General features: G+C 34.6%; 3 protein-coding genes and 1 pseudogene across 3 annotated transcripts in view; all 4 read left to right on the top strand.

Moving 5' to 3' along the window:
• LOC113780410 (disease resistance protein RPM1-like) overlaps positions 1-8,635 on the top strand; it is a 41,389-nt gene extending 32,754 nt beyond the window's left edge. The window contains exon 2 of the mRNA XM_027326212.1: positions 6,587-8,635. Coding sequence (XP_027182013.1) covers positions 6,587-8,635 — 2,049 coding nt within the window. The remainder of the gene's footprint in view (positions 1-6,586) is intronic.
• An 18,870-nt stretch (positions 8,636-27,505) lies between these two features.
• On the top strand, positions 27,506-29,550 carry LOC113780409 (annotated as a pseudogene).
• Positions 29,551-31,006: 1,456 nt separating this feature from the next.
• LOC113780407 (LRR receptor-like serine/threonine-protein kinase EFR) lies at positions 31,007-33,186 on the top strand. Its single transcript, XM_027326211.1, has 4 exons — positions 31,007-31,499; positions 32,143-32,562; positions 32,649-32,866; positions 32,938-33,186. Exons 1-4 carry the CDS (start codon positions 31,007-31,009, stop codon positions 33,184-33,186), a joined length of 1,380 nt encoding a protein of 459 aa, XP_027182012.1.
• A 19,449-nt stretch (positions 33,187-52,635) lies between these two features.
• Positions 52,636-56,990, top strand: LOC113780406 (disease resistance protein RPM1-like). Its single transcript, XM_027326210.1, has 2 exons — positions 52,636-53,838; positions 56,859-56,990. Exons 1-2 carry the CDS (start codon positions 52,636-52,638, stop codon positions 56,988-56,990), a joined length of 1,335 nt encoding a protein of 444 aa, XP_027182011.1.
• The last annotated feature ends 2,500 nt before the right edge of the window (positions 56,991-59,490 follow it).

Raw genomic sequence — 59,490 nt, 5'->3', positions numbered from 1 at the left:
CTAAAAGGTTTTACGGACTTTAAAATTTAACATTCTGAATTTCTATGTGACCACTTGATTGTCTGACTATGTTTAGCAGAAACAGCCTTGCAAGTTTGACTCTGGCAGAACAAAAAGTTAGAGGAAATGTTAAAAGGGATTTGATTAGTGAAGGCTAACTTGGGCATTTTAAAAAAAATCGCACTGGCAGAACAAATAAAAATAATCGCCAGCCATCAGAATAAGAAATCAACAGCTACAAGAAATAATATTCATGAAAAAAAAATCTCAAGAAAAATAAAGAAAAAAATTTGGAGACAAATGGTTGCTAAACAGATTAAGAAAAGGAAAATGTGATAATCCTCAATTTACAAATACTAAATTTGCTATTATAAGTTTTTTCATGTTTACGCAAAACTGTAAAAGTTTATATTAATATGAGCAATAACGTTTTTTACAAGAGAAAAAGCTCTCAAGTACAAAAGAAAACCTATACTATATACAAGAGATACAAATAGACATAATCAGTTAAGAAAATTTAACAGACAATCCCCATTCCAAAGCTATCAGACAATTTTCATGAGTTTCAATTATACAGATTTCATCTATGGTGGAAGCTGACTTACCTAGGCATGGTGGGAAGAGCAAAGGAACAACACATCACTGTGGAGTAGGGCAGAGAAAAGGTATTAAAAGTAGTGACCAGAAAGTAGAAGAAGTTTCACACAAGGTCCATTGTACTTTTAGGAGAAATAACATGTATGCCCCTCAACAACTTATGGGCATTTGTATGCACCCAAAAATTGTCATTAATTTTATATAAAAATATTTTTTTATGTAATTACATTTATTATAAATTTATCAAAAAAATTTTGGTTTATAAGGTTATTGTAATTTAGTAGTTACAATATTTAGAGCTATTATATTGGCAAAATGTGATTAAATAGTCAGAGCAAAAATTATTTTTTTTAAGGATAAAATAAAAAGTTTAAAAAATGACATAAAAAAGTTGCACTAATTGCGATCTCTCTAACTTTATATGTTGCATAGATAGTGGCTTTTTAACTGGAATCAAAATAATAGATGAATTATTAGAAACATAATTAACATAATGCTTCAAGAAACCAAAATCATGAAATAATTGATCTGGTAGATTTTAATTTAAATTTAGAAATTAGATAAGTAATCTTATATGTAACATTGTGACTTTTAAATCGAAATCGAATTTGTAGATGAGTAATCATAAACATAATTAACATAGTACTCCAAGAAACTAGAATTGAGATTATAGATAAAATAATCATAAACATAAATCACATAATATAAAGGTTTCAAAGATTGAACATTTCAACTATTGAAATAACTAGATGGTTATCAACTTAAGTCGTAACTCCGCAGTTAGTTGTACTGCACATGACAGGCTATAAATCACAAATTTGACTAGTAAAGTAGTGTCAAAATTTTTTGGCTTTTTAAATATTAATATTATCTAATGATAAGGATAACCAAATTATAGTGAAAATCAAAATTTACATAAAACAAAATAAAATTTTAGTTGATTAAATGGATGTTTCTTTGAATTGTAAGTACACTCGAGAACATAATATATTATTAATTTATCAATTAATTAGTACCTCTTTAAATTAATAAAAATTGTATGGTCTCAAATTTATTAATTTGCAGAGGTTTCACTATACTTTTAATTACTTGTATACGCTTATAATGTGTCATGTACACTAGTATAATATTAACTTGAAAATACTAGAACAAATTGAGAGAGCGAAGAAAATTTAGAAGAAAAAAAAAGTAGGCAAAAGGGAAAAAATGTAAAAGGTATACCTATATATTTTTAGTTACCAAACATTTCATAGGTCAACAAAAATCCATTACCATTAACTACTGATAGTGGTAGTGAATAATGAACTTTTAACAAACGGTTAGTTTTAGATACTTGGTTCAGTAATAAAGTTGGCTACCATAAGAGAAATTGGAGGAATTTTTCACAATCATATGCATAAAAATTGAATATTATTAATATTGGAAAATGATGGCATCGGATTCAGGTTTTGAGAAAAGTAATTTGGCATTTGTGTCTTTCTGTCTCTCGGCTCTTTATGTTCTCCCAATTGAGCATTTGCCTAGATGATGATTAATTTACAACCGAATCTAGTCTATAAGCATATATGCAATTTAGTCCTTTAGAAAAGTCCCACATTCCTCTGCTACGATTGCCTACCGGTTGCCTAAGCCCATGTGGACCCATAAGCCTTTTATATCGTGACGAATTTTCTGTCCTATATCCTGTGCTACACTCTGTCTCATTTTTATTATATTGTTATTTTTTCTACATAAATATTATGTTTTAATTCTTTTTTATTTCCTTAAGATCCAATAACGATTGATTGAATAAAAAATAAATACAACAGTTTCAAAAGAGTAATATATAATACAAAGTTAAAAAATACAGCAAAAAATTCATTAAAAAATCTCATATTTTATGCATTTTGAATTTTTTATTTTGTTAAATTTGTTGCATTACTCAGTTAATAGTTATTAGATTTTAAGGAAACAAAAAGGAACTAAAACATAATATTTATGTAGAAAAAAAAGCAATATAATAAAAAATGAGATAGAGAGTAGTACAGAGTGTGGGACAAAAGATCCGTTACACTTTTATATGTACCAATTATACATATAAAAAAGAAGCAAACATAAAAAGCACGAAATCACGATCAAGTGCACGCGTTTTTGTTATATATACGAATTACGCGTTTCATTTCTAAAAGCAAAAAGTATTGACACACACAAAAGAACAACGACTTCTTAGTTCTTACGAACAAAAGCAATAGATAAATAAATGCTAAGGAACGACGAATTCATACCCAACAACTACTACAGATAGGACTGTCAATGGGGCTGGGCCAGCCCGAGCTCGGCTCGTTCGGCCCGACAGAAAGCCCGATGAGCCCGATCATTTAGTGAGCCGGTCTGAGTTTGAGCCTAAAAATTAGGCCCGAATTAAATGTGAGCCGAGTTTGGGCCTTATTAGGCTCAAACCCGATATAGGCCCGGCCCTTTAATTACCTATATATATAATATTTATATTTTGATATTATGTATAATTATATATCCAAATATATTATTACTAAATACTAAATATATACATAAATTACAAAACACAAAAATACATCTAAAAACTCTTTCATGAGCTTTCTTGAGAGCCAATATTGGTAATGTATAACTAAATCTCTAATTTTTCTTATTGGCTGAGTAAATTTTTGTATTGGCATAATATTGGTTGATTTTTTTTTGGTCTACAAACACAAAAATCATCAAGCATATTTGGATTTAAATCACAAGATTATAAAAAAAGTTTCAACTTTTAAAGATGTATTGGCTTATGATTGCATGTTTTATTACTATTTTTCATGCATTTTGAATGGATTAAATATAAATATTGTTGAAAAATTTTTGGTTTATATACGTTTTAAGAACTATTATTTGTTCATGTTTAGTTTTAATATTATAGTCTTGTAAATGTTAAATTAGTTTTACAACTTAATAGTTATAGTAATTATATTAAGAAAATTAAGGAGTAATAAGTGAGTTTGGGCTAAACCCGATTAAGACTCACAACCCGAATATTATGTGAGCTGAGTATGAGCTTCACATTTACGAACTCGAAACTCATAGCCCGAAACCCGAAAATGATTCAAATTAAATGAGCTGAACTTGAGCTTATCAAAGCCCGGCTCATTAGGCCCGATTGACAGGCCTAACTACAGATAGAGGGTCCGGGATATAATAAAGGAAACAACGCCTGGGTAAGTGTAGGGATCCCCCGCCCCACCCCCACCCCACCCCCACCCGTTGCATTTTGATTCCCCCGTCTCGTCCCGTCCCTGGCCCGCAGCTTCCCCCGTCCTGTCCCGGTGCCCCTGCGAGGGCACTCGTAAGATTAAAAATTTTATTATATAATTTTTATAATTAAATTTGAGCAAATAATCAAATACTAAAATATCAATACATCACCCAATTATTATTCATTATAACTTTACAATTGAAACTCATACAAATAATTAAACAAAGGTTATTTAAATACAATCTAATATGATAAAATAAATGTAACTAAAATAATCAAGTTTTCACTTTTGATACAAATATAATTACTAAATTATTATTGTATTTTTTTTTAAAAAGTGTTATTGTATTAAGTGTAGTTAGGAATTTAACATAAATGTATTAATAAATTTAGTATAAATAATTAATAATTTTAATAGATATTTATAATTAATAGTATAATTGATAATATTATTATATATAATTTTATATACATATATATATTTTTTGAAAAATCGGTGGGGGGTAAACGGGGGAAAATTCCCTCCCCCGTCCCGTCCCGTCCCCGCTCCACTCCCGCCCCAATGATCCCCGCTGGTACCCGTCCCATTGGCATCCCTAGATAAGTGCAGTGCGGATTCCATGCATTCAGCTGCCAACTAATGAAAAGGAAAGATCAGTTGGGATCCTTTATTTCACTATTGGATGTCAAATTTAGTGTCAATTTCAATTATTATGTGATGGTAGAAGAAATTTAAATAAATAATATATGATAAATTAAATAAATAAGATATTTGATATAAATATAAAAGTGGCACTGAATTAACATCGAAAAATGGCATTGAGGATCCGTGTGAGGAAAGATTGATTGTTGAATTCTACGGGTCTATCTATTATTACTGACTCGATATTCTACGGACAACTTCAATTCAGGCCCCACAAATCACAGAAAGGAAAGGACGACTTTCCTGAACATGAGCTTGATATTTCCAACGAGCTAGTTAACCCTGCCCTTTGCAGCAGAGAAAACAGCACACTTTCCCAAGTTTGCCACATTTTAGTTGCTTGTGGTTGTTTCCGCAAGAGAACCAACTCCTGTAAAATTTAACTGAGGAATATGGCCGAGAGTGTTGTAGGCTTTCTAATTAAGCAGCTCTCCACCTTACTTTCCCAAGAGAGCACGCTTTAGGAAGGACTTCGACCAGATGTTCAGTTCATCAAAGATGAACTCGGCAGCATGAAAGCTTTCCTCCGACAAGCTGAAGCAAAGGAGGACTGATAGGGTATCATTTGTTAGTAATTTTATTATTAATTTCCCCTTTTATCCCTGCCAAATATTGTGTTAATTGCTGATATTTACTTATATTTGGTACCATGACTTAATTTCAGGAATGAAATAGAAAACTACCAAAGAGGAGGGATTTCATGGAGAATATGGAGACTTCTAAGGGCTTCAGTCCTTAGGCCCTTTGATTGGTGGGGACCACAAAGCTATAAGTCATTTGGGCTCTTCAAAGAAAGCTACGTAAGGAGACTTGGAACAAGAAGTATTCTTAGAGCTTTTTCCACATGTGTGGGGACCACCTAGAGAGCTTTAGTCTATCTTTCTTTTGTTTCTTAAATAGGGATAACGTAGGGAAGGAAGGACCACCTTTTTAGTTTTAGTTTTTAGCCTAGTCTTTAGTTTTTCTTTTTTTCCTTCTCCTGACTGGCCTCTGACACACGCCAGGTGTTCGACAATATTCCCCAACGGGAAAAACACCTTTTATTCCTTGCTTCTTAATAGAAAACGCAATGTCTTTGCAATCTATTAATTCGTGTGGTACTTTTATTATGCGGCGTGGTTAAATCTTCCATCTAGTCAAGGGTCAACTCGACGGCGCAGTCCCGACAATCTGTGAGATCTAATTAGTTTTCACGTGTTCCTTTATTTATTAATATTTGCACGTTGTCTGCTTGAATTTTCATGGGATTATTTTATTAATTGGATGTCAAGGGCCCGATGTTCAATGTGATTTATTAATCTCGTGCCAATTTAGTCAATTAAATCCGTAATTGTTTGATTGATTAATATTAGTGGCAACTGGTGTGTTTACACATTAGGGGAACGTGCAATCTAATTTAAATAACCCTCGTAGCGTGTTATTGATTAGGGCTATGTTTTTCTGGTTATTAATGCAATTGGAGAATTAATTCCTATGGTCGTACCTAGGAGTACTTTTCTGGTTAGGGGTGATTAATGGTCGTACCTTGGTCACCTATAAATTAAGGAAAAATTGGTCATTAGAGTTCATCGATGGCTATAACTAGCCTGTTAATAAATTAAGTGAACCTCTCTTGCATCAATGATCGGATAAATGGACTGTGCCTGAGTAGTTGCATCCTTGGCTAGAATTTATTTATTCCTGATTAAATTCCTGCTATATTTGTGCTAGTTATTTATTCATTTTTAGTTAAATTGCTTAATTGTTTTTAGTTTCATTCTGGTGAAATCCCCCCTTATCAATTGGACTTTAAAAGAGACAGATATCTCCAGTCCCTGAGGAGACGACCCTACTTGCCACTGTCTACTATTTAGTAATTTTTGTCAACTAATTAATTCTGGTATATCGGGTTAAGCAAACTCTTCGGGAACAGGGTGAATCAAGTAACCTATTGCACACCTAGAGTCCCTGCTCCAGTACCTAGGATTAATTATTGACTGCTTTTAGTGGTAGCTAGGTTCTATATTTATTATTATTATTGCACAGGCTGACGCCCTGTCAAGTACGATGACTCTCAACTCCAAGAATGGGTAAAGCAGGTTCGAGAAGTTGCTTATGATACAGAGGATGTTCTCGATGATTTTACCTTCCGCTTTGCTCGTGGACACGCGGATGGATTCTTTGGCCGTTTTGGAAAGATCTACAACTCAATGAAAAATTTGAAAGCCCGCCATCGGATTTCTTTAGAGATGAAAGATATCAAGGCCAGAGTTGTAGAGATTTCTGCAAGGCATCAGAGGTACCAGTCTCTGTATGGTACTCAAGAAATAGGCTCCCGCTCTTCGCACGTGGCAAGCGCAGATTGTGATATTCGTGATCAAGCACTCCTAATTGAAGAAGCTAAGCTTGTTGGCATCGATCAGCCCAAAAAAGAGCTCACCTCCAAAATCCTTGATGACCATTCCCACTTGAAAGTAGTTTCAGTGGTGGGAATGGGGGGACTCGGTAAAACCACCCTGGTGAAAAAGGTCTACGATGATGCTGCAGTGAAGAAACAATTTCAGAGCCATGCTTGGATAACTGTTTCTCAAAATTTTCAATTCAAAGTCATCCTCAGGAACTTGATTCAACAATTGTATGATGAAATCAGACAGCCGGTGCCTCCACAAGTGGATTCCATGGATGGTATTAGGCTCAGCGAATTTGTCAGAGACTTCCTCAAAGAAAGAAGGTACATCCTTGTCCTTGATGATGTGTGGAGTCAAAATGCTTGGGAAACTGTCAAATATGTATTGCCTGACTGCAATACTGCTAGTCGTGTTGTATTGACAACACGAATTACCGATGTAGCTTATGCATCTTGTTTAGCATCCCATGACTTTATCCAGATGAAGCCTCTCTCTTATGATGATTCTTGGACCCTTTTTTGCAATAGAACATTTCAAAGTAATGGTTGCCCTTCAAATCTAGAAGAAGTTTGTAGAAAAATACTAAAAAAATGTGAGGGCCTACCACTTGGAATTGTAACAATGGGTGGTGTTTTGGGTTTGAAGGACAAGGATAAGATAGATGAATGGGAGATGATTTTTCGTGGCTTTGGCAGTGAGGTAGATGGTAGCGGTAAGCTTGATAGAATTAGAAAGATACTCTTACTTAGCTACAGTGATTTGCCTCACCATCTTAAAAACTGCGTATTATATCTAAGTATCTATCCTGAAGATCATCCAATTGATGTCGCTAACTTACTTGATAAATGGTTAGTACTAGGATTTATAGAAAAGGAAGAAGGAATGATAGCGACTGATATAGCTATGAGATATCTAAAAGAACTCGTCAACCGAAGCTTAATCCAAGTTAAAGACACATGGTACGATGGCAGATTGAAGGAATGTGGTCTTCATGATATTTTGCGTGAAATCATTGTTTCAAAATCTAAAGAGCAGAGTTTCACAACCATAGCCACTGGATATTGCACAAGATGGCCTGACAATGTTCGACACTTGGCAATCCATAACTTCACTGATAATCCTCCACAAGGCTTCAGCAGCTTAAAGTGTCTTCGGTCTGTGGAAACATTTGGGTATGAAGGTCCTCTCACAACTTCATTTTTGTCCAAGTTTTTATGTGGTGGTCCCAAGTTCCTAAAGGTTTTAAATTTGACGGGAGCTGAACTGGACAACATCCCGAAGGAAGTTTTCAAACTATTTCATCTCGAGTATCTGGATCTAAGTGGCACCAGAGTTAAAATCATTCCAAAATCTATTGGGCAACTTCAAAACCTAGAATTTTTAATTCTGGCCGAAACCACTATAACGGAGTTGCCCGTGGAAATTCTAAAGCTGAGAAAACTCCGTTCCCTCAGCCTATACAGAATAGGTGATTATTCAAATAACCTTTCAGTTTGGGGCTTTAAATCTCCGGATGGAATTGGAAAGCTTACTTCCTTGGAGATTCTGAGAATTATAGAAGCAGATGGTGGTAAAAGAGTAAGGGAGATTGGGAAGCTCATTCAGTTGCGGCAATTATGGATCACAAAGCTGAGGAGAGAAGACGGTGGTCTCCTCCCTGTCAAGGCTGACCAACCTTCGAGAGTTACACATCGTCTCCGTTAAAGAAGAGGAGACTCTTGATCTCCAACATTCCGTCTCTCCAAGACTTGGATTTCTTACGAGGCTGTTGTTGAGTGGGCGTTTAGAGAGAGCACCGGAATGGGTAATGTCACTTCAATCCTTGAGCACTTTAGCCTTGCTGATTAGTGCGTTGAGTGAAGATGAGAATGCAATAGACTGCCTTGGACACTTGCCCAATCTGGCAGACCTTACTCTCTATCGTGCTTATGAAGGGGAGACATTGTGCTTTAAGGCTGGAGGATTCCGAAAACTCCGGCAATTAGGCCTTGTGCAATTAAAAAGACTGAAATGGGTAAGAGTGGAAGAAGAATCGATGTCCGGTCTTCAACAGTTTTTGATTATTGGTTGCAAGCTTATGGAGGGCCTGCCTTTGGGCCTCCAAAACTTGACCAAGCTTAAAGTTCTTGGGTTGGCTGATATGTCTGATGAGTTAATCCACAAAGTACAGAATTTGGATAAACAAAGTGACGATTATCAGACAATTTCTCGTATCCCTGAAGTTGACATCGGACACTGGATAAATAGTGAATGGAAAGAAGAGTTCCTCTAAGAAAAGATAGGTAAAGGACAATCTGTCGCAGTCATCAACATTTAAACTATGGTGTTTGTTGTCAATTAGATTTTCAAAAACTCTAGTTGTGGCTTTTTTACTTTTTTCCTACTTATTATCCTCGTAATAAAATCACGACTTTGGATTGCTATTCAACCACACTTGGTTCGATATACATGTGTTTCTACATGTATGAAGATTTGATTTGTACAATTATCCTGATTTTTGGTTAAGAATGTTTTGGTTTATCAAAAAGATACAGAGACAAGTAGCATCTAAAAATTATGGGGTTGATTGCCTCTTACAACCATTGCATGTGCAATTTTCCGTCTTCTATAATTGAAAATGGAGATTAAATGAATGTGGATAAATTTTCATTAGGAGTAGGGAAACCTTGCTGATTCATAAAGGGAATACATTATTTCATAGACTTCTACAAAATTTTTGGTGAGGTTTTCCTTTTTGATTTATTACCAAATCATTTTTTTTGTGGCTTTCTTTTATTTCGAAATAGTGTCCTAGCGTCATTGTTTGGATTAGGAACCCGAATTTATACTTAATGGACTAAACGGAAATATAAAATATTTTTCGGAAACGTGAAGAACTATATTTATCATTTTGCCTGGTAATAGATTATTAAGGATGTTGAAGTCCAAAAAGAGAGTGGAGAATGCTGAAATTTTCAAATTGCTTCAATGATCAAGACTGGGTCTCTAGTCGCTTGTTGAGTCCAAATTCTATGATGATAATTGATGTTACTGTATCATCCTATATATCTCAAAGTCACTTTTCATCAGATATCCTGGAAGAGAAGATCCCTTCGGCTTTACAATCCCCTGCCTAATTTAGAAGCAATTGCTTTAACATGCGCAGATATCTTTCCATAATATCATTCCTTTTTTTCCCCCTTGATATTATAATTCCTCTAAGTATCTAACCAAGAAAGATACTCCAATATAAAACAAATACATATCTTGACAAAAAGTTTATAGTATCATATTATATTTTGATATAATGCATGTACATTATATTATATATTTTCAGTAGTTGACTTGACCAATGCTAGCCGGAGGTCAGGCATTGAGTTCACATTCAGCCTTGAATTTAATCACATCTTTTACTTGACATCAGTTGCAGGCTTTCGTAGGGCAGAATAAAGAAAGTTAAAGTAGCATTCCATCAAATGCAGCGTAGATGCCAATCCAAATTCCAAATTATGTAGTTCAAAAAGTTAAAGCAATTTTTGTGATATGTATAAAAGAAGTCAACAAGAAACTCCTATTTTGAATCCAAAGTTGATTTGCTGCTTCTTGGAACTTTACTTCTAGTAACCTAAAAAGAGTTATCTAGCTTGATTTTTCTAATACTTTCGTACTCATAAAATTGATAGATCAATAAGGACACCAGTTTGTACGAAGCAGTTGAGGGAGCAAGAAGATGGACAAATTTATTAGGGAAAATCGTTTAAAACGTCTCTCATATTTTGTAAGATAGCTTTTTTATTCCCTTATTTTTAAAAGTTTACTTTTATGTCTCTTACAAATTCATATTGGTCAAATTTGATTTCTATCTACGTTTTCGATTAGTTTTTTGTCGGAATCTACCACGTGCTTTGCACGTGATCATTTTTGAAGGGTAAAATTATCAAATCAAAATTTACATAATCCAATCCATAGTCTCTCACATTATACAAAATGAATTTTTTGTCCCTCACATTTCACAAAATGAATTGTTTCGTCCCTCACATTTCACAAAATGAATTCTTTCATCCTTCATATTCTATAAAATAAAATTTTTCATACCTCGTTGATCATGTTTATGAATAACTTTTTTTAAAACCATATATATATTTATTTGATTTCACCTGAATAATACGAATGACATATAATATATCTCTATTTGATTTCTCCTAAACGTATTGTTCAGATGAAATTAAAATAGATATATACAAGGATTTTAAAAAATTATTAATTTTCACTCATGTTCATTTCCTTTTACTTGAAAATTGAAAATAAAAAGACATTTAATCGTAAATATTATCAAGTATTTATATTGAATCAAATTTGGACTGAAACAACAAGCATAGGAAAAGTATGACAAAAAGAAGTAAGTGATTGACATTTGCAAGAAATTCAACTGTTAATCTTAAAGGTGGGGAGTAAAAATTTCAAATTTAAACTGCAATTATTAGCATGACTGTAGAATTCTAGTTAAGACTTATTAATTAGATGGCTTTATTACACAACTCAATAAATGAATTATTATCAAAATAGAAAAGGTTGCAAATATTGAATAGATTCACATGTTGAAATCAAATAGATATTTTATATATACATGGATTTAAAACAAAATTGTTAAATTTAAACTCATACATATATATATTGAATAGCATATGCACAATGATAATTAGTCTGTTTAGGTGAAATCAAATAGAGATATATTATATGCTATTCATACTGTTTAAGTGAAATCAAATAGATATATACATGGAAAAAAAATTATTTGTATACATGGTCAATGAGGGATGAAAAAATTCATTTTGTGAAATGTGAGGGATAAAAATATTTATTTTTTGAAATGTGAGGGACGAAACAATTTATTTTGTAAAATATAAGGGATTATAGATAGATTATGTAAATTTTGATTTGATAATTTTGTCCCTAAAAAATGATCACATGCAAGGTACGTGATGAATTCCTGTCAAAAACTAGTCAGAAACTTATGTAGGGATCAAATTTGACCAATATGAATTTATAACGGACGTAAAAGTACACTTGTAAAAGTAAAGAATGAAAATAGTTATTTTATAAAATATGAGCAACATTTTGAACAATTTTTCCAATTTATTATTCAGAAGAATTGCAATTGCTAAATAAGAATCTGTTGGCTGCGGGAAGAGCACTAGAGGTTGAATATGCGCACATTTGGGTGCCAGTTCCAAGCAAGGGAAGGGAATGCAGGAGTTCAAAACTCTTCAAAACAAAAGTTTGACTACTCAATTAGTGGCTGAGTACTCCTTTTGTTGTACAAAACAAAACTTCTTGTTCTCTACAAAATGAGTTTTATTGACTATCAAATACTACTAATTACGGTAAGATGAATTTTACTGTAGCATTTTAATTGTATTCGGAATTTTAGTGTCAGGTTTTGATATATTGATAACTATTCTGAATCGGCATTCTAAAATCCTCACTTTATATTTTAAAAATTGCTATTACCTAAGTGGATTGGAATTGGAAAATGTTCATGTAATCCATCCAGATGTGATTTATGTGATTCTCAAGAACCCAATTTGGAAAGGCTACAAAAAGTTGAATCCAAAAAGATGGGATAACTCATGTACAAATTAAGAAGCAAATAAATATCAGAAGAAATTAAGCAGAAAAATTTACAACCTCAACAAATCGAAACCGAAATTGGCAAAATAGAAGGCTTATTTCATAAATTTTAGTTGAAATTAAGGGGCCGTTTGTTAACCTCCATGTATTTAGGGGAGGGAATGTAAGTGAGGGTCCTTGAAGCCCTCTCGTGTTTACATTTGTACTTTTGGTAATCTATATCTATATAAATTTGAGAAGGGATTTTTAGCGACAAGCCTCCACGCATCTTCCCACTACCAATTCCATTTTTCTAGCATTTCACATTTAATTTAATTTAAAATATATTCCTCTCAACTTCCGCATCTACTCTTCACATTTGAAATTGTTGGTTACTTTTTAAAATCATTTCATTTTAAATTATTGGTTAATGTGTATGTTATCCTATTTGAACTTCAACCCATTACGTTTCCGATTGCCTTGCGTTATTTATGATTTTACAACAATTAAAACTTCTGTAAGACCATAAGAAGAGATAACAAATGTAACATCCTTTCATGCTTTCTTATTAATTTAAATAAGTAAGATTATTTACACTCCAATTTTGTTATTCACACTTCAATAATCATTTTGATCATATAATTTTCATGAATTAGACTATATGATAAAACAAATGGTGCAATTCCAAATAATAAAAAATTCAGTGCAAATAACATTTTCTTAAGTAAGAAGTGGCTCTCATGCCTTTCTAATTTAAAAAAGTAGTGGCTCCGCTTATATAGGAATTTGGTTTGAAGTTTATTAGTGGGAGGGTAAATAAAAAGAAAACATTACCAAACTTAGTAAAGTAAAAAAGTAAATGATAATATTTTATCTTTAAACTTAGTAATCCTAAGTAAAAGGCAAAATCAAATAGAAAACAAAAAGGAAATAATGTCGTGAATTTAAAAAATCAAGAATGGTACCATTCATGAAATCCAAATTATGAAATCACTAAATAAAAAATAAAGTACTACTAGCCTTTTAATGTGCAATTTTTTTTTTTGAAATATTCAATTTTAATAAAAAAATAATGATAATAACAACACCAATTCTACCAAAAATTGTAAAAAAAAAATAATATTATAGTTTAAGAGAAAGATATAGAACATTCAACCCTAAAATACTACTTAATTTGTATATATCTGGCCCAAATTTGACATTAGATTTGAATAAGAGTGCAAAACCCAAACACTAAGGATAACTTTTGGTATCATTAATTATTTTATGTATTCTTATTGCTGTCTTCATATATAAATATGTATGGAAAAATGACATGTTTCATTCCTCACATTTCGTAAAAATATTCTTTTCGTCCCTCACATTTAAAACGAAGCAAATTGGTCCTTCACATTTAAAAATCCAAGCTTTTACATCCTAGAAATAAACTGTCAGTTGTGAATCAAACCATCTAACAACCCGGTTACAAATTTTGAGGCTAGAATTGGTAGATCACGCGCAAAAACATATTTCCAACAAATAAATTAAAGCAATTAAAAAATCTTAATTAAAACCCATTTGTTTCTTCAAAAGAACAAAATAGTGCTAAATCTCTCAAACACTAAACCCTTAGTGCAACAAAACTGAGGAATATGTTTAAGGGTTTAGTGCTTGAGAGCTTTAGCACTATAACCATGAATTACAAACAGAATAACCATGAATTATAAAATGTTTGATAACATCCATTTCATTGGAAAAAAAAATAGAAGAGAGTTCCACATGGGTTTAACATATCAGGCATAGATAATTCCCACCTCGAAATTTTCAATTGCATACAAATAATTACTGATATCTTGCGAGAAAAAGCAAAGCCTTTACACAATTCAATATAGGCAAGCGGTAAATGTCAGTTCTTTCGTTATCCATCGATTAGTATACTAGAAAAGGTCACAACTTTAATTCTTAACCTGACCAAATGAAAAATACAAATAAAGAAATTCAAGGGGTGATTTCAAGACAGCTAATTATAACTGCCCTGCCCTTGTTTCCTTGAAAGTTTAGCTAAGGATAGGATACCTGTCTTGCTCTGGGAAGCCAATAGCGGTGGCAGATTAAAAAACGGGAAGGGATATGATAAAGGGGTGGATTTGTGGTGGCGTTGGAGGCGGACGGTGGAGGGGGAGGAGCTGGTGAGTGAAAGAAGAAGGGCGGGAAGATGAAGGTGGTGGCACTGGAAATTGTGGAGAAAGTTCTGACTAGGAAGTGCTATGATCGGTTGCTGGCTATTTCCAACTTTTTAATTTGGGATAATTTCAGAAACCTCCACAATTTCACTCGGCTCCCCTGAGGTTTCAATAATTATATAGACCTCCCTGGACCAATCAAATGACTAAAATGTTTTCCATTTAATAATTAATTCATAAAGGAACATTTAAAGCCAAAAATACTTCTAATTATTCTACTTGTCATTTACTAATCTCAAAAAATAATCTCTATCAATTTTCTAATTTTCATCTCTCCTTCCCTCCCTTCCTTCCTTCCTCTTTCATATTCTTCTCTTTTTTTCTCCTACAATCTGATAGGGTGTTAATTGTTAGTAATTTTATTGTTAATTCTCCTATTTATCCTTGCCAAATATTGCTTTAATTGTCAATATATATTTATATTTGGTATTTGGATATAATTTCAGAAAGTGGAGCAGAAAAGTGCTAAAAGGGGACCTTCTTGAGAAGATTTCTCCACACGTGAGAAGCTTTCCACAATCAGCCCAAATTGTGCAAACCAACGGAATTGCTGATGAAGAGTTGCCTTCCTATTATTAAGTCCTGGCAAGTCCACTAACAATAAGAAATCAAAAGGAGACAATTCTGCGGGGACCACGTAACATTGATTTAGAAAATGTGTTCTTCTTTTGGGAGATGTACTCATTAGCCATAGGTGGACTTTGATGATGAAAGTAGCTTTTCTATTTGCTTCCTACGTAACTAGTTCTCTTATGAAACTAGTGCAGAGGAGAATGAGAAGCTTCATAAGACATTAGACTAGTTTTAGTTTTCTCTCCAGGAAGCTCCGTAGGAGGATAGAGGTAGTTCTTGGTTTTCAGAGGAGGAGTTCTTCCTTCCTTGTTGTGTGGTGTGCAACTTTTCTTAAAAGAGTCTAGCGAGACTCAAGTTTCTTCCTAAATTCTTAGTTAGTTATTTATGTATTTGATTCCATTTAAATTGCGTGAGAATTTTATCATGAGGCGTGACTAATCTTCTCCTCTAGTCAAGGATCAACGCGAAGACGCAGTTCCAAATATCTGTGAGATCTAATTAATTTTACGTGTTCCTTAATTTGTTAATATTTGCATGTTTTCTATTTTAATTTCCATGGGATTATTTTGTTAATTGGATATCAAGGGCCCGATGTGCAATTTGACTTATTAATCTCCTGTCAGATTAATCAATTAAATCCGTAATTGTTTAGTTGGTTAATATTAGTGACAACTAGTATTTTCACATACTAGAGGAACATGCAATCTGATTTAAATAACCCTCGTAGCGTGTTATTAATTTGGGTTAGGCTTTTCTAGTTTTTAATGCAATTAGAAAATTAATTCCTACGGTCGTACCTAGGAGTATTTCCTGGTTAGGGGTAATCAACGGTCGTACCTTGGTTATCAATAAATTAAGGAAAAGCTGGTCGTTAGATTTTATCGGCGACTATAACTAACCTATTAATAAAATTAAGTGAACCTTCTTTGCATCAATGATCGGATGAATGGACTGTGTCTGCGTAGTTGTATCCTCGGCTAGAATTTATTTATCATTTATTTAATTGCTATTTACAATTGTATTAATTAATTAATTATTTTTAGTTAAATTGTTTAATTATTTTTAGTTTATTTCTGATAAAAATCCCCCGTGTCCCGAACTTGAAAGGAATCAAATTTTTCCCAGTCCCTGTGGATTCGACCCTACTCACTACTATACACAGAAAATTTATTTTTCTCGAGTAGGTATTTATTATTGCACAGGCTCGACACCTGCCACAATCACTTCTCCCTCTCATCAAATACCGCACTCCATTATTATCAATCGCACCACTATCAATTTTTTACTATCTCTGAAATTTATCTGTATTTTTTGTCTTCCTGTCTCTTTCATTCTATAAAAATTTTAGACCCTATCTTCTTCTTTTTTTTCCAATAGTTTTACTCTTTACAAATGTTAGCCAATTGAAGTTATCAAATTAACAAGGTGTAGACTGACAGGTTGTCGAAGCCTGTGCAATAATAAAACCTGCTCAAACTAAAAGTAATTTCTGTAGATAGTGGTAAGCAGGGTCGAATCCACAGGGACTGGGAGTAATTTCTTTTCAAATTCACAGTGACAAGGGGGTGTTTTTATGCAGGATGTGACAATCAAAGAAATTCAACTAAAATCTAAAAAGCTACTAAAAATTAAATAACAAATTACTGAAATCAAATGAGTGATAATTAAGGATCTAGCCAAGAAATAACTTCAGCAACGGTTCACCCAATTGATCATCGATAAGCAAAGGCAATTCCAATTATTTACTAATAAATAGGTTATAACTACCAAACAGGCGATGGCAGTCAACCCCTCCTTACTGTGTCGGTGATCAAGGTACGCCCGTTAATCACTGCTCTAATTGAGAAATAATCCTAGGTACGCCCATAGAATTTAATTCCCCAATTGCCTTACGTATTAGAGGAGCCCTATTCTAACCAAATAACACACTACCAGGGTTATTTTAGATTAGCCCGCGTATTCCCCTGACACGAATCTAATCGTGCCAGTTGTCACTATTTTGAGGCAATTAAACAATTACGGATTTAATACCTCAAATGACAATAGATTATCAAATCAATTAATTATCCGGATCCAAGACAATCAATTAATTAAACAACCATAAGCACTGCAACCAGAGAATATGCAAATACCAATAAATAAGAGAAAAAGATAAAATTAAATCGATCTCACAATTTTAGATGATTCAAAGCATCCGTTACTCCTTGACTAGAGAAAATGGATTTAGCTCATCGTTGATGGAAAAACCCCATACAAAGCTGAAGTGATAGTTGCGGCCATTATGTGGTAGGAGGAATTCACTACAGACCGCAAGGAAAAATCAAATGAAAAAGCTACAGGGAAATGATTCAATGCTTCAATGGCTCCTGACATCCGAGAGGCAACTACTACTAAGAAGCAAAGGAAGGAAAAGTCAAAGGTGTAAGCTAAGCTACAGGACGAAAGGCTAAGGAAGCCAGCCGTCTTCAGTCCTCTGCTGCTCTTGCCTTGTGCGGCGGCTCCCCTTAGGGGGAAGAAGAAGACCCCTTACTTCAGCCTGCGTTCCTCCTTTTAATGCTGCCATCTGCGAATTACCAAAAAAGACTTGTATCTCCTTATTCCAGAAATGCCCTCGATTGCCTGCTATGTGAACTCTTTCTCGATAACTGTCAAATTGGCCTTTATTGTGACATTTTTGTTCTACTCCCTGAAATAAATGTAAATTACGAAAAGTGAGTAGAATCTAATAATTAATTCACATTGGGTTAAGTAATAGGAAAAATTAATAATAAAATTAACTATCAAATTGCAACCTATCAATTTCCCCCACACCTAAACCATGCTTGTCCTCAAGCATAAGAAAAGTAAACAAGCACCAATATTTGATAATGGTCATTGCTCTATCCAACAAATTGCCAAGGTATCAAGAAAAATAATAATCAAGAATCAATGGTCAAGTCCAAGAAACATCACTCCGGTTAGCTTCTAAACCACAAACTCCTCTAATTTTAGGTTAACTAATCTAAGAAAAAGGAATGACGCATAACATTTATCAGTAAATGGTCCAACTATTAACCAAAATCTTCAACATTAAATCCATAATTCGGCAAGCTGACTTTTATTACACACTAACACAACCTTCACTTGTTTTTTCTACTTTTTTTTTTTTTTTTTTTTTTCAATAGTAACAAAAGACTTAGTCGCTAGCCATTTGAGCCTTTTGACGCGAACTCCAACATTGGCCAGATGAAGGAGCCCGGTTACTCAGCTTCTATCGCCGCGTGACCACGTACTCATAGCAATTACTACTTTTTGACGCGAGAATCAACACTTTTAGGTGCAGATCCCCGGTTACTCAGTAGTAACTAATAGCGGAGTACAGTCAAGTTTATGCATAGCTAAAAATCACAAAAAGTCAATATAACACAAGAACCAAAAGAAAACTTGCATCAGCTAGCCTCATTTTCAAACATGGAGAACTAAAGTTAATAACCGGACCAATTCACTAAAAATGCCAACAATCATTCCCTATGCCTAAGAAAGTTAACCAAAAATTATAAGAGTAAAACAATTATTGATATTCACCAAAGAGATGTTCTTGAATTCAACCACATTAACTTGATACCCTTTTATTATTAAAATTGGCAATAGTAGAAACAGAGACAATAATCCAACATCAAACCTTGGCATGCACTTACGAGCCAATCACTAAAAAGAAAAAAAAAATGAACGAGAGGTGGACAAATAACAAACTAAAAATAAAGAACTAGTATAGCTGTCCCCCCCACACCTAGATCCTACATTGTCCTCAATGGAGGGATTAAAGCAATTAAAGCGAAGAGGGCAACGAAACTTCCCTCACGAGTGGCCAAAGGATAGGAGGGAACAGTGGAAGGAAGCCGAGCTCTGAGACATCCTTGCCACTTGGCGGGTGATGTTCGTCATTCGTTCATCTACGTTGTGAACCTGTGCTTGTAAGTGGCGCCACTCACCATTGACGCCAATTATCACCCCAAACAACAAAAGACAGAATATCCAACAAAGATAGCAATCACCAACGCACATTCATAGTCACCGGTGTTCCCCAACTCAACAATTAAAAGCAAACACGGGCCACCCAAGCCCAAATATGGTCAACAAAGCAACAGTTGCACTCCAAAACTAACAACCAGCAATTATTATCAACAACTAGAAACTAGCAAGGTCACGTCAATAAGCACAGGGGCTACCCAAATCAGTCAGTCAACAAGCAAACTCGGGCCATCCATACTCTCAACAAATGCATTCTAAAATTTCAACAAATATCTCCAGAAATTTCAACAAATGCTATAGCAGATCAAAGCAGTAGTAAAGCAATAGCCCCAAGTATGTACTAATCCACCAGTTGGGAACCCCGGCCGCTGAGGTCACAAACAATGGTCCCAAAATAGCAATATTAACCAATCACCAGGATGTCTTCCATAATTAATAAATGCTACCAATCTCACAAGTAAAACAAGCGGCCAGATATTCCAATTCAACATGCAAAAGCAGAATCAAATCGCCCAAATGTCACTAGACAGTTGCAGTATTTCAGCTCACCCAAAATCCCAACAAATGGCTCCAGTTGGCCAATAAAAGTCGCAACTCAAAATTATTAATTTCAATGATAACAGCTCAGGGATTGGACAATGATCACTTGGTCAACTAAATAGAAGTATGCAATTGAGGTCCAATTACCTCACCAGTACCACTGGTGTAGTAAACTGTGGAAAAGAAATCACACACTACCACTAGCCGGCCACCGATAAACCAAAATAACAACTATCAATGCCAACAATTGAGAATTTCAACAATCAAAACACAGGCAGAGCTGCCGTCCTAATTAGCAAAAGAAAATTTCACAACACCAGCCCACCCAATGTAGTCAAATCGTAACAAGGGCCCCAATAATATGGCATACCAGTGACAGCATTTCAGAAATTGAACAATTACAACCCAATCACAAAACCTCAGCAGTTAACCAGGTGGCCAACCGAACGAAATGAAGAAATTAGGGGGGGCAACTTCCAATTACCTCCACCGTAGGTAGTAGCCAGACGAAATGGGACAGTAGTGGGTGTCAGTTGTGCCGGAATCGCGTGAGGGGTTGCGGCGGTGTCGATGAAAACAGCGGCGGTCAACGGTGGAGCAGGAGCGAGCGGCGCGCTATGGAGGTGAAGATGGCGGTGGAGCGCGCAAGGTGGGCCGCGACTGGCGACGGAGAGCCGCGCTCTGGTGGAGCGCTGGGGTCGCGGGCGGCGGCTGGTTGCGGACAGTGGAGGCGATGTGGTGGACGGCACTGTCTGGCGGGCGGCGATGCGGGCTGGTGGAGGTCCGCTGAGTGGCGGCGGTGGACCAGAGAGAAGAGAGATGGGAGAGCTGCGGCGGTAGGCTGCTGCGTGATGGGAGTTGCGGCGCAAGTGGGCGGCGGGCAACAGAGAGGGAGCAGGGGAGGAAGAAAGAAGAAAGAAGAAAGAAGAAGAAGAAAGAAAGAAAAAAAGAAAGAAAGAAAAGAAGGAAAAGAAAATTTTTTTTTCTACGGAAATCAATTTTTTTAAAATTTTTTTTTTTTTGAATTTTGGAAACTAAAGCTACGTTGATAAGAAAAATTTTCTTTGTTCTTTGTTCTTTTTTTTTTTTTTTTGAATCCTTACCTTTCCCGCGAACGTGACGCGGGCACGTCATGAGGGCAAGAAAGCTCTCAGAAGTTTCAGAATTTCTGATCGTGAGCTTCCTGCACGTCCCCACGCGGGCACGTCAAGAGGGCAGGAGAGCTCCCAGAAGTTTCAGAAATTTCTGATCGTGAGCTCCCTGCACATCACCACGCGGGCGCGTCATGACTGAAGGGCACCTATAAATCAGCAAAAACGAAAATTAACACCCAAAATCAGTCAAATTCAAGGAAAGCAGATTTAAACTATGACACGAAACCAATCAAGCAATTAAAAGAAACAATTGGGTTGCCTCCCAATGAGCGCCTTTCTTTAATGTCTTTGGCTAGACATGCTATGCTTGTTCACGGGGGATAAAATCTTGTGACTCGTTTCAATGCTTCATCTTCAATATGATCCTGGTAACCCTCATAGATGGAGTAATCTTTGAGCACACGAGTTACGGGCTTCCATGGACTAGTAAATGGCGCTAAACAAGTCAACAATGATCTGCATTCTCCACTCACTCCTCCACCACACGCATTCATCGGTTCAAGATATTTTTCCATTGCCACTCTTAACTTATTCCTGTCATGAAATTTCAAATTTTCTGGTATAATAAAATCAATTTCAGTAACAGGAATTGAAGAAAATGAATTAGGAAAATATTGATTAAGGAGTGGAGAAGATGTCACCGCATTTGGAAATTGTTCACTGGATTCATTCACTTGAATAATTTGATGTTGGAGTCTCATGTCTTCCGCTTCAACTTCCTTTTCAACTGTATCTTTAAATCCGTTTTCTTGAAACTCTTGCAGTTCCATGTCATTTGGCCGGACAATTGCACTCTCATCTTCTTCTAGATCAACAATGGTTTCCGAGGGCAATTCTTCCCTTTGAGAAGCCAATCGATTCACTCTGGATGTCAATAGACATAGTTGATCTGCCAGATAATTCATTGCATCCTTCATCATCTCATCCTCCATTTGTGTCTCCTGTTGGAATTGGTATGTGTTAGTAGCTATTGGTTCAACTATTTCTTCAGGATACATACCTGACATAGATGACGATTCTTGAGACTCATACTGCTGAAAATTCATTGGCCCCGTTGAATAATTATAATTGGAGTTTTCCCACCATCCTTGATCATACCCGTATGGATTAGGGTCATACCACGTTTGAGACCAGGGTGAAAAATCTCCGTAATTATTGAATGGGACACTCTGATTATCTTGATATTCGGGGCACATACCTGTTGAATGATCCCTGGCATAACAAATTTTACAGGTTGCAGCAGCCATTCTTTTTCTAATAGAGTTTACTGCCTCTGCATATGCAGACTCAGCAATAAAGCTAGTCACATCGCATTTTCCGGAAATGAAAATCCAGTATTTCACCATGGATTTTATTGTTAAACAAGATGAAAAAGGTGGCAGTGAGGCAAAAAAATGAAATTGAGAGTTGGAATATAAAGAAATGACTATTATGTTTGTTAAGCAAAAAAGTCTAGCAATTACTCATTGGTTCTCTCTTTTATTTACCTATTGATTGTTATTTTACTATAAAGGTAAATTTTTGTCTCTATTTTTGTCTCTATAAATATATATATATATATATAGAAAAAAATATTAAAGAAGTGTATGCTTAATATCTTGAAAAAAAATTTAATCTATAATGATTTACATGATAAAAGAATTGTTAACGCATTTAAGGAGAGGGTTAGTTTAGGTGGTACGGTGAGAAGAGTTTTCTAGAAAAAAGTCAATTTATCAATATCCGACAAAACATATTATGTTATACCCATATATCAAAACTTATAATATAAAAAAATAAAGTATAACCAATTTATTTTCTTCCATTTTTAGAAAAAAATCTTTCTCCTATCTTGTGCCCCTAAAATTGTTGACTGTATTTAGATTAGCATTTTTCATAAAGTTTAACGTATATTTTACAAAAATTCTCCGTAATATGTGTTTTTAGAGTTCTCAAAATTATTAAAAATCACCATCATTTCTCTCTTCTCTTATACATCAGTTAGTCATCAGATGCCTCCTACAATTTTCATATCTTCTATTATGGTACCACCCTCTCTATTATTTTTTTTGTCATTTCTGTCATATCCCTGCAATCCTCTTTCTTCTTCTCTCCCTTCTCCGCCCATCCTTGTAATTCATATTTCTTCTTCAACCTTTCCTGTTACTTTTCAACACCTCACCATTTTCTTCCCTCGCTCCTCCCCCTATACCTAACCTCTAAATTCATATCCCTTCGACTCAATATATTTAACTTTACCTATCATAATGAAAATATAAAATTGAAAATTAATTACAATGGTTGCAATTATTAGTATCTAAAAATGGAAATGAAAAACTGATAATATCTATAATATCCTCAAGTACTACAATCAATTCATATATATATATATATTTTAACATAGCAAATACATATTGAGAAAATGACCTGTTTCATTCCTCACATTTCGTAAAATTATTCTTTTCGTCCCTCACATTTAAAACGAAGCAAATTGGTCCTTCACATTTAAAAACCCAAGTTTTTACATCCTAGAAATAAACTCTCAATTGTGAATCAAACCATGTAACAACTCGGTTACAAATTTTGGGGGTAGAATTGGTAGTTCACGCGTAAAAACATATTTCCAACAAATAAATTAAAGCAATTAAAAAATCTTAATTAAAACCCATTTGCTTCTTCAAAAGAACGAAATAGTGCAAAAACTCTCAAGCACTAAACCCTTAGTGCAACAAAACTGAGGAGTATGTCATCCTCAGTTTCATCATTAGTAGAATTTTGAGTGATACTAGCGATAATTTCTTCTAAACTTGATACCTTTGAACTTGTATCATTTTTCACTCAGATAATTCATTAGATAATTGATTAAATGAGTGTTTTTTTTTTTATTGAAATGTGAGTACACTAGACAGATTAATAAATTATTAATATATCAATTAATTAATACCTCTTTAAATCAATAGAATTTGTATCATTCCAAGGTTGTTATTTATAGAGATTTTATTGTAAATAATAATCAGTAATAATAATACTTCTCACAGTAGAAGAAAAAGACTTTCTGAAACAATTTTTTGGATTGTACATTCGCATATGAATAAAAAGAATAAAAGGAATAAAAAGAATAAAAACATCTTGAGGAGAGGTTTATGTGCCTTCAGTCATTGAACAGGTTTAGTAAGTACATATTCATAAGATTGTAGTCAGTGACGGAGCCAGGAATTTTTTTTGGGGGGGCCAAAATTTTTTCCTAATAAAATTATCTTTATATATTATGTTCAAAATAATTTCTTCTATTTAAATATATGACATCTAAAAATATCAAATATTAAATTTAATTATAAAGGTATGTCTATTCATAAATATACGGTACAGTCATAACAAAAATTAATAAAAAAGATAACATTTGATTAAATATCTTATAATATTACAAACCATCCAATTTGCACATTATGAGAAGATGCTCTCCAATATGTCACCTATGCAATATATATATATATATATATATATATATATATATAACCTGGTAATATAAATGTAACTATTTTCAATTAAAAAAGATAAAAGTTATGTTAGCATACTTTGAAATTTCAACATCTTTTCTTAGAAGTAAATTGAGCTCTACGCTCTTTCATAGAATTAAATTCATCTATGATTGAATTACTGTTAAATTTTTCAGCAACTTCTTTTTCTATATACACAGTTAGACAATCATTCAAGAAATTATCTTCCATCTTGTTTTGGAGATTTGTCTTGATTATTTTCATAATTGAAAATGCCCGCTCTGAAGTTGCAGTTGATACAGGAAGAGTAAAAACAAGTCTAATCAATCTATCAATAACAGGATATGTCACTGATTTTCTTGTCTTCACTAAGCCTTGACATAACTCATTAATACCAGATAATTCTTGCAATTCAGGATAATTTGGAATGTCGAGGTCAAAATGTTGAAGTTCTATTCTTAAACGTACTAGTTCTTGCTCTATATAAAGAAGATGAGTAATTTCCATAATGTCTTTCATAAGATGCAAAGTGAAAACAAACTTAAAGGATAACAACTGATTCAAAGCAAAATTTGCATCTCCACGTTAAGAGTATGAGCCTCCATCTACTGCAATGTTACTTAAAACCACACAAGTAGCATTGAACATTTTCAGTAAACTAGAAATAGAATCCAAATGAGAACTCCAACGAGTATCTCCAGCTTGTTTTAAAGTGCCAATTTAATTAAGCTCCCTTCCAGTTTCAAGTTCACCATTAGCAATCTTAGTAGCAACTTCAATTGCTTGAGTCTCCTTTAATTCATCATTACATTTGTTAGATGCAGTAACAATGTTGATAATGAAAACTAAATTCGAGAAGAATTGGTGAGCAAAAGCTACTTCTCTAGAAACTACAACTAAAGCAAGTTGAAGCCTATGAGCCAAACAATGAATGTAATAGGCATATGGACATTCATGGCAAATTAAAGCTTGCAAGCCATTCCATTCAAAGATGACTAATTCATATATATATATATATATCAACTCTCATAATATAAACTAAAATTGAAAAATTTTAGGGGGGGCCAATTTTATTTTACACACATATTTACATATTATGAATTAAAATTCTCAAAACTTAGGGGGGGCCATGGCCCCCCTCTGCCCCCCCTGGCTCCATCATTGATTGTAGTACATTGGAAATAATACGCCTAGTTCAAGAATATTCAGCATCGACTAAAGCTGTCAGGAAGCAAAAAAAATTTTTAGACAAAACTTTAAGGTTCCTTGAAAATATGAAAAATATTGTACTTCAGTTAAAACATCAATGGAAGAATCGCAAAGCATCAGATACAAAATTCTAGTCAAGCTTATTTAAAACTTATTCCTCTCTAGCATAGCCAAATTCCAGTCACTTTACTTAAAGTTCACTCAATTATCGCCAATTATGCCTTTCTTGCATCTTTGATCTTCCTCGATTTGTAGTCTAGAAGGGTCTTTCTTCATCCATACAGAAAGTTGCAATCGAGGTCCGTAACCAGCAAACGTTTTATGAACTAATTAAAAACAATCCCTACATGACCAATTAAGGCATAATTGCTCTCTTACTGAGACAATTGACTTCTTCTTTTTTTTTTTTTTTTGGGGGGGGGGGGGGGGGGTGTTTGGACAGAGATACAAGAAGAAACAGAAAAAAGAAATGGTTTTACTTTATATAATTTAGAGAAGGCTATTGCAACGTATCGTCAATTGTTTAGTTTCCAATTTCCATTGGCATTTGAAATGCAGTGTGACGCCAAAAACCTTAGAATTTAAAGATTCCTTTCCAACAAAACAAATCAAAATTTTATCTGTGCCTTCTATATAGGTCAGTATCAATTCCTCTATACTTGGCACATTTCTTAGGCTATGCTTAATATGCTTTTCCCTTCAAGCACGGTGAATTTATGTTATTTTGCAACAAAGTGCAAATTTCAAGAACAATATTCTTTGAAATTCATATCATTTTTGAATTGGCTAAGGTCATGAAAAACGCATATTCTATGCACCAAAAAAAGAAAAAGAAAAAGAAAAAGGAACAACATAAATGGGGAATTGAACATTTCTCAAGAACATTGTCATATTGTATATCTTCCAACTTAAAGAGTCAAAATTTTATCTTTGCCTTCGTAGCATAAATGAATATGTATTCTATATGCTTGAGCCATTGCTTATATTATTCTCAATATGCTTTTCCTTCCAGGTGGACTAACCTTTCATGATTTCACAATCATTATATTACTTTGCAAGTATTATGCCAATTTAAAGAACGATCTTCTTTGAAATTGATATGATTCTTGAATCGGATAGATTATGTAAAACACATCCTTTATAGCACAAAAAGAAAAGTACATTTTTTTTTTCAACTCTTGCAAAGGAAAAGGGGGAAAGGGAGAGGTGTGAAAGGACGTCATTGACTAATGCCTCTACTTCAAGGCCATGTTCTTTTTCTATCTAGTGGTTTTACTTAGAATTATAGATAGATGTTTCCTTTTAGAGCAAGTTAAGAAAATAAGAGAAGGGAATTGAATATTATCTCAAGATTGTTAGATTCTATAAGACAAATACCTTTCTTTCCTACTTAAATTATCTAAATTTAAAAAAAAAAAACTAAATTTTCTCTATGCCTTTCTTAGACCAAGACAATAGCTATCCTTTGCCTATTTCTTAGGTTATGCTCTCTATGCTTTTCTTTTCAAGTAGACTAATCTTTCACTTTTTCTCTACAATAAGTTTTGGTCATTCTGGGCATACTACCAAAGTGCCAAATAAAACTCAACCTGTATACTGGGAAAGGGAAAAAAAACATATTTTCCTAAATTCATATCATTCTTGAGTAGCTATTCTTTTGAAATCATATCATTCTTGAGTAGCTAATCTTTCACAACCTCTGTACTACAAAAGAAAAACAGCACATTTTCCGAAATTTGCAAAAGTTCTCAAAATTTTCTTGATAAGAAAAGTAGCACTTAAGAATTATTTTTCAGCAATATGGCCGAGAGTGTTGTAGGCTTTCTGATTAACCAGCTCTCAGCCTTACTTTCCCAAGAGACCACGCTTTTGGGAGGCCTTCAACCAGATGTTCAGTTCATCAAAGATGAACTCGGAAGCATGAAGGCTTTCCTCAGACAAGCAGAAGCAAAGGAGGACAATGATTCTCAACTCCAAGAATGGGTCAAGCAGGTTCGAGAAGTTGCATATGATACAGAGGATGTTCTCAATGATTTTGCCTTCCGCTTTGCTCGTGGACATGCGGATGGATTGTGTGGCCGCGTTGGAAAGATCTACAACTCAATAAAAAATCTGAAAGCCCGCCATCGGATTTCTTTGGAGATAAAAGATATCAAGGCCAGAGTTGCAGAGATTTCTGCAAGGCGTCAGAGGTACCAACCTCTGTATAGTAGTCAAGAAAGAGACTCCAGCTCTTCCAATGTGGCAAATGCAGATTATGATATTCGTGATCAGGCACTCCTAATTGAAGAAGCTAAGCTTGTTGGCATCGATCAGCCCAAAAAAGAGCTCATCTCCAAAATCCTTGATGACCATTCCCACTTGAAACTAGTTTCAGTGGTGGGAATGGGGGGACTCGGTAAAACCACCCTGGTGAAAAAGGTCTACGATGATGCTGCAGTGAAGAAACAATTTCAGAGCCATGCTTGGATAACTGTTTCTCAAAATTTTCAATTCAAAGTCATCATCAAGAACTTGATTCAACAATTGTACGAGGAAATCAGACAGCCGGTGCCTCCGCAAGTGGAATCCATGGATGGTATTAGGCTCAGCGAATTTGTCAAGGACTTCCTCAAAGAAAGAAGGTACATCCTTGTCCTTGATGATGTGTGGAGTCAAAATGCTTGGCAAACTATCAAATATGTAGTCGTGTTGTATTGACAACACGAATTACCGATGTAGCTTCTGCATCCTGTTTAGCATCCCATGACTTTATCCATAAGATGCGTCCTCTCTCTTATGAAGATTCTTGGACTCTTTTTTGCAATAGAACATTTCAAAGTAATGGTTGCCCTTCGAATCTAGAAGAAGTTTGTAGAAAAATACTAAAAAAATGTGAGGGCCTACCACTTGGAATTGTAACAATGGGTGGTGTTTTGGCTTTGAAGGACAAGGATAAGATAGATGAATGGGAGATGATTTTTCGTGGCTTTGGCAGTGAGGTAGATGGTAGCGGTAAGCTTGATAGAATTAGAAGGATACTCTTACTCAGCTACAACGATTTGTCTCACCATCTCAAAAATTGCCTATTATATCTAAGTATCTATCCTGAAGATCATCCAATTAATGTCGAAATTTTACTTGATAAATGGATAGCACTGGGATTTATAGAAGAAGAAGAAGAAGAAGGAATGATAGCTACTGATATAGCTATGAGATATCTAGAACAACTCATCAACAGAAGCTTAATCCAAGTTAAAGAAATATGGGATGATGGCAAATTGGTGAACTGTGGTCTTCATGATTTTCTGCGTGAAATTATTGTTTCAAAATCTAAAGAGCAGAGCTTCACAGCCATAATCACTGGATATTGCACAAGATGGCCCGACAACGTTCGACACCTAGCAATTCATAACTTCACTGATAATCCTCCACAAGGTTTCAGCAGGTTAAAGTGTCTTCGGTCCGTGGAAACATTCGGGTATGAAGATCCTCTCACAACTTCATTTTTGTCCAAGTTTTTATGTGGTGGTCCCAAGTTCCTAAAGGTGTTAGATTTAGTGGGAGCTGAATTGGACAACATCCCGAAGGAAGTTTTCAAACTATTTCATCTCGAGTATCTGGATCTAAGTGGCACCAGAGTTAAAATCATTCCAAAATCTATTGGGCAGCTTCAAAACCTAGAATTTTTAATTCTGGAAGACACTCATATAATGGAGTTGCCTGTGGAAATTCTAAAGCTGAGAAAACTCCGTTACCTTGCCATAGGCAGAAGGGGTGATTATTCAAATAACTTTTCAATTTGGGGCTTTAAATCTCCGGATGGAATTGGAAAGCTTACTTCCTTGGAGACAGTGGTAAAATAGTAAGGGAGGTTGGGAAGCTCATTCAGTTGCGGCAATTATCCATCACAAAGCTGAGAAGAGAAGATGGAAAGGAGTTGGTCTCCTCCCTATTGAGGCTGACCAACCTTCGAGAGTTGTATATCTACTCCATTAAAGAAGAGGAGACCCTTAATCTCCAACATTCCGTCTCTCCAAGACTTGGATTTCTTACAACGCTGTCGTTGAGTGGGAGTTTAGAAAGAGAGTACCGGAATGGGTAATGTCACTTCAATCCTTGCGCACTTTAGTCTTGCTGAATAGTGAGTTGAGTGAAGATGAGAACGCAATAGGCTGCCTTGGACATTTGCCCAACTTGATGGAACTTACTCTCCATCGTGCTTATGAAGGGGAGACGTTGTGCTTTAAGGCTGGAAGATTCCCAAAACTCCAGAAATTAGAATTTGGACAATTAAAAAGATTGAAATGGGTAAGAGTGGAAGAAGAATCGTTGTCTAGTCTCCAAAAGTTTTTTATTGTTGGTTGCAAGCTTATGGAGGGCCTGCCTTTGGGCCTCCAAAACTTGACCGGGCTTAAATTTCTTGGATTGTATGACATGTCTGATGAGCTAATCCACAAAGTACAGAATTTGGACAAACAAAGTGAAAATTATCAGACAATTTCTCTTATCCCTCAAGTTGGCATTGGACACTGGATAAATGGTGAATGGAAAGGAGAGTTCCTCTAAGAGAAGATAGGTGACGGACAATCTGTTGCAGTCATCAACATTTAAATTGTGGTGTTTGTTGTCAATTACTTTTTCCTACTTCTTATCCTTGTAATAAAATCATGACTCTGGATTGCTATTCAACCACAATTAGTTCCTTAGATAGTTAGATATATATGTGTTTCTACATGTATGAAGATTTGATTTGTATAATTATCTTGATTCTTGGTTAAGAATGTTTTGGTTTAGTAAAAAGATATAGAGACAAGTAGCATCTAAACATTCTATGATTGAAAATGGAGAATAAATTAGTAATGTGGATAAATTTTCATTAGGAGTAGGGAAACCTCGCTAATTCATAAAGGGTATATACATTATTTCCTAAAATTCTGCAGAATTTGTGGTGAGGTTTTCCTTTTTGATTTATTACTAAATCCGTTTTTTTATTCTTGTGGCTTTCTTTTATTTCGAAATAGTGTCCTAGCGTCATTCTTTGGGTTAGGACCCGAATTTATACTTGATGGATTAAGCAGGAAAACAAAATATTTTGGGAAATGTGAGAAACTATATTTATCCTTTTTCCTAATAATAGATTATTAAGGATTTTCAAGTCCAAAAAGATAGTGAGATTATTGAGATTTTCAAATTGTTTTAGTAGTTGACTTGGCATTGAGTTCACATTCAGCCTTGAATTTAATCTCAATATTTGACTTACAGCCTTTGTTGTCAATTATACCAGTCAACTTTTGTTGCATATATTCTGAGTAGTTAACTATGCATATCTGCATATATTTTGTTTTTTTATCTCTGCTTGACATCAAGGGTCTAATACAAGGAGATCCATTCCAGGCTCTAAGCTCCTGGAATGATTCCATTCACTTTTGCGATTGGCGTGGAGTCACATGTGGCCAGCTTCGTCAAAGAGTCACTGTCTTGAATATGTCATCATTTCACTTGGTTGGTTCTCTATCTCCCTCCATAGGAAACCTTACCTTTCTCAGAGAAAATATTCAGGATAACAACTTTCATAGTACGATTCCTGAAAAAGTAGGCAGACTTTTTCGGCTTCAGTATCTTCGTTTTGCCAATAATTCCTTTGAGGGAGAACTTCCATTAAATATCACGGATTGTTCAGAGCTAAGTATTCTTGATTTAAGGGGTAACAGGCTCATCGGGGGAATTCGAGATGACTTGAGCACTTTATCTAAGCTTTATGCTCTGAGCCTTTCCAGGAATAATTTCTCAGGCAGCATTCCACCATCTATGGGTAATATTTCCTCTCTTCAAATACTTAGCATATCAAGAAACAATCTAGGTGGAAATATTCCAGCTGAGATTGGTCGGCTTTCAAATCTGCATGTCCTTGAGCTGTCCTCAAATAAAGTTTTAGGTGCAGTTCCTCCTCAGCTCTACAACATTTCGAATCTTTTCTATTACTAACAATCTATTAAGTGGACGGTTTCCTGCTACTGTGGGATTGACTCTTCCAAACCTTACTTTATTTTTGGCTGATTTGAACCAATTCTTTGGATCAATTCCAACTACATTAGCAAATGCTTCATGGCTCATAAAAATTAGCATAGGAGACAATTCACTCACAGGACCAATTCCACAAAATCTAGGTAGCCTGAGAGAACTTCAGGTTTTACATTTTGGCCATAATCCCCTTGGAACTGATAAAGCAAATGATATTAGCTTTATTTCCTCCTTATCAAATTGCACAAATCTACAAATATTGAGTTTGTCAAGAATTCAAATTGGAGGCATACTACCAACTGCCATTGCCAATCTTTCAACCAAATTCACATCTTTTTGGCTGAATGATAACATTATATCTGGTAGCTGACCTTCTGGGATTGGAAACCTTGCAAGCTTGGGCTATCTCGATGTGCGTAACATTTCTCTCTCAGGCATTATTCCTGATTCCGTGGGGAAACTTGTCAAAATGCAGGAGCTTTATCTGTCTGAAAATAGCTTCACAGGAGAAATTCCTTCAACAATCGGTGACATTTCTGAACTACAGATTCTTGTATTAGAACAGAACATGCTTACAGGTAACATTCCTGTTTCTTTGAGTAACTGCAGTAACTTGCAAGGATTTACTGTTAGTCAGAATCGCCTAAGTGGAGCTTTACCTAAAGAACTTCTTGCTCTTTCATCTCTCTCTCTTGGCCTCCTCTTAGCTCAAAACCAATTCACCGGATCATTACCATCAGAAGTTGGCAATATGAAGAATCTAGTGTCATTGGATATTTCAGAAAACAAATTATCTGGTGAAATTCCAACCTCTATTGATGGTTGTGAGATGTTGGAATATCTTAGGTTGAAAGGTAACTTTTGGAAGGCTCTGTACCTTCTACTTTAGGAGAATTGAAAAGCATTCAGGTCATAGATCTATCTCAGAATAATTTGTCAGGGCAAATTCCAGCTTCTTTGGCAAAATTAAACTTCATCAGCACTCTAAATCTTTCCTATAATATGCTAGAGGGTGAAGTGCCAATGGATGGGATCTTTGCAAACTCTAGTGCCCTTTCAGCACTGGGGAATGGAAAGCTATGCGGAGGAATCAAAGCATTGAACTTATCATCTTGTCCTAAACCTACCAAAAAGAAAGCAAAGCTGGCTACTCGTATAGTAATAGCCATTGCCATTACTATTCCTCTAGCTATAGTTTTACTACTCATATCTGCCTATGCAATTCATAGACTAAGAAGCTCAAAACAACAATTACCTTTTACCTCTGCAGTAGAAAACAGAATCAGAAGCTCTCATATGCAGAATTATATGATTCCACCAATGGTTTTTCTTCAGAAAATTTGATTGGTGAAGGTAAATATGGCTCTGTTTACAAAGGGGTCCTCAAACCTGGTGAGCAAATGCTGTTGCTGTTAAGGTTCTTAAGCTCCACCAACATGGTGCCCATAAGAGCTTCTTGGCTGAATGTGCAGCATTGAGAAACATCCGCCATCGAAACCTTGTCAAGATCATAACCTCTTGTTCAAGTTTAGACTTCAAGCACAACGATTTCAAGGCTTTGATTTTCGAATATGTGCCTAATGGAAGTTTAGAGAATTGGTTACATCCAAGTTCAGCTGAGGAAGAGGGACAAAGCCTAATGAAGCTCCAGTTGATACAAAGACTGAATATTGCAATCGACATTGCGTCCGCCTTGGATTACCTTCATAACCAGTGTGGGCCACCGATTATCCACTGTGATATAAAGCCAAGCAACATACTTCTAGGTGATGACTTTCGTGCCTTGGTTAGTGATTTTGGCGTAGCAAAATTTCTTTCCTCCATCGAAGGTAAATCCCATCAACATCAAAGCAGCTCAGTAGCAATTAGAGGAACAGTTGGATATGTTGCTCCAGGTACAATTACATGCCTTCTTAAGTTTAAACAATCTTTCAATTAGAATGTCCGAGATGCACACAATTATTCGACCTTTAAATCCCTTCAGCATTTCAGCTAATAATTCTTGTCCGTTCTCCTGGAACTTGAAATTGCAGAATATGGCATGGGTGGAGAGGTATCAACACAAGGAGATGTATACAGCTATGGTATTCTATTGCTTGAATTGTTTACAGGGAAAAGGCCTACTGACAGCATGTTCACAGATGATTTTAGTCTCCATAGTTATGTTAAGACGGCTCTTTCCCATCAGGTAATGGAAATTGTTGATCCAAAGATCTCAATGGAAGCAGAATCCATAGCAGGCATGATCACCAATACAAGCAAAGGCAGCGTCATCAGTCAGGAGGAATGCTACCTATCGATGTTTCGGATTGGTGTTTCATGCTCTGAAGAAATTCAGAGGGACAGGATGAATATTAAAGATGTCCTCAGTGGATTACAAGCAATCAGGAATGAGTTTATTCAGGTTATAAATGAGAGCCAAATGAGATGAGGTGGAGCAATGTGAATTATAGTTCTTAGTTGTGGATAAATCTTGTACATTCCACTCTTTAAATGCTTTGAAGTAGTACTCAATTTGATTAAATCTTTAAAGTTAAAGAAATTTTTGTGATGTGTGTAAAGCAGTCAACAAGAAGCTCCTATTTACAATCCAAAGTTGGTTAATTGCTTCTTGGAATTGTACTTCTAGTGACCTAAAAAGAGTTATCCACCTCGATTTTTCTTATTCTCTCGTACTCATAAAATTGATAGATCAACAAGGACACCAGTTTGTAGGAAGCTGGTGAGGGAGCAAGAAGATGGACAACATAATTATTCAGAAAATCAAGAATTGCAATTGCAAATAAGAATCTGTTGGCTGTGGGAGCAGTACTAGAGGTCGAACATGCGCACATTTTGGTGCCAGTTACAAGCAAGGGAAAGGAATGCAGGAGTTCAAAACTCTTCAAAACAAAGTTTGACTAGTCAATTAGTGACTGAGTATTCCTTTTGTCAATTAGTGACTGGTTCGCACATCGGAATTGGATTCGGATTCGGAATTGGATATCTTGGGTTTGGAATGAGGTCATTCATTCCAATACATTTGTTTGGTTCAAGTACCTGGAATGTGTATCATTACTATAGTTGATGTTTGGTTCGTCGACTCTTTCAGAATGGAATATAATAAATATATTATAAATCACATTGTAAATGATAGTTATTGACTCTTTGTAAATGAGATATAGGAAATTTTTACTAATTAAATATATTAGTATAAATGTATTAGTAAATTTAGTCTAACTGATTAATAATTTCTATTAGTAAACATGTATAATTATTAGTATAATTGATAATATTAATTATATTACACAAATTAATATACATTATATAATATATATAACTAATATTATTATTATTATAAGTTTGTAACTAATTAAATTAAATATTATATATATATAATTAAATATAAATATACAAATGTTATAATATAAATATACAATTATAATTATATAATATATACAAATATTTTATATAAATGCAATATATATTACATATTAAATATAGTTGTTATTATATATTATTATATTTAAAATAATAATAATTATTATTATTATATAATTTATTAATATTACATACATGTATATATTATAATTATACGCACATATAATATACATTTATAAATATACATATACATTATAAATATATTATTATATAATATTAATAAATTTATAATATATATTATATAAGTATAATTATATTTAACTAAATAATTATAATATATAATATAATAATATAATAATATCATTATTATAAGTTTGTAACTAATTAAATTAAATATTATATATAATTAATTATAATTATATGAAAGTTATAATATAAATATATAATTATAATTATATAATATATAAATATTAATTGTACTAATATTTTATATAAATATAATGCATATTAATTAGATATAGTTATTATATATTATTATATTTAAGATAATAAATATAAATATAAATATATAATTTATTAATATTATATACATGTATTTATTTTAATTATATGCACATATAATATACATTTATAGATATACATATATATTATAAATATATTATTATATTATATTAATAAATTTATAATATATATTATATAAATATAATTATATTTAACTAAATAATTATAATATATATTTATATAATGTACTAATATTATAATTATAATATATTATATATATGTATATATTATAATATATAATATATATAAATATTAATTATATCATTGTATAATTATAATATGTAATTGGATTTGTTTCTTGGAATCAAACTTGGGAATCGGACAAAACCCACCAAAATACTTGGGAATGGAGAAACACCAAATTTTTAGAAATCATTCCAATATTTCAATTCCCATTCCAGTGAACCAAACACCATTTATGGGGTTCATTCCATTCCCCGAATCCGATACCCTCTTACCAAACGCCCCCTAAACTTCTTGCTCTCTATAAATGAGTTTTATTGACTATCAAATATATTGTAGCATTTTAATTGTATTGGGAATTTTAGTGCCAGGTTTTGATATATTGATAACTGTTCTAATTCAACATTCTAAAATCCACACTTCATATTTTAAAAATTGCTATTACCTAATTGGAAAATGTTCATGTGATTTATGTGATTCTCGAGAACCCAATTTGGAAAGGCCGCAGAAAAGATAAGTCTAAAAAAATGGGATAACTTCATGTACACACCAATAAACAATCATATATATCAAAAGAAATTAAACCACAACATATATATATATATATATTACAAGTGAGAAGTTTTGAATTTAGTAACTCCTATTTATAATCTTTTCTACTTTATCACCCAACCCAATCCTTCCTCAAAGTACAAAAATATAAAATGTCCACAAATCGAAATTGAAATTGGCAAAATAGAATGCTTATTTCACTAAATATTTGTTTTTAGTTGAAATTAAGGGGTTGTTTGTTAACCTTCGTGTATTACAGTTGTACTTTTGACAAAAATATGAAGAATGCTCCTATTTTTGTTTCTTTAAGGAAATAGAACATTTCTACTTCAAAAACCACGTGGTTTAGTACTGAAAATTTTTTTAGTGCATATGTTTCTACAATTAACGTTTTTCTACTCAAAATTAAGTCTATGTATATTGTTTCCCATTTAAAAATAAAAAATAAATAAAAAAGGAAATATAAGAAGAAGAAGAAAAATGGCATGGCTTAATAGAAGAGTATAAAAGAGGGAGGGTTTTTTTTTTTTTTTTCTTTTTTGGCTTTTTACTAAAGTCATTCTTTTAATCAAAAATCGACTTTTGAATACATTAAAACGTTGGAAGGAACCAGCAACCGTAACAAGTGTGTTTGGATTGCACATTATTTACATCTTATTTACATACATTGACTTGTTTGCATCATTAGTATATTTTTCAACTATCTTTTTATCTCATACACATTATATAAAAAAGTGCTACTGTAATTTTTTTTTACAAAATTATCTCCTATCCAAACACACTTGTTGACAGTTCTAAATCAGAACTTTCTCCGCAATATCCAGCGCCACCACCTCCGTCTTCCCACCCTTCTTCTTTCCTTCACCAGCGCCTAGGGGTGCAAACAAATCGAACCGCTCGCGAGCGGCGCTGGGGTGCAAACCAATCGAGCTGTACATTGCCACTACTATTGTCAGTTTTTCTAGAAATACGACTATGTTTGAGTTATTTAGTTCAAGATTTTTTTTTTTCAGTTCAGGATATGTGTAGGCTTTGCCGCTTTGGTTTACCTTACCTGTGGCTATGTTGTGAATTTTGTCAGAAGTTAGTGTGCTTCATGTTCTTCTACACGTGTAATTGCTCAGGTGTACTTTTGGCTATATTATTCCGTACTAATGTTTGAACAAATGGCTACCACTTTTAGCATCGGGTGGGCCAACAACCTCTTGGGCTGTTGGTAACCCAAAGACATCTTAAATCTTGGGAAGGTGGGAGGTCAAGGGTTCAATCCTTGCCTTCCACCAAAAATTTGTCCCAATTTGTGGCGGTCTTAATTGACCTTCATCGATGGAGTCTGTACTCACATCGAGTCTCCTCCCCCTCCCCCTAGATTAGATACGGGTGCAAACCCGTATGGTCCGATGGTGATTCAGTGCCATTGATTTTTCGTAATCCTGTTGGGTCAGCCCCCTAGTATAGGCTAGATTAGAACTAGGAGGAGGAGTAGATGTAGATGATGACAAATGACAAAAAAAAAAAAAAGACTCAGATGATTTTGAAATGGAAAAGTTTTAAAATAGTAATAGTAATAAAGACTCTCTAAAATTAATTTGTATGAGTATGTAATTTTAAGTTGGTTTTGATAAGTTGTACGTGTTGGTATATGACCCCTTCTATTCTACTTGATCTTTTTTTTTTTGAAGGGTAGACATTTGATTGCAATTGCATTTTGGCCACGTTTAAACTGTTTGTTTTCGAGCAAATGTATAAATATATATTTTTTCGCTTGATATAGACAATGAGAACATAATAACGAATAAGGAATAACATGAATACTTGATTTCATGTAATTTAATATTTTCTTAGCTGGTAATTATACTACTAACATGAATGCTTTTTTAATAAATGCATAACTTATTCTTAAAGTAAAGGAAAAAAAGTCAAAGTTCCCAGTATAAGGTAAACAAATAGCACAATACAAACAAATAAAACAAAATTAAAAACATATGTTGTCCTATGACATATTTCATGATAATTAAGTTAAGTCTGTACAGATTTCATTGATGCTTGTTTTAATAAATAAACACACCCAATTCTAACCTCTAAAATTTGATTATACTAAATTTAGAGATATTATTAATATTTTCTTTATAAAAAAACTATCAGGTGTATGTTTCAAAAATATGTTAAAAATAAGTTATTACCGATCAATGATGTCATAATTGGACAACACAAAGAAAGTCTCTCAACTATATGTTTCAATCATATTTATTAAACCTGACCCGGTCTGATGGTCGAACTGATCAACCCAGTGAACCTGTCATTGGGTTAGATTGGGTCTCTAATTAGACCGTTTAAGCACAAAACCCGTTGACTGGCTAATGACTCAACAGTTGAATCAGATTAAACTGGAACCCGCCCGATTTTGTGGGCAAACCGATTTTGTGGAAAAAATTTTAACAAACTCTTGTTAAGATTATAATTCGAGACTTTAGTTATATATCTATGACATGCTTACCACCAAACCACTTTGTCATATACTAGTTAATTAGCCTTCTTATACTATATGAACGTTTTGTCAATTTTGTCTTTATTCTTTTTTATTTCTCTAAAACAATTTATTTGGAATCTTTTAATAAAAATTTATGACCCCCCAAATTCTATAAGTTATAAAATTGATTTCAAAAATAACATATTACATAATTTATTTTAAAGAAAAAATCAGTTTTAATAATTTTTTGTACTTCGTAAATAACCTTGATAATTACACTAAATATAGATAAAATTTTACACTTGAAGTTTCATGGATTACTAATTAAATCTATGTTTTGTTGATTCCTATATGAATTAATTATTCTATAGTGAATTAAATTAAATGAGCATTCACTATGACATTGTTTATTACACTTTATATCATATATACTATATCAAAAATTATGAAACATAATATTTAAATATATTTAGTAACTCACCGGTTTAACCACTCACCCACTAATTGAATTAGTGACCCATTGACCCATCTCCGCTGCCAAGTTCCTTTTCGGATCAGCTTTAATAACTATAGTTTCAAAATCTAATAGTAGATTCAAAGAATTAATAATTTAATCAAATCCTATTTAATACAATTATTTGAAGAAATCCATAGTTGTTTAATTCCATTTGAAAGGGAATCTTCCTCAACACTAGTTGTCAGGCACGCCGTCAATTGCTTACAAATTCCGTGTACAAAAATGCCTTCACAAACATCAATTATTCCACTAAAGTCCCTGACCAATTAAGACCCTTAAACATGTACCAAAATGTGGAAAAACCAAATGGTCAAGGATCAAGGGATTTTCTTCACCGAAAATGAAGCATGTTTTAGTTTCTTTTTGAAACATATGATTGCAATTATTTTCTTGAGAAAATAATTTCTAATTTTCCATGCTCTAATGTTCTTGGATATTCTATTATTTTCCATGCAATTTTAGAAGTCTCAACCAACGGAGCACCACACACAAGTTGTTATTGGAGTTAAATGAAGTTTTGGGGATTCTTGCTTCAGCTAAATACGAGATAAGTTATTCTGCAATTTTTAATGGGGCAGCACGGATTCAGCAGAAATGAATAAATTTCTTTTTTCTGCTTGAGAATATTCGTTGATAACTTATCAATGCCTTGTTGGATTTTTCGTGTGGAAATTACCAACATAGATTGTAATTGCAAAGAATATTTTCTCTAAGATAAAGTGCACACAATTATTTAGAAGGTTAATAACACGTAGACAACAGAGGGAATTTAGAGGAACAAAGATTAAAAAGGAGAAACCAAAGAACACTTACCATAAGTACGAATTCGTACCACAATAGGATTAAAAAAAAAAAAGCAATAGACGGCGATTCCTTGAAACTGCGAAATGCAAAAAATGCAACAATAGCTTTTGAACACTGTATCATGATTTTAATCCAATTACATTTTGCCACATCGTCTAATGATTCAAATTATTGAATAATCTAACAATTCATAACTCTCATTTAGTAATAAATTTAGTCCTTGTTTGGATTGTATTTTTCTGAACTTTTTGTAAAAAATTTACTGTAGCGATTTGATATATATGAGGTAAAAAAATGATTGAAAAAAGATGATTGAAAAATATGTCCATAAAAAATGTAGAATCTTTTCTTTGAAAACTTGCAATCCAAACACTTTCGGTCAATATAGGATTTGAAAGGTACTACAGAATTCCCCTAAAAACAAATATTAACTCTGTATTATACCCAAATTAAGAGAATACATGTTATCTAGTATTTGAAAATATTGACGGTGAATCCACTGATTAGTAATCTGCCGCCTCCATTGTTTTACTTTGCCTCCATCATCCATGTCGCAAGTTTTTCTTATATCTCATCTTTGGTATTCATCTATTCATAGATTTCTTAGGTTCTTGAATATCTAAATAAAACTAATAAAAAATAATTCTTTTTTTTTATGAATTCTTGTGTCGCTTATCCACTTATTAAACGGCAGGAAGAATATAAAAATTACTTTGTTTGCGGTTTATTTGATAGTAGTGTTGGTGATCACAGAATCCATAGCAGCGCAGAATTTTATCTATAAAAATCATAACTTGGTTTCATTCAAAAAAAAAAAAAAGAAGAAGAAGAAATCTAAAAGGTTATACAGAAACAGCCTTGCAAGTTTGACCCTGGCAGAGCACAAAGTTAGCTGAAATGTTAAAGGGATTGATTAGTGAAGGCTAACTTGGGCATTTTCAGAAAAATCTCCCTGGCAGCACAAATAAAATAATCGACAGCCATCAGAATAAGAAATCAACAGCTAGAAGAAATAATATTCATGAAAAAAAAAATCTCAAGAAAAATAAAGAAAAAAATTTGGAGACAAATGGTTGCTAAACAGATTAAGAAACGGAAAATGTGATAATCCTCAATATACAAATACTAAATTTGCTATTGTAAGTTTTTTCATGTTTACGCAACAGTGAAAAAGTTTATATTAATATGAGCAATAACGCTTTTTGCAAGAGAAAAAGCTCTCAAGTACAAATAGACATAATCAGTTAAGAAAATTTAACAGACAATCCCCATTCCAAAGCTATCAGACAATTTTCATGAGTATCAATTATAGAGGTTTTATCTATGGTGGAAGCTGACTCACCTATGCATGTGGGAAGAGCAAAGGAACACCACATCACCGTGGAGCAGGGCAGAAAAGAGCTATTAAAAGTAGTGACCGGAAAGTAGAAGAAGTTTCACACAAGGTCCATTGTGCTTTTAGGAGAAATAACATGTATGCCCCTCAACAACTTATGGGCATTTGTATGCACTCAAAAATTGCATTAATTTTATATAAAATTTATTTTTTATGTAATTGCATTTATTATAAATCTATCAAAGAATTTTCGTGTATAAGGTTATTGTAATTTAGTAGTTACAATATTTAGAGTTGTTGTATTGACAAAATGTTATTAAATAGTCAGAGCAAAAATTAGTTTTTCTTTAAGGATAAAATAGAAAGTTTAAAAAATGACATAAAAAAGTTTACACTAATTGCAATCCCTCTAACTTTATATGTTGCATAGATAGTGGCTTTTTAATTGGAGTAAAAATTATAGATGAATTATTACAAATATAATTAACATAGTGCTTCAAGAAACTAGAATCGTGACATAATTGACCTAGTAGATTTTAATTTAAATTTAGAAATTAGATAAGTAATCTTATATGTAACATTGTGACTTTTAAATCAAAATCGAATTTGTAGATGAATACTCATAAACATATTAACACAGTACTCCAAGAAACTAGAATTGAGATTGTAGATAAAATAATCATAAATATAAATCACATAATATAAAGGTTTCGAAGATTGAACATTTCAACTATTAAAATAACTAGACGGTTATCAACTTAAGTCATAGCTCCACAGCTAGTTGTACTGAACATGATAGGTTATAAATCACAAATTTGACTAGTAAAGTAGTGTCAAAAGTTTTTGGCTTTTTAAATATTAACATTATCTAATGATAAGGATAACCAAATTATAGTAAAAAATCAAACTTTACATAAAATAAAATAAAACTTTAGTTGATTAAATGGATATTTCTTTGAATTATAAGTACACTCAAGAACTTAACATATTATTAACTTATCAATTAACTAGTACCTCTTTAAATTAATAAAAATTCTATAGTCTCAAATTTATTAATTTGTAGAGGTTTTACTATAATTTTAATTATTTGCATACGCTTATAATGTGTCTTGTACACTAGTATAATATTAACTTAAAAAAAATACTAGAACAAATTGAGAGAGTGAAGAAAATTTTGAAGAAAAAGAAGTAGGAAAAAGGGAAAAAATGTAAAAGGTATACCTATATATTTTTAGTTACCAAACGTTTCATGGGTTCAACAAAAATCCACTATCATTAACTATGATAGTGATAGTGAATAGTGAACTTTTAGTAAACACTTAGTTTTAGTTACTCGGTTCAGTAATAGAGTTGGCCACCATAAGAGAAATTGGAGAAATTTTTCACAATCATACGCACAAAAATTGAATATTCTTAAAATTGGAAAATGATGCCATCCGATTCGTGTTTTGAGAAAAGGAATTTGGCATTTATGTCTTATTGAGTTCGGCTCTTTATGTTCTCCCAATTGAGCATTTACCTCGATGATGATTAATTTATCAACCCAATCTAATCCATATGCATATATGCAATTTAGTCCTTTAGAAAGTCTCACATTCCTCTGTAATTCTACCGATTGCCTAAGCCAATGTGGACCCCTATGCCTTTGACAAAGGTCCCAGGCAGAGTTGCTATGATTGTCGTGGTTCTGCCCATGGTGGGAGGAAATTTCCACTCTGCATGCTAGATGCAACCATACCAATTATACACATAAAAAAGAAGTAAACATAAAAGGGATAATTTCAGAAACCTCAGTAAGGTTTCCAACAATTTCACTGAGCTCCCTTAAGGAAAAATTATACTTATCTCCCTTGATTTAATCGTTTATTAACAAAACCTTAAAATAATATTGAGTTGAATAATTTTTTAAATGAATACTCAAAAATGCCCTTGTGAAATGAGTTTTAATTTATTTTTCTATACAATTATAAGATTATTTAGTATAATTATAAGGAAAAAGTGCCAAAATTTTCATGTCCATATCTACCATTTGATAAACAACTATAATAATAATAATTTTATTACTATGATATGATATTTTTAGTGGTATTTTATTATGGATTTAGATTTATAATATAAAAAAGAAAATGTTGAAATTATTCATTTAGACTTTATAAATTTTTTAAGTAGTGGGATTATCATAATTTAGTAGTACCTTTGGGCCATTTTCTTTTGATTTATTGTTAATTTTAATACCAAAAAATAGAAACAAAGATCAGCAAAAACATTGGATTACATATAAAATTAACTCTTCAAAAAAATCACTAGTTTGACATTTGATTATAATAGAAACCTAGAAGCAATAATGGTAGTTCTACAGTTTTATTAGCGAAAAACTTAAAACAAGGAATAAGAATGAAAAAATAATTTTAAAACTCATTCTAAGTATAAGCATATCAAATAAGAAGGAAAAATATTTAAGGATAAAATTGTCATTTTAAATGACAAGGGAGATATGTATAATTTTTTAAACCTTAGAGGAGCTTAGTGAAATTTTTAGAAAATTCAGGGGAGGTTTCTGAAATTATCCCAACATGAAAAGCACGAAATCATGCGCAAGTGCAGCGTTTTTGTTATATATACCAATTATGCGTTTTATTTATTTCTAAAAGGAAAAGGTATAGACACCCACAAAAGAACAACGACTTTATACCAACAACTACTGGACAATGACGACTTTATACCTAAGAAGGACAGAAAAAAAAAAGGAATGACTTTATTACAAAGAACAACGACTTCAGCCCCAAAGTTTACACTGGACCATAGTTAATAAAAGGATTAAAAATAAAAAAGTCTCATGTGCTAAATCTAATATACAAATAAGTCTCCTATGATTTCAAAATATACAACGCGACACCTTATGGTTTGAACTAAATTGTAACCCTGACGGAAATTGATAAAATTAACGGAAACTGATGAAAGGACCAAAATGCCCTTTTATAAATAACCAAAAGCATATTGAACAGAATCATTTGTCTGCACTCAAACCCTACGAAGAGAGAGAGACGAAGGAGACGAAGATCTGAGGCAATCTGAATCAAGTAAGAAGAGTGAAGGAGACGAAGATTTATTCCATAAAATCAAAGGCAAATGGGTATGTTATAATTAGTTCATGTATGTTATAATTAGTTACGATTTAGGGTTACCCATCTCAGATTTTTACTAAATTGATTTCAATACTTAGGGCTGATAATGTTATTTACTTTAATAATATGTAATATTTGGGTGTTGACCTTAGAAAAATCCTGATTTTGTGAGTTTTGGGACTGGTACTTTGGATTTAAAGTCAAAATTTTTATTGATATTTGGGTGTTGTCTAGGAGTCATGCATATAATTTCTATTTGGGTGTTGAGTAGGAGTCAAGCAAATAATTTCTGAAATGTCCATTTCTGATAGGATCTGTTTGTGTGTTTGAGTACGACTCAATTACTTGTTACAACTAGATATTTAACAAAGAATTGTGAGCAAAACTATAAATTTCTATACCTGTCACTGTCTTATCTGGTTTAGTGGTCCAGAATGCTATTAAAATTGGCTGTGTATGTGCTTTTCTGTTTATTTGATTTTATGTATATCAATGATGGAGACATAGTACGTAGTTGGGAGACTAAAGCATATTTATGATATTCCTTGAAATATTCAACAGAAGAAGACAAGTCAGAGGAAAAAGTAGATATACATATGTATTTTGATGGAAAATTTAGAGAATATCCTGCCCTCCACTACACAGGAACCCGTATGGCTATCTTTAAAAATAGACTTGAAAACTAGATCTCCATAGTTAGCCTTTGCAGGATGTTTTAAAAAGTGGATGAAAATGCAACTAGAGTGACTTTCTGGTTTTGTGCTCCACAAGTAGACTTAGATGGTGGCCTACATCCAATTAGGGACAATGATGATGTTAAATTGATGAATAAAGCACATTGGGGTTTGGCAACAAGGATAATATATGCCTGCAGTAGGGATGAGCCTTTTGAAAAGCCACTAGAACATGGTAGGGACAATGTGTTGGAGCCAAATTCGACAATGGATGCATCAACATCAAATAAAAATGCAGATGGGGTACATAACACCAAAATAGACAGCGGGGATGATGGGGTACATAACATAGACAGCGGGGATGATGGGGTACAAAAAAAAAAAGAAGATAGGGTTAGCAATTGCAATTCAAATAAGACAAATAACACTGATGATGATGAGCCTGAATGGTTGAAGGAGGGGTTGGAAACAAAAGAGGATGAGGACATTTTCGCAAGTAAAAAAGATGTGGACAGAAGTAGTAAAGCAGAAGGTGGGTCCATACTACATTCCACTCATTTTAAGCCTTATCATGTGTTCTCTTTTCCTGCAAAGGTGGATATCAAGAGCCTTGCCAAAAAGTGAAACTAGTAAGGAAAAAAAGTCCAGCAAAAGTAAGAAGTAGTCTGCAGGGCCAGATAGCATTAGAGAAATTCTACCTCATATCTCATTTCAGATTTCATCTGAGACTCCATCTCAAGCTGCTGACCAACACGCATCTCAGATCCCATCACAAGCTGAAACAGTGAACGGTAAAGATGATGAGGAAAGATCAACAGAAGAAGGAGCACCACATACACCAGAAGAGAATTGGTAGGAACCAGTAGTTTCTGATGAAGAGTTGCTGGACAAGTGCGGATCTGATTATGAAGGCCATGAAGAATGTCATGACTTTAACCCTAAAGTGGAGTTTCTAAAGCCACATTTTGAATTGAAGGTTGGGCAGAAGTTTTCCAATTTCAGAGTTTTTAGATATGTGTTGGTCGAATGGTTGGTAAGAGAGGGATATGAGGCTGACTAGGTAAAAAATTACTCAAAAAAGATTATTGCCAAGTGTGCAAAGGGCTGTTCTTGGAGGATTCGTGCAACACCAATCCAAGATGAAACTACTTTTCAAATTAAATCATTGAAGGGTCAGCATGTTTGTGCTAGAGATTACAACAACAAACATGCAACAGCAAAGTATTTGAGCGTGAAGTACCAAGACAAGATAAGAGGTGACCCGAAGTGTGCCGTGAATGGATTTCAGAATGATATTAGAAGAGATTTAATGATTAACGTGTCTGTTGTCAAGATACGCAGAGCAAAGAGAAAGGCAAAAGATGAGATGCTTGACATAGATATGGAGCAATATTACCACCTTTGGAGTTATGCAGCTACAATTCGAGAGACAAATCCTGGTAGCACTATCAAGATTAAGCTTGATACAGCAGAAGAGGGTTCACAGGGGACATTTGAAAGACTGTATTACTGTCTTCATACTTGCAAACAGGGGTTCCTCGATGGATGTCGACCAATAATTGGTCTTGATGGGTGTTTTTTGAAATCTGCATTTGGTGGTCAGTTGTTGTCAGCAATTGGTTGGTAGAGATGGCAATGACAACATGGTTCCAATAGCAGTAGCAGTGGTAGAGGTAGAGAGGTATGACTCATGGAAGTGGTTCCTAGAACTATTAATGGCTGATCTGGGACTTGGTGTGGAAAACATACCCTGGACATTCATCTCAAATCGACAAAAAGGACTGGTCCATGCAATGAACGAGTTATTTCCAAATTCTGAACACAGGTTTTGCTTGAGGCATATGTACCAAAATTTCAAGCAGAAGTTCAAAGGAAAAGAGTTGAAAGACTTGTTCTGGGCAGCTGCAAGTGCTGGGAATGAAATGGACTGGAAATTAGCAATGAATTCCCTTGAAAAAGCTTCAAAGGATGCAGCTGAATGGCTGCAAAAAATGCCAAGTGTTTTATGGAGTAGGTCACATTTTAGACAAAATAGCAAATGTGATATTCTTGTCAACAACCTTTGTGAGTCATTTAATAACTATATCTTAGAAGCCAGAGAGCTACCTATCATAGGGATGCTTGAGTGGATCCGAAAAAGGCTCATGCAAAGGATTCAAGTGAAGAGGTCTAGTATGCAGAAATTTCAAGGAAAAATCTGTCATAACATTACAGAGAAGATTGACAAGAATCTGAAACTTAGTAGGCTGTGTATTCCCACATGGGATGGCAAGAACAAATATGAAATTGACTGTGGACCTAGAAAATCTATTGTGGTGGATTTGAAGGAAAAGACTTGCACATGTGGTTATTTCCAGCTTATAGGTTATCTTTGTGCTCATGCATGTGCTGTAATAGGAGCACATAGATTGCCTTTGTTTGATTATTTGCATGCCTGCTACAGTAGAGAAAATTACTTGAGAACATATGAGCACACTATCACACCTGTCCCAAGTGATAAGTACTGGGTGAGATGTGAAGAACAACCCCCAAAACCTCCTGCAGTTCGAAGATTGCCTGGCAGACCCAAAAAGATCTGACAAAAGGCAGCCGACGAGCCTAAAAAGGGTCAAATCTCAACCAGGAAGGGTCTTGTGGTAACTTGCAAGAGATGTTTTCAGCGAAGACATAATTCAAGGACCTGCAAGAATGCCATTCATCCCAACTCTAAATTCTACAAGGTAACATAAACCAGATTTTCCATCTTATTTGCTGTTTCAAATCATATTAATTGAACATTAATATGAACTTGTTTTTCATAGGCACCTGACATTAATGTAGCTGAATCAAGTTCAGCAGTTCATTCATCAGCTCCTTCACCAATGGTGCCCCCGTAACCAGTAGTCCCAAATCAAGAACAAGCTGCACCTGTTCAGAAAACAAGCTGTAGGCCTGGGAAGCAGTATACGCAGCCAACAATTGCGAGTGTGGCAAAAAATGTGCCTGCTAGACAATCATGTTCTCATGTTGGATTAGATGTACTGCAAATGTGATTTAATGAAGCATTTTTCATTCAAACATTCATATTTTCCTCTTTAATTGCAGCTTGTGAGTGACACAACTTCACCAGCAAAAGGACCCCTTCGTCCTACTGTTGCTGATGTTCTATACAACCTAAGGTCCAAGAAAGCAAGAAGATGTGGACAGAAGTAGTTCAGTTAACATTGCAACTTTAGAGTTGATTTTGGGATGAACTATATGTTTGTTGATAGCCTTTTGTGTAGTTTTAAGGAATTAGTGGTTGCCGTTGGAGTTGGTGGCAAACATTTGGAACGTTTTTTTGGGCAGCTTTTGTTTGGTGGGATGCTTTTGTCTACTCTATTTGGAATTGTTATCAACTATTGGAAATTGGAAAATTTAATGTACTTTGGTTGGATGCTTTTGTCTACTTTATTTGGAGGATTCTTGTCAAGTGTTGGAAACTTTAATGTACTTATTGACTGTTTTAATGGAGAATTATGATTATGGGCTACAAGTGTATTTCTCAATTGCAGAAGATGCTATTTCTGGGCAGTTTTTATGGGCTGGAAACTTTAATCTACTTTCTGGACAATTTTTGTTTGGTAGGATGCTTTTGTGTACTCTATTTGGAATTGTTATCAACTATTGGAAACTGGAAACTTTAATGTACTTTGGTTGGATGCTTTTGTCTATTTTATTTGGAATTCTTGTCAAATGTTGGATACTTTAATGTACGTATTGATTGTTTTAATGGAGAATTCTGATTATGGGCTGCAAGTGTATTTCTCAATTGCAGAAGACGTTATTGTGTGTACTTATTACTCAAAACTATTTTTAACGTACAAATATGATGAAGGGCTGCAAGTGTATATAATAGTTAGTTGTTTGTTTCATTGTTTTTGGTAGGACATTCTTCGGAAAATCAGAAGAATAAAGTGCACATTTTCATGACTACCAGATTTTCTTCATTTCCATTCATAAGCTCCTTCATTGTCTTATGTTGCAGACATTTTCATCAACAGACGCAAAAGTGAAAAAATAGATACCATTAGACAATAGCCAAGTTCTTCACTTCAGAATTCGAGTTCAAGCACGAGAAATGTTCTTCAACCGTTGGCCTCCCAAAAAAGTTTTCTCTGCTGGTTTCATCTCTATAGATGGGATTACACCATGAGAAAAATCTACATTCATCCCTTTCACACACAAAGTACAACATCCCTTTGGATGGCTTTTCGGACTCAACAATCTTCACCTTTGCCTTTCTTCGATAGTCGCAAAGCTTATATTGGTACCGTAGATTCCTAGCTCCACTATCCCCTCGACAGCTTGAGGAAGACATGAGCAAATTTTTTAGCCAGTCATTTCCCTTCATCAGTAGATAAATCCCAATTTAGTTACCAACATTCTTACTTTAAACCCTAATAACAACAATTTGTTAGCCAAAACCCAAAATCAAATCTTTTTACCTTAGCCAAGATTGTGTAGTAGCTGCTCGGTGGTTGACTTCATCTTTGGAGAAGCTTTACCTTCCTCTTCGATTGCATGGTAATTTGATTTCTCCCAAAGGCTAGTTCAATTTCCTTCAATCAAGTAGAAAATCGATTTCTGTGTACAAGCATCGCTGGGAGTTTTATTGGGGGCTAAGAGGTACAATAGGAATATTTGCTAAAAATTAAGTATAAAGAATTTGTTTTTAGCTTCCAGTACATCAGTCCCGTTAATTTTACCAATTTTCGTAACGGTTACAATTTAGTTCAAAGCATGAGGTGTCGCGTTGTATATTTTGAAATCATAGAGGGCTTATTTGTATATTAGATTTAGCACAGGGTGCTTTGTTGTTTTTAACCCTTAATAAAATACGTGACGGGTATAATATGAGGTATTATATATATGCATAATATACTGAAATTTTTTGAAAAAATATAAGTAAAAGTTCAACATGAAAATATGTGTTCGAAAAAATTACGCATATAAGTTCTTAAAGGAATAGTATGAACATATTTGAATGTTACTGAATTAAAAAAATGGATAAATTTATTATAATTTTGACAGGGTGTCGAGCCTGTGCAATAATAAAAATAGAACCTAACTACCACTAAAAGCAGTCAATAATTAATCCTAGGTACTGGAGCAGGGACTCTAGGTGTTCAATGGGTTACTTGATTCACCCTATTCCCGAAAAGTTTGCTTAATCCGATATACCAGAATTAATTAGTTGACAAAAATTACTAAATAGTAGACAGTGGCAAGTAGGGTCGTCTCCTCAGGGACTAAGGATATTTGTCTCTTTTAAATTCCGATTGGTAGGGGGGATTTCACCGGAATGGAGCTAAAAGCAATTAAACAATTCAACTAAAAATAAATAATTAACTAGCACGAATATAGCAGGAATTAAATTAAGAATAGATAAATTCTAGTCAAGGATACAACTACCCAGACACAGTCCATTTATCCGATCATTGACGCAAGAGAGCTTCACTTAAGTTATTAATAGGCTAGTTATAGTCGCCGATTAACTCTAACGACCAATTTTTCCTTAATTTATTGATAACCAAGGTACGACCATTGATCACCCCTAACCAGAAAATACTCCTAGGTACGACCATAGAAACAATTTTTCAATTGCATTAATAACTAGAAAAACCTAACCCTAATCAATAATACGCTACGAGGGTTATTTAAATTAGATTGCACGTTCCCCTAATGTGTAAACACATCAGTTGCCACTAATATTAATCAATCAAACAATTACGGATTTAATTGACTAAATTGGCACGAGATTATTAAATCATATTGAACATCGGGCCCTTGACATCCAACTAATAAAATAATCCCATGAAAATTCAAGCAGACAACGTGCAAATATTAATAAATTGAGGAATGCGTGAAAACTAATTAGATCTCACAGATTTTCGAGACTGCGCCGTCGAGTTGACCCTTGACTAGATGGAAGGCTTAGCCACGCCGCATGAATAAATCTCTACCCAAATTAATGGATTACAAAGGCATTGCGTTTTTTTACTAGAAAGTAAGGAATAAAAGATGTTTTTCCTGTTGGGGAATATTGTCGAACACCTGGCGTGTGTCAGAGGCCAGTCGAAAGAAAGAAAACTAAAAACTATGCTAAAAAACTAAAACTAGAGGCGTCCCCCCTTTTGCTTCTGTACGTTCTCCCCTTAAAAAGCTAAAAGAAAGATGACTAAAGGCTATCTCCGGTGGTCCCCACACATGTGGACAAAGCCTCCAAATTGCTTCTTGTTCCAGGTCTCTGTACGTTCCTTTCTTTGAAGAGCCCAAATGACTAAATGCCTTTCACTAGCTTTGTGGTCCCCGCCAATTCAAGGGCCCAAGGATTGAAACCCTTAGAAATCTCCACTTTCTACAGAAAGTCCCTCTTTTTTGGTAGTTTTCTGCTTCATTCCCTGAAATTAAGTCCAGATACCAAATATAAGAAGATATCAACAATTAACACAATATTTGGCAGGGATAAAAGGGGAAATTAATAATAAAATTACTAACAAATAATACCCTATCAAATTTTCGAAGACTATACTACATTTATAACAATTTTAAACTTATTTTTATGTATGACACGTTAAATTTATTAAAATTTTATCACTTTATCACTTAAATATGTATAAATCTACAATTGTTATGATATATGTTGTTGTTATTTTATATATAATTCAAAAAATATGTCATTATCTTTACTCAAATCTTAAAATTTTTTACGTTAAAAATTTATTATGTATTATATATGGTTAATTGAAAAGCATAAATATTTTTTAGAATATTTTTAAAATATATGAAACATGAAATTTTTTTTGAATGAAACGTACGAACATGTTTTATATGGATATAATACAAGTATTTACTGACTATGCATTGAATACTGAAAGTTTAGATTGTCCTTCGATGCCGAAAGAAAAAAAAAGGATTGACGTTTATTGTGAATTTTGACATATACGTCTACATATTCGGTCTTTTTTTTTCCCAAATTTTGATTTACTCATCTTGATTTTCATGTTAAAAGGAACAACAACAGAAATAGCAGTTCGGGTCCGGGTTATAATAAAGGAAACAACGACTGGGCAAGTCAAGTCCAGATTCCAGGCATTCAGCTGCACTTTCCATCCATGGAGCCCCACAAATTACAGAAAGGAAAGGACGACCTTCCTCAACTTGAACTTGAGCTTGATATTTCCATTTTCCAACGAGCCAGGTAACCCTTCCCTTCACAGAAGAGAAAACAAATACTTTCCCCAGTTTGCCACATTTCTTGTGATAGTATTCTTGTGATTGTTTCCGCAAGAGAACCAATTCCTGTGAAATTTAACTAAGGAATATGGCTGAGAGTGTTGTTGGCTTTCTAATTAAGCAGCTCTCCACCTTACTTTCCCAAGAGAGCACGCTTTTGGGTGGAATTCGACCAGATGTTCAGTTCATCAAAGATGAACTCGGCAGCATGAATGCTTTCCTCAGACAAGCTGAAGCAAAGGAGGACAGTGACCCTCAACTCCAAGACTGGGTAAAGCAGGTTCGAGAAGTTGCTTATGATACAGAGGATGTTCTCGATGATTTTGCCTTCCGCTTTGCTCATGGACACGCGGATGGATTCGTTGGCCATGTTGAAAAGATCTACAGCTCAACAAAAAATCTGAAAGCCCGCCATCGGATTTGTTTGGAGATAAAAGATATCAAGGCCAGAGTTGTAGAGATTTCTGCAAGGCATCAGAGGTACCAGTCCTTGTATGGTACTCAAGAAATAGGCTACAGCTCTTCGCATGTGGCAAACGCAGATTGTGATATTCGTGATCAAGCACTGCTGATTGAAGAAGCTAAGCTTGTTGGCATCGATCAGCCCAAAAAAGAGCTCATCTCCAAAATCCTTGATGACCATTACCACTTGAAACTAGTTTCAGTGGTGGGAATGGGGGGACTCGGTAAAACCACCCTGGTGAAAAAGGTGTACGATGATGCTGCAGTGAAGAAACAATTTCAGAGCCATGCCTGGATAACTGTTTCTCAAAATTTTCAGTTCAATGTCATCATCAAGGACTTGATTCAACAATTGTACGAGGAAATCAGACAGCCGGTGCCTCTGCAAGTGGAATCCATGAATGGTATTAGGCTGAGTGAATTTGTCAGAGACTTCCTCAAAGAAAGAAGGTACATCCTTGTCCTTGATGATGTGTGGAGTCTAGATGCCTGGGAAGCTATCAAATATGTGTTGCCTGACTACAACATTGCTAGTCGTGTTGTATTGACAACACGAATAGCCGATGTAGCTTCTGCATCCTGTTTAGCATCCCATGACTTTATCCATAAGATGAGTCCTCTCTCTTATGAAGATTCTTGGACTCTTTTTTGCAATAGAACATTTCAAAGTAATGGTTGCCCTTCAAATCTAGAAGAAGTTTGTAGAAAAATACTGAAAAAATGTGAGGGCCTACCTCTTGGAATTGTTGTAATTGGTGGTGTTTTGGCTCTGAAGGACAAGGATAAGATAGATGAATGGGAGATGATTTTTCGTGGCTTTGGTAGTGAGGTAGATGGTGGCGGTAAGCTTGATAGAATTAGAAAGATACTCTTACTTAGCTATAGTGATTTGCCTCACCATCTTAAAAACTGCATATTATATCTAAGTATCTATCCTGAAGATCATCCAATTGATGTCGATAAGTTACTTGATAAATGGATAGCACTTGTCGCGCCCCACTTTTCGATTCGAGTTGAATTGTGTGGTGTGTGGTGTGTAATGTGTGAACGTGTGCAAAATGAAAAGTAAAAGGCCATGGGACTCAGAATGCGACGATTTGGCCAAGTGAAGTTCAAAAGGGTTTTTTTTGTATCAAAAATGGAGTCGCCACTTGGTATAGAGTTAGGGTGTACCAAGTCACCCAAAAAGTGTTTTTTGTTTTTGAATAAAAAAAGTAAATAAACCCTTTTTGAGAACTTTGGGTCTACGTAACCAAAAGAGGGATCGGGGGTCACATTTGACGAAGGGGAAGGCAAGGATAAAAATCCAAGGCACCCCTTCGACCTAGCCAAGGCTAGTTGCGTGACTTGAACCATTTTTCCTAATTTTTCTACCCAAGGTATGTATCGCATATTGGATATGTCTATATGAATGCAAAAACCTAGACCTAGGGGTATTGGGGGAAATTTCTCTTCAAAGGTTGAGTGGTGCTAATCACATTAATTGTGAAGCCCAATAATGATCCTTTTGGAGAGGTCACACCTAAACCTAAATGACGTGAAAAATGAGTGGAATGCATGCCATGTGAAAGTGTGAGTTTGTGTGAAGTGAGAAAAATGATAAAAGTAATAAGATAAGAGTGAAGGTGTGCGAATGTAGATGAAAGTACTCGTGTGCGAGTGAAGATATAAAAGTGTTCGTGTGCAAGTGAAGGTGAAAAGTGTTCGTGTGCAAGTGAAGACAAAAAAGTGTTCGTGTGCAAGTGAAGGCAAAAAAGTGTTTGTGTGCAAGTGAAGGTGATAAAAAGGTGCATGTGTGCAAATGAGACGAAAGTGAAAGTGTAATGATAGAGTGGATTGAGAATGCATGAGCCTAGGGAATTCATGCATATTGGGTACGGGGAGACCTAAATCGTGACTTGATTTTCCCTTTGATTAGAAGGCGAAACTAGCGTGCTAAGGCTATCGAGTAGCCACACTCGCTCGTTTCCCTTATCGGAAGGGGACTCTCACGCAAATGTACCCTATAACTAGTATGAGATGCAAAAATCCTAAAATGAGGGGAAAAGGGGCTCGAGGAGCATGCCAGATGACAAAACTAAGGAAAAATGCATGATATGTAGTGAACAAGCAAATATGCACTAACAAAAAGGGATGGCCTAATGAGCCACAACTAGCATTGGACTAGTGTGGTGACGTACATTCATCCATTCCATTCATTCATGGTTATGAAAGCAGGTAGACATGCCAAAACGCTCGTAAACACATAGCACGTAGCACTTAGCATGCTCGACTAGATGCAAGAGCCTACTAAAGCAATTTAACACGTAACAACAAAAGCAAGCAACCAAGGGGAAGGGGAAATGGACCAGGTGCTCTCCGAGCCCTATCTATTACAAGCCAAGAGGTGTACACATACCCCATAAAAGCATAAAGGGGAAGGGAAAATGGACCAAATGCTCTTCGAGCACTATCTATTACAAGCCAAGAGGTGTACACATACCCCATAAAACTTAAATAAAAGCAAAAGCAAGTAAATGCACACAAGGAGGTAAGGAAAGCGAAGTAGACATGCAATTCACACTTAGCACATAGGAGCACGTAGGAGAAATGAAAATCAAGGAGATAGAGGTTACCTCCCTTGCAATCGGGCCCCAATGAAGTGAAATCACTTATTCATCCTCCAAAATAAAAGAAATGGTCAAGGTACCAATTTATTTGGGAAAATTGAAGAAAATAGGCAGACACGAGCTCACTTGGTTATAAAGCTCCTAAAGTCATAAATTAAGTGCAATTGAAACAAAGCATGGTAATTAATTAAAACAAAGCAAGTGATGAAATTGCAAAAATTAAAACTACTAAGGATCAAATTGATGAAATTATGCAATTGATTGGGCCATAGTGAAGCAAAAGGGAACTTGGGAGGTCAAAGTGCAATTTGTGAAAGCCATTTACATGCAAGCTTCATGCACCTACGTAAAGAATGCTTCTGCAAACAAATTTCTGTGATGAAGCTTTATGCAACTTCCAGCTACGGTTTTCTTTCCAAGTCATCATCTCAAACAATCCACACTTCAATGTCTCAGACAACAATGCAATACAATCACACATTAATCTCATTTGTCACCATAAAAACTTTCATGTTAAAACACAGAATCATATAAATCAAATGCAAAGAGAACTTCTGCAATGTGTTGCTCTGATGCTCTCAACAACCGAAACAAAATCCAAACGCGCAGCTGGTTTTCAAAATTCTGATTTCAAACCCAACACACACTTTAAATTAGGCGCAAACACCATACCCACCATCATCCAAACAAGTAGAAAGTTTAGAAAAGATCTCGTGCAAAATTTCTGGAAGAATATGTAAACACTTGAAGAACAAAAAACTGCCGCAACTTCCTCCATTTCTTATCAACACAGACAATCTGACCGAATCTGAGAATTTTTGTCTTGGGTTAAAGTAACAAATTCACCAAGCATTCTCTCCACTTTGAGACCCCAAGAATTGAAAATTTCATAGAAGGGAAAAAACATGCTAAATCTGGAAATTTCTGCAACCTTCAACCGTGGCATTCTTTCACTTTGTCATGCAAACAAGTCCCAACGAATATCAAAATTTCGAGTCAAAACAAACGAACAAAACAAATCTCAATCATCATCTAAACCAAGTACTACGTTTTGCTGCAGGATTAAAACAGAAAATTCGAATTGACCGACATGAAAGAAAAAAAACGCAGCAAGGCTCACGGACATAAAATGCAGCAAAATGGAAAGAAAGATAGCTGACTAAACCAACAAATGACAAAGAGAGGGACTATAAAACTAGTTCAGAAGAGTACCTGATGAAGCCTTTTGGATCAAAATCAGGTCAGGAATTTCCGTAAAAAGGCTGCTGGATTGGCTTCATGGAGATTTCGAACCCACACCCGCGAAGCCAAGCTGATGATTTGGGAGCCAGATTCAAGGGCTTTCCAGGTGCTTTCTGCGAACCATTTCTGAACAAAAATCCTTCCCCTGGCTTCGTATTTGATGCAGAAACCAAAACCCAAACGAATTAAATGACTGTAAAGGAGATAATCATGCCGCAAGGGGTGCCGAAAACCAGCCTGTTCTGCCGAAATTTTTGCAGAAAATCATTTCTGGTTCTGGCTTTCTTTACCACCGCCACTTTTGTGTGGCTTTTCTTTCCTTCTCCCTCAGTCTTTCTAGCCGTCACTCCTTGGCTCTTGCTTCCACCGCCAGTTTCCCTAGCCTTAGTTTCTTTGCTGCCTTTTTCCCGTAGCTCTCAAAGCTGTTTTTCTTTCTCTCCGCCGCCAGGGAACTCTCCTACCCCTTTTGCTCAACTCAGCCGCTCACCTCTGCTGCAACTTTCTTCATTTCAGATCCCCACTTGGCTAGCTCCCCCCAGAAACTTAGCCCGTAGCTACCTCTGCCTCTAAAACCCAGTCGCCTTTACCTCTCCTTCTGTTTCTTTCTTTTGCTCTCCACCAAAACCTTCCCAGCCGTCACTAGCCTTTCCAAATCTTTGCCGCAGTCACTCGATGCCCAGCCCCCTACGATGAAGCTCTCTCTTTCTCTCGGCCTACCCAAAGTTCCCTCTTGCTTTCTTCGTTTCTTTTCTTTCAGAACCCACGCTGCCAATCTCTTGCTTGCTTTGTTCTTCCTTCAGATTTTTTAGCCATCACTCGATGCCCAACCCCCTTTCTCTCCGCCTTCTCTCGGGTTTTCTTATCCGCTCACTCTCTCTCCCCCAAAACCCTCGCTCAGTTTTTTTTAGCCTGTCGATGCTCTCCAAAAAACCTCCTTGCGGCTGTAGCCTTTCTCTTGGCTTTTATACGAGCAAACCCCAACCCTAAAACTCCAGCAACTTTCCCTGTATTTGCAGCTAAGGAGCCGCTCGATGACCCCTTTGCAAGCTGCGGCAAAATGCAGCTTGCATGCCGCGAGCATTTTTTTTTTTTTTTTTTTTAAAAACAACTTGATAATTACAGAAATGATAAAATAAAATATAAATAATAATAATAACAAAATTACACAAACCAGGTAATAATAATAATAACAAAACAAAAATAATTTTAAACAAAAAACTAAACAAAAATAGCCATTTTTAAATTTTAAATTTTCCATTTTTCATCATTTTCTTTTTCCTCAAAATAACTTAATAAAAATAACTAAAGTGCCCAAAGATTGAATTTAAAGAAATAAACATATTTTTGTGAACAAATTTTCCTTTTTTTTTCTTTTTCTCTTTTTTCCATTTTTCCAATCCAACTAAAGCCTATTTTTTTGAATTTTTCTTTTCAAGAAAGCATTGAATAAAAACAAAATGACTACAACATATTTTTGATGTTTTCCTTTTTTTTCTAAAAGCTCTTCGCTAACTTTAAACTTAAAAGCTAAAACCAAAAATTAAAACTAAAAGTAAACAACGAACGCAAGCAATCTAAAATGAAAATCATGAAATAGATGCTATATAAAATTATTCAAAATTTGGTGTCTACAGTTTGCCCCTCTTTGTCTGAGTTTTGAAAAAACTTGAGACAAAGAAGTAGACACCAAATACTTACCTGTGTTATTCGGCTGCGAAAGATTCCAACGAACAGGAATTCTAATACGGGACTGACCCGAACATGAAAAATAAAACGGGACTGACCCGAACCAGAATTGAAAACGGGACTGATCCGAACAGGAATTTTGAAATCGGGACTGACCCGAACAGGAATTTAAAATGGGGATAGACCTACGGGATAGATCCGGACAGAAATGTAAAATTGGGATAGACCCACGGGATAGACCCGGACAGAAATGTAAAATTGGGATAGACCCACGGGATAGACCCGGACAGAAATATAAAATTGGGATTGACTAGAGATAGAAAATTCAAATCATGGGACTGGCCCGAACAGGCTTTAATCACGGGACTGACCCGAATAAGCTTTGAATTGTGGGACTGACCCGAAAATGCTCTTGATCGTGGGACTGACCCGAATGAGCTTTTGATCATGGGACTGACCCGAAAATGCTTTTGATCGTGGGACTGACCCGAATAAGATTTTAATCGCGGGACTGACCCGAACAGGCTTTGAATCGCGGGACTGACCCGAAAATGCTCTTGATCGTGGGACTGACCCGAAAATGCTTTTGATCGTGGGACTGACCCGGAAATGCTTTTGATCGTGGGACTGACCCGAATAAGATTTTGATCATGGGACTGACCCGAAAATGCTTTTGATCGTGGGACTGACCCGAATAAGATTTTGATCATGGGACTGACCCGGAAATGCTTTTGATCGTGGGACTGACCCGAATAAGATTTTGATCATGGGACTGACCCGAAAATGCTTTTGATCATGGGACTGACCCGAAAATGCCTTCGATCGTGGGACTGACCCGGAAATGCTTTCGATCGTGGGACTGACCCGAAAATGCTTTTGATCCTGGGACTGACCCGAAAACGCTTTGATCGTGGGACTGACCCGAAAATGCTTTGATCGTGGGA

Source organism: Coffea eugenioides, chromosome 8 (assembly GCF_003713205.1).
Source record: "Coffea eugenioides isolate CCC68of chromosome 8, Ceug_1.0, whole genome shotgun sequence".
Lineage (NCBI taxonomy): Eukaryota > Viridiplantae > Streptophyta > Magnoliopsida > Gentianales > Rubiaceae > Coffea > Coffea eugenioides.
This window is presented reverse-complemented; position numbering and strand designations above follow the sequence as displayed.

What these genes read in the sequence shown, in the direction of transcription:
- LOC113780407 (XM_027326211.1), top strand. Translation starts at nt 31,007, where the DNA reads ATGCATATCTGCATATATTTTGTTTTTTTATCTCTGCTTGACATCAAG. An exon ending in CAGCATTCCACCATCTATGG is followed by an intron (nt 31,500 to 32,142) that starts GTAATATTTCCT and finishes TTTCTCTCTCAG; the next exon opens with GCATTATTCCTGATTCCGTG. An exon ending in GGAATATCTTAGGTTGAAAG is followed by an intron (nt 32,563 to 32,648) that starts GTAACTTTTGGA and finishes ATAATTTGTCAG; the next exon opens with GGCAAATTCCAGCTTCTTTG.
- LOC113780406 (XM_027326210.1), top strand. Translation starts at nt 52,636, where the DNA reads ATGGCTGAGAGTGTTGTTGGCTTTCTAATTAAGCAGCTCTCCACCTTA. An exon ending in TTCGTGGCTTTGGTAGTGAG is followed by an intron (nt 53,839 to 56,858) that starts GTAGATGGTGGC and finishes GATCAAAATCAG; the next exon opens with GTCAGGAATTTCCGTAAAAA.